This window comes from Oryctolagus cuniculus, chromosome 15 (genome assembly GCF_051225735.1).
Source record: "Oryctolagus cuniculus isolate XC-2025 breed Fujian yellow rabbit chromosome 15, ASM5122573v1, whole genome shotgun sequence".
Lineage (NCBI taxonomy): Eukaryota > Metazoa > Chordata > Mammalia > Lagomorpha > Leporidae > Oryctolagus > Oryctolagus cuniculus.
This window is the reverse complement of record NC_142881.1, coordinates 91,023,120-91,091,703: the sequence shown is the minus strand read 5'-3', so window position 1 is coordinate 91,091,703 and position 68,584 is coordinate 91,023,120. Positions and strand designations below refer to the sequence as shown.

The 68,584-nt window shown below is 41.8% G+C and overlaps 1 protein-coding gene across 3 annotated transcripts; it reads left to right on the top strand.

The window, feature by feature from the left end:
- The first annotated feature begins 10,280 nt into the window (after positions 1-10,280).
- Positions 10,281-59,378, top strand: LOC100337920 (uncharacterized). 3 transcript variants are annotated; one of them, XM_089313740.1, is made up of 5 exons: positions 10,281-10,829; positions 17,625-17,680; positions 51,701-51,824; positions 52,409-52,501; positions 55,383-59,378. In XM_089313740.1, exons 2-5 carry the CDS (start codon positions 17,666-17,668, stop codon positions 56,825-56,827), a joined length of 1,677 nt encoding a protein of 558 aa, XP_089169866.1. In that variant the 5' UTR covers positions 10,281-10,829; positions 17,625-17,665; the 3' UTR covers positions 56,828-59,378. The 3 variants fall into 3 exon arrangements, with proteins under 3 accessions (XP_089169866.1, XP_089169867.1, XP_089169868.1); XM_089313741.1 differs by lacking the exon at positions 52,409-52,501 and having other exon boundaries at positions 10,413-10,829; XM_089313742.1 differs by lacking the exons at positions 51,701-51,824; positions 52,409-52,501 and having other exon boundaries at positions 10,418-10,829.
- Positions 59,379-68,584: the final 9,206 nt, after the last annotated feature.

Sequence of the window (68,584 nt, the reverse complement as noted above, 5' to 3'; positions counted from 1 at the left end):
TAGAATCAATGGACTAGATAAAGGTTTCAAAACTCTGAAAAAGAAAAATGAAAAAAAAAAAAAACCACTCATGTAAATTAAAACATTGTCGGGGATGGTGCTGTGGCACAGTGGGTTAAAGCCATGGCCTGCAGCGGTGGCATCACATATGGGCACTGGTTCAAGTCCTGGCTTCTCTGCTTCCAATCCAGCTCCCTGCTGATGCACATGGGAAAACAGCAGAATATGGCTCGAGTCTAGTTTTTGTGGTCATTTGGGGAGTGAACTAGTAGATGGGAAGAGCTGTCTGTCTTTACTCTCTCTAGCTCTGTAACTCTGCCTTTCAAATAAATAAATAAATACATCTATAAAAAAAAAGCACATTGCTGATTCTATATTTAAATGTCTTCTTCTAGCTTTCAAAGGACTGTCTTTTTTGTGATTTCTATGGTATTCAGTACTTTGGGACAGAGCTATAAACAGATAAAGCTAAAGTTTAATAATGGAATGGGGCCAGTGCTGCAGCATAGTAGGTTAAGCTTCAACCTGTGGTGCAAGCATTCCATATGGTGCCAGTTTGAGTCCTGGCTGTTCCACTTCTGATCCAGCTCCATGCTAATGTGCCTGAGAAAGCAGTGGAAGATGGCCCAGGTGCTTGGGCCTCTGTATCCACGTGGGAGACCTGAAAGAAGCTCCTGGCTCCTGGCTTCAAATTGTCCCAGCTCTGTGCTTTGCAGCCATTTGGGAGTAAACCAGCAGTTGGAAGACCTCTCTGTCTTTCCCTCACTCTGTAACTCTGCCTCTCAAATAAAGGAATCTGGGGCTGGCGCTGTGGCATAGCTGGTATAGCCACCACCTACAGTGCCGGCATCCCACATTGGTGTTGGTTTGAGTTCTGGCTGCTCCATTTCCTATCCAGCTCTCTGCTATGGCCTGGGAAAGCAGTACAAGATGGCCCAAGTCCTTGGGCCCCTGCACTCACATGGGAGACCCGGAAGAAGCTTCTGGCTCCTGGCTTTGGATCTGTCCAGCTCTGGCCATTGTGGCCAATTGGGGAGTGACCAGTGGATGGAAGACTTCTCTCTCTCTCTCTGCCTCTCCTCTCTCTGTGTAACTCTGACTTTCAAATGAAATAAATAAATCTTAAAAAATTTCAAATAAAGAAAATTTTAATAACAAACAAATAAATAAAAAGAGGACTGCAGGATCCAACTGAGAAAAAGTATGGTTAATTCAAGTCACTAAAAGCAAGAAGTGATTCTAATCAATTGATGGTAATTTTTAAAAGCAGTTAAAGATTTTAAGAAGATATTACTGAAACTGCTTTATTGTTCTGTTTATAATGAATATTATGTATGTGTTATATGTGTGTACTGTTGTATGTTTACATGGAAAACTTTAAGAGCTCTGTTTTTATTGACTTATAGATAAAATACTGTCCATATAAAATAAAACTGTTAAAATTAACCCCAAATACCTTTTTGGTTCATGTGATTTTTATAAATCTCTGATAGATAAGTTATTTTAAATTTGTTGGTACTATAGTAAGAACTTAAAGATATTTTTAAGTCATTTTTATGTTTGTGCTCGGGTTGGTTGGTAATGCAAGTTACACTTGTGTTAGATATTTGCAATCATAAAGGTATAATATTGACCTAAAATTAAATAATATAGATAAAGGTATGATGCCATGACCATTACTCTTTGTAAAGTCCAATTCAATTTCTAGGTTGTTGTTTGGCAAAAATTATGACTTAAGATAATAACCATGCTTATATAATATTTTAGGTTCTTAGGTAATTTAAGTATATTTTTTGTTAAGATTTATTTTATTTATTTGAAAGACAGAGTTACAGAGAGAGGTAGAGACAACTAGAGAGGTCGTCCATTTGCTGGTTCACTCCTCAGATGGCTGCAATGGCTGGAACTGTGCCAATCCGAAGCCAGGAGCCAGGATCTTCTTCTGGGTCTCCCACGTTGGTGCAGGGGCCCAAGGTCTTGGGCCATCTTCTACTGCTTTCCCCTGCCATAGAAGAGAGCTGGATCCGAAGAGGAGCAGCCAGGACTTGAACCGGTGCCCATATGGGATGCCAGCACCACAGGCAGAGGCTTAACCTACTGTACCAGAGCACCAGCCCCAAGTATAATTACTAAAAATAAGTTGGTATACAAAAGAAGTATTTGCAAATACATGTACTCTTTTCTTAAAATTTGTAGAAGGCATTAGGCCTTTTGGTAAATGTTTTCATAAATTATTATTAGACATTTAAAATTGCTTAATAAATTTTAAATTGATATTAAGTTACTGAGAGTAAGCAATTTGGGAGGCCTGACTTGTTCCCTCATTTCTTCTCTATTCTCTTCAACATGGGAAACTGATTCTATTCTGAAGGACTCTCCATCAGGATGTAATTTGACCTTCAGACTGTATAAAAGGAGTAGCTAACACTTTTCTCTGATAATGTCCAGTCACATATAAAAGAGCAAATAGCCTCGCCACTTATAGAGGATCAAGTAGCATAGCCAAAAATGAGAGCTTAAATTATGATATGATTTCACAGCTAGATTCATTTTGCCATGGGCACAGTAAACAGGCAACACCCCCCCCCCCATTCTTTGAAGAGTTATTTATTTATTTATTTAAAAATATTTATTTATTTATTTGAAAGAATCACACAAAGAGAGGCAGAGAGAGAGAGAGAGGTCTTCCATCTGATGGTTCACTCTCCAATTGGCCCCGATGGCTGTAGCTGTGCTGATCTGAAGTCAGGAGCCAGGAGTTTCTTCTGGGTCTTCTACACAGGTGCAGGGGCCCAAGAACTTGGGCCATCTTGTACTGCTTTCCCAGGCCATAGCAGAGAACTGGATAGGAAGTGGAGCAGCCAGGTCTTGAACCGGTGCCCATATGGGATGCTGGCACTTCAGGCCACGGTGTTAACCTGCTGTGCCACAGCACCAGCCCCAAGTTATTTATTTATTCGACAGGAAGTGTTATAGAGAGGAAGAGGCAGAGAGAAAGAGGTATTCCATCCACCGGTTCACTCCCCAAATGGTCACAATGGCTGGAGCTGGGCTGATCTGAAGCTAGGAGCCAGAGGCTTCTTCCAGGTCTTCCACACGGATGCAGAGACCCAAGGACCTGGGCCATCCTCTACTGCTTTCCCAGGTCATAGCAGAGAGCTGGATTGGAATGGCACCCATTTGTGTTAGGAACTGTCACAGTTTTAGCCAGGTGGTGGCATGGCCCAGCTATCTGAGTCAGGCTCCACCCCCATCCTAATGGGATTCACTGCTCCTGCTTCCCTGCCTGCTCTCAGGCAAAGTTTTAAAAGGGCCTGTTCCTGAATACGTGCCTTCTTGGCTCTTCCCCCTTGGTTCTTCTCTCGGCTCTGCTCTCTTAGCTCTCCTCTCCTGCTCTCTGCTCTCTTCTCCTCCTCTCTTCTTTGCTATATCTTCTCTCCTCACTAGCTCCTCTCCTCTGGCTCTCTCTCTTATACTTTCTTATACTTTCTCTTTTTCCTTCGCTGCCCCTTCATTCCAGTCTGTTGGGTGTTCCCCCAATAAACCCTTTCCCTTACTTCAGTGTTCGGTGTGTTTTGCGACGGCTAACATTAATATATAACAATATGGGTTGCTGGCACTACAGGCGGTGACTTTACCCACTACGCCACAGTGCTGCCCAACACCTGCCCCCCCCCCCCATTTTAAACCAAACTAAGGGAAGCATAAAGTTATACTAATGACTTCAAAATGTATAGACAGGTTGAGTAAGGTGAGCATTTTTTTTTTTTTTGGCCAGGCAGAGTTAGACAGTGAGAGAGAGAGAGAGAGAGAGACAGAGAGAGAGTTATAGACAGTGAGAGAGAGACAGAGAGAAAGTTCTTCCTTCCATTGGTTCACTCCCCTAATGGCCGCCATGGCCGGTGCTGTGCTGATCTGAAGCCAGGAGCCAGATACTTCCTCCTGATCTCCCACGCAGGTGCAGGGACCCAAACACTTGGGCTATCATCCGCTTCCCTCCTGGGCCACAGCAGAGAGATGGACTGGAAGAGGAGCAACCAGGACTAGTACCTGGCACCCCAACCAGGACTAGAAGCGGGGGCACCACCACTGCAGGTAGAGGATTAGCCTAGTGAGCCATGGTGCCAGCCAGTCATCATGTTGTGATCTTATTTAGAAGGATGTAACTCTCTTCATGGGCATTGTCTTATCTCACAGGAAAAACACATCAGGGCATGCCTATGACCACAGATTTCTAGCACAGTCCACCAAAGATTAGGGATGGGATTGAGCACCCCTTGGCTGATGTCCTAAAGGCTATCTCTGTGGCCTGCTTTAAGAGACCAGGAGGAAGAGGAGTGAGCTAGGCTGTAGGAATAATATAAGGATAGGTGGCAGGTCAGTTACTAACAGCTTTACACAGTGACGTGCCAGGAAGGAGACCCAATAAGGCCAGCTCATTCCCAAATGGCATTGGTTCTCAATGTGGAAAAGCCAGTGCTTTGTCTAGCTGTCATAACAGAAGCCAGCTTCTGAAAGGCCCTGTCAGCTGTTCTAAGAGCTGGGCTACTTGAAATGGAACTGCCCTAGCATTCAAGGATTCCCAGGTCAGTGCTGCAGATCCTGTTGGTCCTCCCTAAGCTGAAAAAGCTCTTCACTCTGCTCAGCTTCCAAAGTAATCACCGCTGTTGAGGGAATGGCCTAAGGTCATTTAAGTTATAGGCAGAACTGTAAATTTCCTTTTAGAGATGCTGCCTATTCTATAGCAACCACCTATTCAGTCCAGCTCTCCTCCCAGGCCAGCTAGGCAATGGGAGTTAATGAGTTCACACTTCCCTTATGATGTCTTTTCCAGCACCCTATGTGAAGAGATAGATAGGTCTGGGCCTCATATATACCTGGCCAGGCCTTAACACCATCTGATTATTATCAAGCCCCTCCTGTCAATTTTTGTTTGCCTCTCAATGGGAAAACTTCCTCCTGGGTTGGATAGCACCGTTCCTATATCTTCTGATAATGATCTGTTCTTTGTTTTGGATTCTATGTATTGAACTTGCTTCTTAGATCAGTCTTCTTCAGTCTTGAAGTGATGAAGTTCCAAAGGTCATGCACATGACAGCATGAATGGAAACAGTTTCTCTGTGCTGGCACTGTAGCCCCCTCAAGAGGCCACATTCCACTGAAACCCTATTTTGGCCACAGGACCCTACATTGCCTCTACTCAGCTTGAAGAAGCCAGAGAATTATTGCCCTGACCCCAGGCAGCAGCCAAGATTTCCATAAGCAGAGGGAGGGAATGAGGGAGTGTTGATGGGAATGGAAATTACTGCATCTACTATTGTGTTATGAAGATGTTCTTTATAAAACTAGAAATGGAATTGCCATATGATCCAGCAATCTTACTGGGTTTATACCCATAACATTTAACAAACATTTAACAAAAATTAATTTTGTTAAAGAGATACTTATTCTACTATGTTTATTGTAGCACTGGTCATAATTGCCAAATTATGGAATCAAGTAAGGTATCTATCACCAGAGGAATGGATAAAGAAAATGTGGGAGGCCGGCGCCGTGGCTCAACAGGCTAATCCTCCACCTTGCGGCGCCGGCACACCGGGTTCTAGTCCCGGTCGGGGCGCCGGATTCTGTCCCGGTTGCCCCTCTTCCACAGCTCTCTGCTGTGGCCAGGGAGTGCAGTGGAGGATGGCCCAGGTGCTTGGGCCCTGCACCCCATGGGAGACCAGGAAAAGCACCTGGCTCCTGGCTCCTGCCATCGGATCAGCGCGGTGCGCCGGCCGCAGTGCACCGGCCGCGGTGGCCATTGGAGGGTGAACCAACGGCAAAGGAAGACCTTTCTCTCTGTCTCTCTCTCTCACTGTCCACTCAGCCTGTCAAAAATAAATAAATAAATAAATAAATAAAAAAAAAAAGAAAATGTGGGAAAAATATATATATACACACACACATATTTATATGAATAGTTTTCAGCTTTTAAAGAGTGACACTCTATCATTTGCAGAAAAATGATCGGGTAAATTATTTTGCATGAAATAAGCACCTACAGAATGACAGATACCACATGTTCTCCCTTGTATGTGGGAGCTAAAATTAAAAATATTGCAATCTGAACACCAAATGTTGATTACTAGAGGCTGGAAAGTGTAGAAGGGATAAAAGTAGCTTGGAATTTAAAAATGGGGGAAGTTGAGTGAAGTTCACAATTTGTGATGAATGTACTAATATGAGATGTTAATAGGGGAAATAGGGTGAGAGCGCTATTGGAACTTATTGTTTTGTGAATTTAACACTAATAATCATAATAATAAAAGAAGTAAAATCTCAATCATTGGAGATATGACCATTGTCAATGATCCAAAAGTACACTAGTATTAAGATGTGAGTTGGGGCTGGCATCGTGGTGTAGCGGGTAGGCTGCTGCCTGTGATGCTGGCTTCCAATGTTTGTGCCAGTTTGAGTCAAAACAGCTGCTCTATTTCCAATCAAGTTTCCTATTAATGTATTTGGGAAAGCAGTGGAAATATCTAGACTCCTGCACCCATCTGGGAGACTCAGAAAAGCTCCTGGCCTCTGGCTTTGTCTTGGCCCAGACTTGGCCAGTGAGGCCATGTGGGGAGTGAACCAGTGTATGGAAGATCTCTTGCTCTGACTCTCTCTCTCTCTCTCTCTCTCTCTCTATCTCTATCTCTGTAATTCAGCCTTTCAAATAAATAAATCTTTTAAAAAATGTCAATTTTCCCAAGTTTCATTTATAGGTTTATAAAATTCCAATTAAAAATCAGTAAGCTTTTCTGTAGACAATGGCAAACTCCTTTCAACCTTGAGAAGTGTAGACAATACTGAATAATCGACACTGCATCCCATATAGGCACTGGTTCATGACCCAGATACTATACTTCCAATCCAGTTCCCTGCTGATGACCTGAGAAAAGCATCAGAAGACAGCCCAAGTGCTTGGACACCTACCACCCACACAGTGAGATTCCTGGTTTCAACATGGCCCAGCCCTGGCTTTTGTGGTCAGTTGGGTTGTGAATCAGTGGATGGAAGATCTTTCTCTCCTTTGCCCTCTCTAGCTATGACTTTCAAAATGAATAAATCTTAAAAAAAATAGAAATCTGGATTGGTATAGACTCCATCAAATACTTATACTCAACTACTCTTTGTCAAAGGGACAAAGATAGTCTAATACAGAAAATTTAGTCTTTATAAAACAAATTTTGAATGCCCAAATGGATGATAATATAGAAAAAAGAATAAAGACTCATGCTGCCCATGTAACACATGAACTCACTCAAAATAGTGAATAGACATCTATGTAAAATGAAAAAAAATAGAAAATACAGGATAAAATTATGGGAATTTACTTTAATGATAATTTTTACACACAACCCTGAAAGCCTCAGCCATTCAAAACAATGAGGAGTTTAAGAAACATCTCTTTAATAAGAGAGATATAGGGGCCGTCAGTGTGGCACAGTGGATTAAAGTCCTGGCCTGAAGCACCAGCATCCCATATGGATGCTGGTTCTAGTTCCGGCTGTTCCTCTTCTGATCCAGCTCTCAGCTATGGCCTGGTAAAGCAGTAGAAGATGGCCCAAGTCCTTGGGACCCTGCACCCACGTGGGAGACCCAGAAGAAGCTCCTGGCTCCTACCTTCAGATTGGCGCAGCTCCGGCCGTTGCGGTCATCTGGGAAGTGAACCAGTGGATGGAAGACCTCTCCCTCTACCTCTCTCTACCTCTCTCTGTAACTCTGTCTTTCAAATAAATAAAATAAATCTTTAAAAAAAAATAAGAGAGATACAGATAGCCTAAGCACAGTACTGTTAGGTAGGAAGTCAGAAATTCAGCCTATTTGTGTGTGAGAAAGGCCTGAAAACCAGCATCTACTGTAGAAGCTCCAGAAGCCCAGCATTTTGCACTTCAAAGTCCTGCTCAGACCCTGATAATAGTCCTAGCCCTTCCCCCAAGGAAAGTTCCCAAGAGAGTTCTCTCTCAGGACTGAATGGGTTACCTGACCTGATAACATGGGCCAATAAAACCTTCACAGATCCTGTAAGTGAAGCCTCTTTACTCTGCCCTGCACCAGACGATCTAGGGAGGCATTTTCTAATTTTCACCCAACAAACCCTTTTGCCAGGTCCCCATCCTTTGTCTTGGAGGAGAGGGGGAGGTGTGTCAACAGGCTGTTTTAAAAACCCAGGGAGTACAAACAGACTGCACACTCAGCCCTCTGCTTTTTGCTGACTTGCCTTCCTGGCCTGCCCAGGTGTATTCTCTCCATTCAACCATGGAGCCCAGCTCTTCCCCAGTCCAAGTGACTGGGCACTCTATCTGTCCCTTCCGTTCTGACTGATGCCCTATCCCCAATAAAGCCTTATCATTTCACTCTCTGCTTTCGCCTGAATTCTTTCTTGCATGAAGATAACCCCACAGCTTCCACGGCATTTTCTTGGTGACAGTATTATTAACTTAAACTGTATATAAAATGATAATAGATCACTAACAAGCAGGATGTACTAAATGATGCAGTACAAAAAAAATCATGTGAGTCATCCAGGTGGGTTAAAATACAAGAATAAAGTTATGTGACTATTTAGATTTAATGTTTAAAAGCATTTAATAAAATTTAGCATTTATCCATACAGAAGCAACTGTTAGAAAAGTAAACAATACTTTCATATTGCTACTAAGATTGTCTACAAAGAACCTAGAACAAAAAGCATAATTAACACAAAACAGTGAAAGCATTTTCCCTAGGGGCAGACCTAGACAAAGTTGTCTCCTCTCACTATTTCTCTTCACCATTGTACTGGATGAGTAGTTAGGGAAATTAAACATGAAAAAAAAAATGTGTGACCAAATTCTAAGGAACAAAACTGTAAATATGTGTGGATGTGGTATTGGATAAAGTAGCTAGGTAACCTGGAGGTCACAAACCACAAGGCCTTGTCCCCATGTAATTCTATCCTAGCTGTTAGAACACCCCTTTCCCAGGATGCCTTTCTTCATCTGGGACTTGGGGACTGATTTCCATGTAAATATGTCTATTAAGCTCCACATCAAATTCTATGGAGGTGCATAAATCTCCCAGGTGACCATACTACCGCATAAAGGAGGTGCTGGGAGGTGTTCAAGCACCTGTCAGAGCCAAGGATGAGAGAAAGTCCCAAGCAGTGTGCGCTCTCCAATTCTCTTCCCAATGCCTTCTCTCTTGGGCCTACTCTCACTCTGTGTGTGTGTGTGTGTGTGTGTGTGTGTGTGTGTGGTGGGGAGTGGCTTTCTTACCTTTCGAATAAACTTTACCACTGTGTGGCAGCATGTATGTCCCTGTACTAAAAATGCTTTTTAAGTAAAAGCCAAGGATTTGGATTAAAATTGGACCCCATGTTTCCCAGATCAGATGACACTATTATATGCAGAGATAATCCAGTATAATCTAGTAGCTAATATAAAAAGCGATGAGAATTAAGGAAGATTATTGATTATAAGATCAACATATTCCATCAAGTAGGTTGCTATGTGCCAGCAAGAAACAAAACAATTTTAAAGGACAAAACATAGACTAGGAAAAATATTTATAAGGGACATTATATAAACGAATTATTTTGTTATGTCTTTTAATAAATATTTTTAAAAACTGCAAATGATCAGATAGAAAAATAAGTGAGGACTATGGAGATATAAAGGCATAAAGTTCAGTAAATTTTTAGTAAATTAGATGATCCCACAGGATCCTGGACGCCTGAGGAATGAGCGCATACGGTGACACTGTCAGAGGGTGGACAGCGCCCCCTGCTGTCAGAGCAGCTGTACTCTGAAGGAGAAGGCAGCTTCAGCCCTGAGCCCAAGCCTCTCCTCTCTTCACGAACAAAAAGAGGTACCACCTCCCTGCTACGGGGCTCCTGATTGGCTGCCGTTCTCTGACGGTCTGCGTGCTCCGCGGCTGAGCGAACTGTCCCTGCTACGGGGCTCCTGATTGGCTGCCGGTCTCTGATGGTCTGCGTGCTGCGCGGCTGAGCGAACTGTCCCTGCTACGGGGCTCCTGATTGGCTGCCGGTCTCTGACGGTCTGCGTGCTCCGCGGCGGAGCGAACTGTCCCTGCTACGGGGCTCCTGATTGGCTGCCGGTCTCTGGCGGTCTGCGTGCTCCGCGGCTGAGCGAACTGTCCCTGCTACGGGGCTCCTGATTGGCTGCCGGTCTCTGGCGGTCTGCGTGCTCCTTGGCTGAGCGAACTGTCCCTGCTACGGGGCTCCTGATTGGCTGCCGGTCTCTGGCGGTCTGCGTGCTCCGCGGCGGAGCGAACTGTCCCTGCTACGGGGCTCCTGATTGGCTGCCGGTCTCTGGCGGTCTGCGTGCTGCGCGGCTGAGCGAACTGTCCCTGCTACGGGGCTCCTGATTGGCTGCCGGTCTCTGGCGGTCTGCGTGCTGCGCGGCTGAGCGAACTGTCCCTGCTACGGGGCTCCTGATTGGCTGCCGGTCTCCGGCGGTCTGCGTGCTGCGCGGCTGAGCGAACTGTCCCTGCTACGGGGTTCCTGATTGGCTGCCGGTCCCTCCGCGGCGGAGCGAACTGTCCCTGCTACGGGGCTCCTGATTGGCTGCCGGTCTCTGGCGGTCTGCGTGCTGCGCGGCTGAGCGAACTGTCCCGTGCGGTGTGTCGCGGCAGCACTGCAGGACTAGGCGGGAACTTCCTCCCTGGCGTCCCCGTACTGGCTGCCCGGTCTGCTGCCGGGACAGGCGGAGGAGCCCCAGCGTCGGCTGCTGCGTGACCGCTTCTCCACGGCGTTCCTCACAGGGACCTCCCGGAACAGCGACTGCCGGGAAACTGTGAGTGTGCGGGACTAACTCCGTTTACCCGCAGGGTGGGAACTGGGGGGTTCCTCAGGCCGTTTTAGTTCCCTGCCTGGACACAGCCTTGGGACCTTTTGGGTTCCTTGTTTACGTGGCTGAGAGCCGAGTCCCGCCTCGCGGGACTTCCAGCCTCGTACGTTGTTTCTGAACCAGCTCAGCCATCGCCCGCCAAGTTCGAAAAGCCCCCGCCCGCAAAGGCCTGCGCAACCGCGCTCAGCCGGCCGAACCCCCGCGACCCTCGCGGCCCTGACCGTGCGGGTCCCGCCTGCGAGAGAACTCGCTCTCTGCCGCCTGCTCGCCCTGCGCGCACGCAGGAGTGAGCTCCTCTCGGCTTGCTTTCCTAAACCTGTCCTCGCTGTGAGTTTGTGCTCCGTCTCCCCTTTGTCCTGCATTTGTCCACGTCGTACATCCCAGGCTTCCAGCGTGTGCCTGCACGCAGTGACTTCAGCGCAGCCAGGGGACACTGTCTGGGAAGCCCCGCACCTGCAGCCCCGGGCCTCGCCCGTTTGTGTGGTGAGGGGAATCCGGACTGCGTGTCTGCCATTCATGTGGGGAGGAGCTGTGGCCTGCAGGGTCCTGTCTCCTATCCCTAGGTGTGACATATAAGAAGCGGAGTTCATGTACACCACCTGGTCCTCTCAGTACGTGGATCTGAGTACTTTTTCCCTAATAGCAGAATGCCACACACTGCACAGGCTATAAAATGATTTGTTGGCTCAAGGCTCTGGTTCAAGGTTGAGGAGCAGCGTTTGATGATGTCCTTCTTGTTGGCAGAATCTTGAGGTGACACATGAACCATGTGGACAAATAAAGGGAGTGCAAGAAAGACCAATCTGCTTTCATAGCAGACCTCTTGGAGAGCATCCATTACCATATGAATCAAGTGATCCAATTCTTATCCCTACTTATAAGGTCCCATGTGTTCCCACTTCCTTTTTTTTAAGTTTATTTATATATTTGAATGTTAGAGTTACAGAGAGACAGAGAGGGACAGAGAGACAGAGATCTTACATTTGCTTGCACACTCCAGAGATGGCTGCAAGGGCCAGTTTTGAGCCAGGCTGGAGCCAGGAGCCAGGAGCATCTTCTGGTTCTCTCATGGAGATGGCATGGGCCCAAATACTTGAGCTGATAGCAAGGAACTGGATTGGAAGTGAAGCAGCCAGGACTGGAATAGAGACCTATATGGGATGCCAGCATTGCAGGTAGTGGCTTTACTTGCTATGCCACAACACTGGTCCCTAGTGCCACTTCTTAGTATTTTGCAATTGGAATTAATTTTCCCCATGAGTTTCAGAGGGAAGAAATTTACTTCCAATCCATAGCACTAAACCTGGTAATAAATCCATAAATGTTTAGAAATCTCCCCAGATTGTCAAATGCCAACTTTTACCCTCAAATTTATAACACTATCATCTATTTCTCCTGTGATAAATTTCATGGAGCTTCAGTAATTTAATTTTGAGAGACAAAACTTTAAAGTTTAGTTTTCTGTTTGTAAATATTTTCCATGAGAGAAAAGCAGAGAATTTCTACTTGATCTAGTATAAAAATTTTTCATGCTCGGTGGCTGTTTAGTGCAGCAGTTAAAACACTTGAGTTGCCCGCATCCCAAATCAGAGTGCCTAGGTTTGAACTCAACTCAGCTGCTCATTCCAGATTCCTGCTAATGCATACTCTGGGAGGCAGTAAGTGATGATTTGAGTACTTGGGTCCCTCCAACCTTCATAGAATCCCAGGCTGAGTTCTAGATTTCTGGCTTCAGCTTGGCTCAGCCCTGAATGTTGCCGGCATTTAAGGAGTGAATTATTGGGTGGAAGATGTCTCTTACTTTCTCAGTGTTATTGTCTCAAATAAATAATTTTAAGACAACCTTTTTAAAAAGCTGAGAGCTGGGAACTCAATCCAGGTCTCCAAATGTCTCAAGGGTCCCAACTGCTTGGTCTCATTGCCTTCTGGATAACATGTTCCCAGGGTGTGAATTAGCAGGAGGCTGGAATTGAATCAGGAATGGAACTGGCACTCAAATCCAGACACTGTGAGATATGGGCATCCCAGCAGCATCTTAACAAGGCCAAATGCCCCCACCCCCTTCTTTCTTTCTTTTTTTTTAAGATTTATTTTATTTATTTGAAAGACAGAGTTACAGAGAGAGGCAGAGACAGAGAGAGAGGTCTTCCATCCACTGTTTCACTCCCCAGATAAGCGCAATGGCCAGAGCTGCCCCACTCCAAACACAGGAGCCAGGAGCTTCTTCTGGGTCCCCCATGTGGGTGCAGGGGCCCAAGGACTTGGGCCATCCTCTACTGCTATCCTAGGCCATAGCAGAGAGCTGGATCAGAAGTGGAGCAGCTGAGACTAGAACCAGCACCCATATGGGGTGCTGGTACTTCAGGCCAGGGCTTTAACCCGCTGTGCCATAGCACCATCCCCCCTTCTTTTAGAGGTGATAAAGTGTTCTAAATTGGCAAAGGAGATGGTTATCCTTAACTGCAAAACAGTCACTTGCATGGTGAGTTATATTTATAACTCATTTATGCTATTGAAGAATGTTATATGATTTCTGACAAATTTTAAAGCATGTATTAGAGTACTTCAGATTTTTGTGTAATATTTTATATTGTTGTACTGCACACTTAAATTCACATAAAGTGGGTCTTTCCTTCTATAGACTGTGTTGCATATTTATGCAGAAATATAGATATAATTGAAGATAAAATGACAAGAGCATATAAAGTGTACATTAAAATTATTCAGGATGGCATTTTTAAGGAAAAGTGACACTAATTTCATCTGTATATCTTTTTAAGAATATGTTTAGAAATAATACCAAAAGAAACATACTGAGACTTCACAGGTCCGTAACTAAATACTTTTAATAGTGATGAACCAGGCCGGCGCTGCGGCTCACTAGGCTAATCCTCCGCCTTGAGGTGCCGGCACACCGGGTTCTAGTCCCTGTCGGGGCGCCGAATTCTGTCCCGGTTGCCCCTCTTCCAGGCCAGCTCTCTGCTGTGGCCAGTGAATGCAGTGGAGGATGGCCCAAGTGCTTGGGCCCTGCACCCCATGGGAGACCAGGAGAAGTACCTGGCTCCTGCCATCGGATCAGCGCGGTGCACCGGCGGCCATTGGAGGGTGAACCAACGGCAAAGGAAGACCTTTCTCTCTCTCTGTCTGTCTCTCTCACTGTCTACTCTGCCTGTCAAAAAAAAAAAAAAAAAAAAAAAAAAGTGATGAACCAGAAAAGACTGAGCTGAGGTTACAAAGAGTAGGGACAGAGAGATCTTCCATCTGCTGGTTCATTCCCCCAGTGGCTGCAACATCTAGGGATGGGCCAGGCTGAAACAAGGAGCTTCTGAGTCTCTCACTTGGGTGGCAGGGTTCCAAGCACTTAAGCCATCTTCCACTGCTATCGCAGGTGCATCTGTAGAGAGCTGGATCAGAAATGGAACAGCCAAGACAAAAACTGGTGCCCACATGGGATGCTGGCATCACAGGCAGTGGCTTAACCTGCTACACCATAATGACATCCCATGACTATTCTTCCTAATCCTTGTGGGATTCTGAATTAGTCATTCCCACTCTGATTATTCCTCTTTCTGTCTTCACAACTGGAATTATTCATTCTACATTCAGTAAAAGGTAAATATTTGAACTCCTCTCACTGATGATTCTCCAAATTCTTGTCTACTGTATCTTAAAGTAAAATTGTGGGCCGGTGCCACGGCTCAACAGGCTAATCCTCCGCCTAGCGGTGCCAGCACACCGGGTTCTAGTCCCGGTCGGGGCACCGGATTCTGTCCCGGTTGCCCCTGTTCCAGGCCAGCTCTCTGCTGTGGCCAGGGAGTGCAGTGGAGGATGGCCCAAGTGCTTGGGCCCTGCACCCGCATGGGAGACCAGGAGAAGCACCGGCTCCTGGCTTCAGAACAGTGCAATGCGCTGGCCGCAGCACGCCGGCCACGGCAGTCATTGGAGGCTGAACCAACGGCAAAGGAAGATCTTTCTCTGTCTCTCTCTTTCACTGTCCACTCTGTCTGTCAAAAAAAAAAAAGTAAAATTGTCATAATTTTCCCATGCTTTAAAGAAGCATCTATCATAAATATCCTAAATAGATATGTGTTCAATAAATACAATAAAATTATAAACTGAAAATGAAAATAAAAGTGAGTTATTCAAAATCATTTATTAAGGCATTCTGGTCTGGCTGAAAAGCCCATGAGAGCATTTCAGGCATGGAAAGCCAAGACATTGTGGCAAAAAATGTCCTACATGAAGGACCTCAGTGGGTGAGACCCCAGTGGAAAGAAGTGATCATCAAAGGAGGTACTTTTCTCTGAAGGGAGGAGAGAACTCCCACTTCGCTTATGGCCTTGTCTAAACACTGATGGAGTTTGTGGATTCAAAAGGCTTCCATAGACTAGGCATCTCATGTCAAGAGCCTCAGGTGATCACTGACATCATATGTAAGAGTGTTAATTGTTAAATTAACAACAAGAGTCACTGTGCACTAACTTTCCATGCAGGACTTGTGTCCTCAAAGATCTGTATTATAATTATGTCTAATTGCTTGCAAAAGATGTATCATTCTTGGGTGCTTTTTAAAAGTTAATTAAGTTTCCAAAAAGAAAAAAGTGAAATTGACTTTAAAATGCAATGGCTTTGAACAACTTTTGTCTCGGCAGTTGGGGATTTTTTTTTTTCCCCATGTAAAATGTTGAACTCTCAGTATAGAGTTGGTCTTCTGTGTATACAGTTAATTGAAAATGGATCTTAGTGGAGAATGGGACTGGGAATGGGAGAGAAGGAGGAGGAGGGGTGGGAGGGCGGGTACAGTGGCAAGAATCACTATATTCCTAATGCTGTACTTATGAAATTAATGAAGTTTGTATTCCTTAAATAAAATGTTTCTTTGGGAAAAATAGTAAGTCATCAAACACTGCACACATTATAGTTTCTCTGTTCCTCACACATTTCTTTCAAATGTGTTTGTTAGGCCAATAATTAGTCATCAGAATTTCACGAAGTTATCACATAGAGGCTGATTCTAACGCATCACATCTGCTCTCCTGGAAGAAGTGCTGATTACTCAGGAACTATACAAGTCATACTTCTTATTTCTTCATGGAGGAGTATAGGGGCTTAGGGGAAGTGTAGTCTATCCCCTCCATGACATCACCAGCACAGAACTATCGGAAGAGCTTTTTCAGATTCCTTCTTAGTATCAGTCATTTTTCCTATTCCTATCCTCTTCTTCCCAAATAAAGAAATTCCAGGTCCTGCAACTATGCTGATTCAGATTCAGAGGCTTTGAATAGATTCTTCATTCTTGAAGGTTGGTGTCAGAGGAAAAGCCGGGGCCCACAGACCACAAGGAGCCCTAGGGAGTGGGACATTAGTATTTTTTTTAAGACTTATTTATTTATTTATATGAAATGCTGAAAGAGAGGAGAGAGAAAGAGAGGAGTGAGAGAGAGAGATTTTCTCTCCACTGATTCACCAACCAAATGGCTACACAGCTAGGGCAGGGCCAAGCCAAAGGCAGGAACCAGAAGCTTGATCCAGGTCTTCCATGTGGTTGCCAGGGGCCCAAATACTTGCACCATCATCTACTTTTCCAGGCACATTAGTATGAAGCTGGTTTAGAAATGGAGCCAGAATTCGAGCCACTGCCCATTTGGCATGCCAGCACTACAGCTGGTGGCTTAACCTGTATCATAGTGCTGGTCCCATGATATGCATTTTTCTCTTGTTGGGAGCAGAAACATTCCAGGGTTCTCCTGTGGGTGATACCTGATATACAGTTGTTAACTACTAACCTATGCCTGTGTGGAAGTGCACACTGTCATTAGAAACTAAGGTCTGGGATTACAAATGAGGGTGTAGTTATCTAGTCCCTGTCCTGAAGCCCTGTCCTGAAGCTTGTGCCCTACAGATGGCTTCACTCATGTATCTGGTGATTGACACTGGCTCTTGGCTAGGCCCTGTGTCTCCAACAAGCAAGACGCAGGCTTCTTCACAAAATACTTTGGTCTAATAAGTCAAACTACAGTAGGCAAATACTGTTTAACATTTTGTATCCCATTTCCTGTTTTGCTATGTGCAAAGGTAAAATGGCAAAATCAACAGTCATTGTGAGGGAAGGAATACTTCAAAAGGATGAATACAGGTAGCTAGGTAATTTAAAGCAATTGCCTGGAAAGTATACTAAAATAAATAAACAAACATAAATATGTAAGAATATATGTATATGTCCATTTTTCCAATGTTGGCAATAAAATCAGGTTGTATAAGTCATACTTTCTATGAGATTTTAGATATTTAAAACAAGAGATATTCTAGTGGAAACACTAATGTCTGTATTAATTGGAAAATAGCTAATTCCACACAGTGTTTTCTATGGTATAAATTTTAGTAAAACCATAGTGTTTCTTCCCTTGTTACTCAAATTTACTTGAACAATCTGCCTTAAAATTATAAATTTTTTGTAGCAATATTAATTTTTACAGAATAGCAAGTAAGAGTTTTGATTAACAGAGATAGATTTGTTTAATTTCTACCAATTAATAGAATTGAGGGTGCCCTCTCAAAGGGATCTTTCCTGCCCCTTCATGGATATATAGACCTATTCCTTCACAAGGTGGTTGATTTTTTGTGTGTGTGTTTCTCTAGCTATTGTCCTCTATTCATTTCTATTGTGATCTTAGCACAGTGGAATCTAGCAGCAAATATGAACAGTTTTCTGAGAAATTCCCCATTCATCTTGTCTTGCAGATATAATTCTAGAGAGTTTTACGTTTCCAAGAACAAAGAAAATGAATACATCACCGGTAAGTCATTTATTTATTTATTCATTCATTCATTCAGTCATTCATTCCTCAGCATTTTTACATTATATTTTAGAAGCTTCATGGGTGTTAATTAAAATAGAATAGTAAAAATAATCCTAGCTCAGCATTGGAGGCTATACATAAATAAGATAAAGTTTTAATATGTATCAAACATTAGAGCCATCTAAGCTGATTGCTGGTTGGGCTCTGATTTTTCTGATTCATAACAAAAAAAATTGTTACTTGATTCAAGTTCAAACTTAGAATTTGCTAAATACATAGAAGATACAAAGTCTGAAACAGGCTTTCTGAGTATTATATATGATGCAGTAAACAGTGGTTCACCAACCTCGAAATAAGCACTCAGCATTCTGCAGTGCAAAGAGTTATCCAGTATTAAAACACAAATCATTTAACAAGAGATTTTTTTGAATTACTAGAATAGTGTAGTCCTTAATAGCACTGCAAGTTTTTTTTTTGTCTTTTTTTTTTTTTTTTTTAAGATTCCAGATTCCTAACATCAGTGATAGGCGCTCAGTACTTGAGCCATCTTCTGCTACTTTTCAGGTGCATTAACAGCAAGCTGTATCAGAAGTGGAGCAGCCAGGACTTGAACTGGTGTCCATGTGGGATATCATGTCCCAGGTGGTGGTTTAACCCGCTATGCCACAGTGCTTATACAACTCCCCCTACATTTCTCTCAGCCAGTCTATAAATGCAGGTTGTACTATAGACTTCCCAAAATTGCATCCTCAGGCAAGTAACTCCAGTCTTCATTTGGATTTCTAGCTACTCAAAGTAATCTTAGTTGAATTCTTAATTTATCAGTGGCATAAAGTATTGTCAAAGCCAAAGACTATTCTCTATTCTTTCCTTACTTGGGTCCTTTGCCATTTTTAAAGTATATATATAGGCCAGTGCCGCAGCTCACTAGGCTAATCCTCCACCTTGTGGCTCCAGCACACTGGGTTCTAGTCCCGGTCAGGGCGCCGGATTCTGTCCCGGTTGCCCCTCTTCCAGGCCAGCTCTCTGCTGTGGCCCAGGAGTGCAGTGGAGGATGGCCCAAGTGCTTGGGCCCTGCACCCCATGGGAGACCAGGATAAGTACCTGGCTCCTGCCATCGGATCAGCACAGTGCGCCGGCTGCAGCGCGCTGGCCATGGCGGCCATTGGAGGGTGGTTTTATTCATACTTTGAAGCATTAAGAGCATGGAAACTTAGTCTATGATGTTTAGATGCAAAGCCTTTGGGAGGTGAGAAGGATTGGATGAATCATCAGGGTGGATCCCTCAGGACTGATTGAATACTGGTTGCTCTTCAAAAAGACAGGGAGAGACCAAGGAGATACTTGTGTGCTCCCTGTCTTTGCCATGTGCTGCCTTGTGCTCCCTCTGGACTTTGCCAGTGACAGTGCCATCACCAGGTTAATCCCCTCAGTACTTTCATCCATATTGGTTACATCATTTTACACACTCATCCCAACAGTGCATCAAGTTTTAGTTTCTCCAGCCTTGCCAACACTTTTTCCCATAATGGAAATTACAGTGGATGTAAAGTGGTATTTCATTATAGCTGTCATTTGCATTTACCTACTAATAAGCAATGTAGCGTATCTTAAGTTGTATGAATTGGCCATTTATGAAAGGGAGTACAATAAAAGGAGAGGCAGAGGGAGACAGCTATCTTCACCTTTTGTTTCACTCCCTAAGTGGCTGCAACAGCCTCGCCTGGACAGGGTCAAAGCCTGGAGCCAGGAACTCCTTTCTGATCTGTCACATGGATGGCAGAGGGACAAGTACTTGGACCACATTTTATTGCCTTCCCGTGTGCATGTAGGAAGCTGGATTGGAAGCTGTGTACCAGGCCTTGATTGGTTTCTTCAATTTGGGATGCTGGCATGGTCAGCACTAGGATAATTTGCTGTGCCACAATGCCAGCCCCTTTAGAAATGTCATTAATCCTTTGCCCATTTTAAAATCTGTTTTTATTGCTTTTGGGTTGTCAGATTTTTTTATATACTATATGTTCCCAAAATTAATCTCATATTAATGATTTATAAATATGTTCTATCAAATGGGTTGTTTTTTCACTCTGTTAAATTTTTTGATATACAAAAGATTTAACTTTTATAAGTCTCTCTTCTGTTTTCTTTTGTTGCATTTGCAATATAAAAGTCTATACGTAATGAGTTATTATCAACCCAATGTTTTTGCTCCTTGTTTATTAGCATTTTAAATTCACAAATATAGTTTTATATCATAACATAAAATATGAGTTGATTATATAGAAACTGATATTCAATATAAATTTAATGTGCTTCCTGTTGAGGTGTCTGCTTAATCTCTAATTCTGTTTTCAGTGTTCCAAATGTGCTATAAACTAAGCAAGTTGCTGAAATCAGACAACACTGAAGGTGCATTAGATTCTACCTTGAAGCTGGGAATAGGAAAGAAATTTTGGCTACCACTGATTTACCATAATTGTCATAGTTATAGTACAGTATGTTCAAAACATTTCCTGATTTCCCTTTTGATTTTTTCTTATCACTCATAGATTATTTAGAAGCATATTAAAGTATTGGAGACTCTTCTGGATTTCTTTTTTTATTGAATTCTAATTTAATTCTCTGTGGAACTTTATGATTTTAGTCTTTTTTGAAAAGATATATTTTATTTATTTGAAAGGCAAGCGTTTTTTGTTTGTTTGTTTTTTAGGGAGAGGCAGAGAAAGAGAGCTCTTCTATCTGCTGGTTCACTCCCCAAGCAGCTACAATAGCTAGGGCTGGGCCAGATCAAAGCTAAGAGCCAGGGGCCGGCGCCCTGGCTCACTTGGTTAATCCTTTGCCTGCAGCGCCGGCATCCCTTATGGGCGCCGAGTTCTAGTCCCAGTTGCTCCTCTTCCAGTCCAGCTCTCTGCTGTGGCCCGGAAGTGCAGTGGAGGATGGCCCAAGTGCTTGGGCCCTGCACCTGCATGGGAGACCAGAGGAAAGCACCTGGCTCCTGGCTTTGGATCAGCACAGCGCACCGGCCGTGGCGGCCATTTGCGGGGTGAACCAATGGAAGGAAGACCTTTCTCTCTGTCTCTCTCTCTCTCACTGTCTAACTCTGCCTGTCAAAATAAAAAAAAAAAAAATAAAGCTAAGCCAGGCACATTAGCAGGGAGCTGGATCAGAAGTGGAGCAGCTGGGACTCAAATTGACACCCATGTACCAGTATTGCAAGTGGTGGCTTAGCCCAGTCCACCTCAATGCCAGCCCAATGATTTTAATTTTGAGTCTTAATTTATGGCTCAGCGTATCTTCTGTCTTGCTGAGTGTTTTTCAGAGTGGTCTGTAAACATTAATGCACTTAAAATATCTTTAAATAATAAAAAATTTTTAGTTTTATGTATTTATTTCATGTTCTTTAAGGTTTTTGTTTTTAGTCACACCAACATTTATATTTGTTGTATCAACCTGATGTATGAACTATTTATTATGATGAAAAGTCTCTCCATATCTCTGGTAATATATTTTGTAAAATTTTTATTTATTTGAAACTCAGAGTTCCAGAGACTGAAGGATAGACAGAGAACTTCCATCCATGGGTTCAATTCTGAGATGGCTGCAATGGCTGGGCCTTGGTCAGGATGAGGCCAAGAGCCAGGAAGTTTATCTTTGTCTCTCACATGGATGCAGGACCCAAGCACTTGAGCTATATTCTGTCATTTTTCCCAAGCCATTAACAGGGAGTTGGATCGGAAGTGGAGAAGGCAGGACATGAAACAGAATGTTTGTATCACAGATGGTAGCTTTACCTGCTACACCACAAGGCTGGCTCCTCTGGCAATATGTTTTTCTTGGAGTTTATTTTGTTTGTCTCTAAATAAGTATACACTTGAGCATTTTGAAAAAAGAAAGATTTATTTATTTATTTGAAAGGCAGAGCCATAGATAGAGAGGGAGAGACACAGTGAGAAATCTTTTTATCTGCTTCTTCACTTCCCAAAGACAACAATGACTGGAGCTGGGCTTAGCCAAAGACTATAGCCAGGAGATTCATCTAGTTCTTCCACATTGGTGACAATCACCACAAGCTCTTGGGCCATCCTCTGCTGCCCTCCCATGTACACCCACAGGCAGCTGGATCTGAAATACAGCAGGCAGGAATTGAGCTGGTGCTCATATGGGATACTGGCATCACAGGTGGCAGCCTAATCCACTGCACTACAATGCCAGCCTCTCCACTTGAGCTTTTTGCAATTAGTGTTAATGTGGTGTATACTTTTAAAGTATTTATTTATTTGGGAGGGAGAGAGAAATAGTGCTGGACAGATATTGGTTTACTTCCCCAATAACTGAAGTAGTTGGGAATGTGCTTTGCTGAAGGCAGAAACCAGGAAATCAATTATTGAGCCATCACTGCTACCTCTCAGGGTCTATAGTAGTAGGAAGTAGAGTAGGGAGCCAGAGCCAGATATCAAACCTTGATACTTCATTATGGAAAGAAAATGTCATCCCAAGACTCTAAACCCAATTCTGCATAGTGTATTTCATCCTTTCTCTCAGTCTGCTTTCATTTCTGTATGTTTTAAAAATTTTACTTATTTGAAAGTCAGAGTTAGAGGAGAGGCAGAGAGATATTTCAACTGCTGGTTTACTTCCCAGATGGCTGTATTGGCCAGGGCTGAACCACACCAAAGTGAGGAGCCAGGTGCTTCATTTGGGTCTGCCACATGGGTGGTGGGTCATAAGCCCTGGGATCAACTTCCACTGCTTTTCCCCAGCTATTAGGAGGGACTTGGCTCAGAAACAGAACAGCCAGAACACAAGTTGGCACCCATATTGGATGCTAGCATTACAGGTGGTGGCACAATGCTAGCCCCTTTGTCTTTTATTTAAGGTGTGATACTTTTAGGTAGCATACTGAAATGTCTTGTACTTTTAACCAAATATGGTAACCTCTACCTTAATTATTAATCTGTTTACACTGAAATTAGTAATTACTATGGTTAGATTCATGTCTGCCACTTGGCCAATTATTTTCTGTTGGTCTTTTATGATTTGTTCCCCTGTTTCTCATTTACTACATTCTTTTTGGCTCATGAAATATTTTAATTACTTTTAAAACTATTTATGGGTATATGGCTATGGAGAAAGAGCTTCCAGTTACTGGTTTACTCTCCTAATGGTTGCAATGACTGGGAATGGGCTTCCCTGAATCCCTGTTCACTTAGAATGAATAAGTTTTGTGGCTCTGACCTGGAGCCCTTTGACTCTAGGGCAGGACCATTTCCAGTGACCTTGGCTGGCAGAGCTGCCAGGGCTCTTCCTAAGCTGACTTCTGCTGAAGCCCTGGTTTTCCACATTGAAAACCAATGCAGTGGACTGGCCTGTTGGGTCTATCTGATGGCAGATCACTGTGTAAAACAGCCATTAATTGGCTGCCACCTATCTTTGTGTTGCTTCTGCAGCCCAGCTTCCTCTCCTTTCTGGTTTTTGTTAATGCAGCCCAGAGTAAACCTTTAAGAGAATGCAAGTCAAGGCGGTGCTCCAACCCTAATCTTTGGTGGCTTAAACTAGAAATTTGTAGTCACAGTCATGTTCTGGTAGTGGTTCTTCTTTGAAGTAGACAATGCTTAGGAGGAAAGCTAGGTTAAAAAAAAATGATGACCTTCTCATTTATAAAATTTAAAGTCATTGTAAAACTTTCTCCCTTTGGTTAAAAATAAAAGGAGGTTTTGCCTGTTTACTGTGCCCATGGAAAAGTAAACCTAGCTATGGAATCATAGTTTAAGCTCTCATTTGGCTATGCTATTACAGAAAAATGTTAGCCACCCCTTTCATAAGGTCTAAAGATCAAATTATACATTCTAGAGAGTTCTCCAGAATAGAATTAGCTTCCTATCTTTAAAGAAATGAGGGAACAAGTTAGGCTTCCCAGTCACTTACTGACAATAACAATATCAAATGAAAACTAGCAAACAATTTTGTTAAGTAACAACTTATGAAAACACTTACCTGAAGGTACAATACCTTCTATAAATTTCAAGACAATAGTGTACGTATTTGGAAACATTGCTTAAATATCTAACACAAGTATAACTTGTTTGACTTACAAACCCAAGTGCAAACATGTCAACAAATTTAAAACATCTGATACAGAAATTTAGTTCATACAAACCAAAGAGATATCTTTGATTAACAGATCACTAATAAATTTTCCCATGTAGACATACAATATGTACACATGTGTAACATAACATACAGGATAGAACAATAGAGCAGCTTCAGTAACAGTTTTCTAAAATCTTTAGCTGGTTTTTTATTACCATCAAACAATTACAATTTCTTTCTTTAGTAATCTGAATTAACCATAGTTGTTGGAACCTGTAGAGAATTATTGGCTTTATCTGCTTACAGATCTGTCCCAGAGTATTGAACACAATAGAGGTCAGGAAAAAAAAGGTCCTTTGGAATCTGAAAGGACACATTTAAACACAGAACCAACAATGTTTTAACTTTATGAGCAGTAAATCTGATTTTTAAGGTTTAGAGAATACAAAATTGTGAATGACAAAGGCTTTGAATGGCCATGTTTAAAATTATAAACTCATTACCCAAAAAGAATGTGCACTTGCTTATTCCATGCAGTATTTTGAAAGCACCTGTAGGATTTTATCAAACATTTAACCGTTTTAGGCTTCTGGGCCTTCCTCATTAAGATAATCACCAGGTCTGATAACAACACAGATTATTAGAATTTTGGACATTTGCATCAGTGGCATTCTACATTATCATTACTGAAATGCTTTTAAATAAGCACATATTTAAACAACCCATAGCTCTTTTTTTTTTTTTTTTAAGATTTATTTATTTGAAAGTTGGAGTTACACAGAGAGAGAAGGAGAGGCAGAGAGAGAGAGAGAGTTCCATTCGATGGTTCACTCCCCAGTTGGCTGCAATGGCTGGAGCTGAGCTGATCCTAAGCCAGGAGCTTCTTCCAAGTCTTCCGTGCAGGTACAGGGGCCCAAGGACTTGGGCCATCTTCCACTGCCTTCCCAGGCTGTAGCAGAGAGCTGGATTGGAAGTGGAGCAGCTGGGACATGAACCGGCACCCATATGGGATGCCAGCACTGCAGGCAGCAGCTTTACCCTCTATGCCACAGCGCCTGGCCCCCAACCCATAGCTCTTAAAAAAAAAAAAAAGTCACGGCCGGCGCCATGGCTTAATAGGCTAATCCTCCACCGGCACACCGGGTTCTAGTCCTGGTCGGGGGCACCGGATTCTGTCCCGGTTGCCCCTCTTCCAGGCCAGCTCTCTGCTGTGGCCAGGGAGTGCAGTGGAGGATGGCCCAAGTGCTTGGGCCCTGTACCCACATGGGAGACCAGGAGAAGCACCTGGCTCCTGCCTTCAGATCAGCACGATGCGCCGGCAGCAGTGCCGCCAGCCGTGGCGGCCATTGGAGGGTGAACCAACGGCAAAGGAAGACCTTTCTCTCTCTGTCTCTCTCTCTCACTGTCCACTCTGCCTGTCAAAAAATAAAATAAAAAAATAAATAAATAAAAAATAAAAAAGACAGCATCTTCCGAACAAGACAACACATCAAATTTCAAGCCTAGCCACTTCCAAGTAGTGTTGAACTATTTTCATATGGACATTTATGAAAACATGTGCTAAGATTACCCAACTTTACATTTAGTGATTATACCTATATGACTAAAGATGCTGCTATTATAACATACATCTATCTGAATTAAGGTCAAAGTCACATTTACATCAAATTCTGTTTACCAATGACATCATTTTAGATTCTAACTGAATTTGAGACTAGTTTTCCTTTTACTCAAAGAAAAAATACCTTAGGTCGCTGATGCTTAGTCAGCAGTCAGCTACTTGGGACTGCCTCTGAAACAAAGGGTTTAGTAGCTGCGAGATGGGTCTCAAGGGTTACTGTAGGCTAGGGACCGATGTTCCAGGGACAAAAAATCCACTGGAGATTGCTCACCATTGTTAGGTTTAATGGGAAAAGAGAGCATCCACCAGGGCAGTGGATACCCCTCCAGAGATTCCTAAGGAGAATCTGATAGGTTGTAGAAGAGGGCAATTACTACAAGGAGGCTCCTGTAAGAGCCCGCAAAGGGGCAGGGTAGAGAGAAAGAAACTGGAGGCCCTGCAAAGAGACAATAACCTTATACTCTAATACTGTGCATGTCTAATAGTGAGGCTGTCACTCAAATCAGTCTCAGGGATTAGGAGTCAGGTCGGGAGGTGTCTCAAGAAGTCATCATGTGGGCCAGCACCTCGGCTCACTAGGCTAATCCTCTGCCTGCGGCGCCGGCACACCAGGTTCTAGTCCCGGTCGGGGCGCCGAATTCTGTCCCGGTTGCCCCTGTTCCAGGCCAGCTCTCTGCTGTGGCCCGGGAGTGCAGTGGAGGATGGCCCAGGTGCTTGGGTCCTGCACCCCGTGGGAGACCAGGAAAAGCACCTGGCTCCTGCCTTCGGATCAGCGCGGTTCGCCGGCCACAGCACGCCGGCCGTGGCGGCCATTGGAGGGTGAACCAATGGCAAAAGGAAGACCTTTCTCTCTGTCTCTCTCTCTCTCACTGTCTGCTCTGCCTGTCAAAAAAAAAAAAAAAAAAAGTCATCATGTGGATTAATCCATATGCAGTCAACAGCATCTGAAGTTATTGGGCCTAGATTCTTGCCTAGAAACACCCCCCCCCCAGGCAAAATTAAAACAAAGGGGGCAATTGTCACCTGATAAAAAAAAAATCCACTGGGATTAAAATCAGCAGTCACAAGCAACAACAGAAGAACCCTGGTGGCTCACTGCATAGACCCAAGGACTCTGACACTCTGGAAAAGAATTTAATGCATATAAGAGCACATGCAGGGTGATAGAGGTAAGAGGTCTTTTAGGAGACAGAATTCTGAGGGGAGTCAGAGTAGAGGGGCTGGCACTTTTTATGACTCATTTAAGCTAACTTCTCCATCCTCTAGCTTGTAAGCAGGCCATGTAGTGGTGTAGAAAATGAAGAGGCATTTTTCTGTAAGCTCAGGGGCCAAAGAAATAAAAGTTGATAGTTTGCCTCCTGGCTGGAATGAGAGCATTAAAACAGAAGCATACTTCAGGTCTTATGTCTCCTGAGTTTGAGACATTTCTCAAAACTTTCTCGCTGCCTGTGTTGTCCAGACGTGCACTGAAGCCCACAGGGAAGGGAGGAAGTGGGGGTACAGTTAGCACATATCACCCACTCTGGCTCAGCCTTCCACACCTGTAGCTTAGGGTATGTATTTGTCAGAATAGCACATGCAGGGAGTGATCAGTTCCCTTACTGGCGGTGTGCTAGACTGGGCTTTTGCCTGGTCAAATATATGCTGTAGCTTTGTTCTCATACATAAGGGAGAAATAGTTGTTCTATGCCTCTTCTTGAGTCTAGTCTAATAAGCCTGATTTTGACAATGAGCTTTCATGATGAGAGCCTTAGCAGAGGTGTCTGTAAGCTAGAGTGCCAGCCCTGGCTACCACCTACATTGGTAACTACACAGGTGAAGTCACAAAGAAGCAGAATGGGGGAATATAATTCTCTCCAGTAAAACTCCTCTGCAGTAGCTGGCAGTGAGGACTCAAAGGACCAGACTGGAAAAGGAGGGTGGGGCATACCAGAGACATGATGAGACTTGTCTATGCCACCAGGGGACTGCATCTAATAGGAGTCTAGATCGAGAGATTGCCTGTCTGCAAATGAGATAGTTAGACTTAACCCAGAACTGATAAACAAAGTATCTAGGAAATAACCACCAATGAGACCAGGAAATTGAGTTTGTAGAAATTGTGGGGACTTGATGAGGTATAGAAAGCATTTAGAAAAACAAAGAGAAACAGATCTGTTGAGATCTGGGGTAAAGAAAAAACTCACTGAGACATGGAGCTTGGAGCCTCACCCCAGACTGTGTCCAGTCTCATGGACAGATTAATCTCTGGGAAGGAAGAACAGAATGCAGTTTTCAGCCAACATCCTAATGAACCATTGGGATCTGGTGTACAGTCAGGGAGTCCTTGAAAAACTCGAGAGACTGGCCCTGGCCTGATTTCAAAGTTACTCCAGTCCTTTTCCCAGTCCTGTATGTCAGGCCGATTCCCACGGAAGGAAGCTGAGTTGGGCCAGACCAATATTCCCAGAACTGAGACGAGAAGCATGAAGGGTGGAGACTCTGGCTTTCTAGCTCCTGAAGACCTCAAAAGGGCAGAGGACTGGCTCCTTGCTGAAGAATGCATTTTTTGGCCCAAAACCATTCCAGCAGTTGGAGCCTGGTGCCCAGCCAGGAGACCTTCTGAAAACTCTGGAGTGTAGCTCCAGCCAGAATCTCAGTTGTCTCAGGGCCTTCTTCCAGTCCCATGTGAAGGGCTGATCCATGCAAGAGGGAGGGAGGATGTTAGGATACAGTCTCAGTTCCAGGAGATTGAACTGGCCTTAGTCAGCAAGCCTCACCCCGAGTCTTAAGACTGGCAGCCACGCTAACTGCTTTTAACTGGCTGACAGGGACCCAGTGTTTTGAGAAAAATGTGAGTTACTATGAAGGAGAGAAAAGCTCTCTGAAAAAAAGTGACAGCAGTCCGCGTGCTCACCAGTCCAGTGGGATGATCCGATGTTGAATCCGCATCATGTAGGAGTTGCAGTCCGAATCACGGCACCAAAAATGTTATGGGAAAAGGGCAGCAGAGAAATTATTGTTACCTTGGTTCTTTGTCTCACCTGGAAGAAGAATTTCCGAGTGAACAGCAAAGAGATTTAAAAGTATTTATTAGAATCAAGGACCTCCAGCCAGAGCAGTATGGAGGGGTGCTTCCAAGAGAGAAAACCCCTGTTCTTATTTAATTGATCATAACAGACTTAACATCCTTTCACCTGCTTGTGAACAGGAAATTCAAGGTATTTTCTTATATCTGGATTTCTTCCACTAGTGATTTGCTCAGAGTAGTTTTCCGTCTAAATGTACTGTGTAAGGGCTCACTGAGCATTTTGAATCTATACTTATATCTTCCACAAAATTTGAAACCTTTAGTCACTCCTAACATAACATTTTGTGTTTCATTTATTATTTTTCTCCAAAGCTCCAGTTATGTATATGAGGGTATTTAAAAGAATTGCTCAAAGTTTTTAAAAAAGGACTAGTTTTTTTTTTTTTTTTAAGATTTATTTATTTACTTAAAAATCAGAGTTATACACAGAGAGGAGAGGCAGAGAGAGAGAGTCTTCCACCCACTGGTTCACTCCCCAGTTGGCTCCAATGGCTAGAGCTATGTCAATCCAAAGCCAGGAGCCAGGAGATTCTTCCAGGTCTCCCATGTAGGTTCAGGGGCCCAAGGAGTTGGGCCATCTTGTACTGCTTTCCCAGGCCATAGCAGAGAGCTGGATTGGAAGAGGAGCAGTCAGCACTTGGACTGGCACCCATATGGGATGCCAGCACTAATTTTTTATATAAATTGTTTTGTGTGGGGGGGGCAGCATTGTGACATAGTAGGTGACCTGTGGTGCCAGCATCTCATATGAGCACTAGTTCAAGTCCTAGCTGCTCCACTTCCAATCTAACTCTGCTAATGGCCTAGGAAAGCAGTAGAAGATGGCCCAAGTGCTTGGGCTCCTGGACCCATATGGGAGACCTGGAGGAAGCTTCTGGCTTCTGGCTTCAGATTTGCTCAGCTCTAGCCATTGTGGCCACTTGAGGAGTGAACCAATGGATGGAAGACCTTTCTCTCTCTCTCTCTCTCTCCCTCCCTCTCCCTCTCCCTCTCCCTCTCCCTCTCCCTCTCTCTCTCTCTCTCTCTCTCTCTCTCTGTAACTCTGCCTCTCAAGTAAACAAATAAATGTTTAAAAAATGTTTTTTTTGTAATCCACATATACAAGTTCTTTAGAAGAAAGTTATTGAAAATTCTTACTGTGAAGGCAGTATGTATAAAGGTATGGAAAGTACAGACTATGAAAAGCCTATTCATGGAGAGACACACACATACACAGAGATCTTCCATCTTGTTCTTAACTCCCCAATGTCTGAGTGTTGGGCCAGGACAAAACCAGGAATATGGGTCTTTCACATGGGCGCAGGTGCCCAGGCACTGGTGCTGTATTCTGGTGCTTTCCCAGGTGCGTTAGGAAGGAGCTAGGTTGAAAGTGGAACAGCTGGGTCTCAAATTGGTACCTGTTTGGGGTGCTGGCATGTCAGGCATTGGATTTACCCACTACGGTGGCCCCTGAACTGCTTTTTTAATTTAACTTTCTTCAGTCTTTCTGAAATGTTCATGTAGGCTAAATTGGTTTCTAATTTGTTCCCATGTGTTTCTCAATTTATCTTTTATGACTTTACAAAATATCAGTTGATCTTTTTAAATTTGTTTTGTTTTACTGTAAAAAAATCACACAATTGGTCATTAAGAAATAAAACAATATTTAAAAGATTTATTTATTTGAGAGGCAGAGTAAAAGAGACAGAGGAAGAGACAGAGGTCTTCAATCCACTGGTTCACTCCTCAGATGGGCAGGCTAAAGGGAGGAGCCAGTAACCCTATCTCAGTCTCCTACATTGGTAGCAGGAACTTAAGTACTTGTGTTATTATCCATCACCTTCCAAAGTATACCAGCAAGAGCTCAAACTAGTACTCTGATATGAGATCTGGACTTAAGAGTAGTACTATAACCTGTTGTGCCAAAACACCAACCCTAAGAAAACAAACTTACTTCTTGAAATCTGGAGGTTGAGTAATCTGCTCTAGGGTCCCCATCTGGAAAGGGTCATCTCCCTGCATCAAAACATGCCAGATGACATCGCTCAGCGAGAGAAATCCAGGAGCAGAAGTCCCAAGCCCCTTAAACTGGATATAAATCCATTCCTAAGAACAGAAACTGTTGCCTTGGAGATTGTTTCTAACATGTACTTTTGGGGAATATATTTTTTTTAAACTTTTATTTAATGAATATAAATTTCCAAAGTACAGAATATGGATTACAATGGCTTCCTCCCCATAGCGTCCCTCCCACCCACAACCCTCCCCTTTCCTACTCCCTCTCCCCTTCCATTCACATCAAGATTCATTTTCGTTTCTCTTTATATACAGAAGATCAGTTTAGCATAAATTAAGTAAAGATTTCAACAGTTTGCTCCCACACAGAAACATAAAGTGAAAAATACTGTTTGAGTACTAGTTATAGCATTAAATCTGAATGTACAGCACACTAAGGACAAAGATCCTACATGAGGAGTAAGTGCACAGTGACTCCTGTTGTTGACTTAACAAATTGACATTCTTGTTTATGGCATCAGTAATCACCCTAGGCTCTTGTCATGAGCTGCCAAGGCTATGGAAGCCCCCTGAGTTCACTGACTCTGATACTTTTTAGACAAGGCCATGGTCAAAGTGGAAGTTTTTTCCTCCCTTCAGAGAAAGGTACCTTCTTCTTTGATGACCCGTTCTTTCCACTGGGATCTCACTCACGGAGATCTTTCATTTAGGGTTTTTTTTTTTTTTTTTTTTTTTTCCCCCCGAGTGTCTTGGCTTTCCATGCCTGAAATACTCTCATGGGCTTTTCAGCCGGATCTGCATGCCTTAAGGGCTGATTCTGAGGCCAGAGTGCTGTTTAGGACATCTGCCATTCTATGGGTCTGCTGTGTATCTCACTTCCCATGTTGGATCATTCTCTCCCTTTTTTATTCTATCAGCTAGTATTTGCAGCCACTATGCTTGTTTATGTGATCCCTTTGGTTCTTATTCCTATCATTATGATCAATTGTGAACAGAAATTGATCACTAGGACTAGTGAGATGGCATTGGTACATGCCACCTCGATGGGATTGAATTGGAATCCCCTGGTATGTTTCTAACTCTGCCATTTGAGGTAAGTCAGCTTGAGCATGTCCCGAATTGCACATCTCTTCCCTCTCTTATTCCCACTCTTATATTTAACAGCAATTACTTTTCAGTTAAGTTTCAGCACTTAAGAATAATTGTGTATTGATTACAGTATTCAACCAAAAGTATTAAGTAGAACAAACAAAAAAAATACTAAGAGGGATAGCATATCAAGTTGCTCATCAACAGTCAGGTTGAGGGCTGATCAAGTCACCATTTCTCATAGTGTTCATTTCACTTTAACAGGTTTCCTTTTTGGTGCTCAATTAGTTGTCACCTATCAAGGAGAATAAGTGGTATTTGTCCCTTTGGGATTGGCTTATTTCACTCAGCATGATGTTTTCCAAATTTTTCCATCTTGTTGCAAATGACCGGGTTTCGTTGTTTTTGACTGCTGTATAGTATTCTATAGAGTACATGGCCCATAATTTCTTTATCCAGTCTACTGTTGATGGGCATTTGGGTTGATTCCAGGTCTTAGCTATTGTGAATTGAGCTGCAATAAACATTAATGTGCAGACAGCTTGTTTGTTTGCCAATTTCATTTCCTTTGGGTAAATTCCAAGTAGTAGGATGGCTGGGTTGAATGGTAGGGTTATATTCAGGTTCCTGAGCAATCTCCAAACTGACTTCCATAGTGGCTTAACCAATTTGCATTCCCACCAACAGTGGGTTAGTGTCCCTTTTTCCCCACATCCTCTCCAGCATCTATTGTTGGTAGATTTGTGTATGTGAGCCATTCTAACCGGGGTGAGGTGAAACCTCATTGTGGTTTTGATTTGCATTTCCCTGATTGCTAGTGATCTTGAACATTTTTTCATGTGTCTGTTGGCCATTTGGATTTCCTCTTTTGAAAAATGTCTATTGAGGTCCTTTGCCCATCTCTTAAGTGGGTTGTTTGTTTTGATGTTGTGGAGTTTCTTGATTTCTTTGTAGATTCTGGTTATCAACCCTTTATCAGTTGCATAGTTTGCAAATATATTTTCCCATTCTGTCGGTTGTCTCTTCACTTTCCTGACTGTTTCTTTTGCAGTACAGAAACTTCTCAATTTGATGCAATCCCAAATGTTAATTTTGGCTTTGACTGCCTGTGCTTCTGGGATGTTTTCCAAGAAGTCATTGCCAGTACCTATATCTTGCAGGGTTTTTCCAATGCTCTCTAATAATTTGATGCTGTCAGGTCAAAGATTTAAGTCTTTAATCCATGTTGAGTGAATTTTTGTGTAAGGTGAAAGGTAGGGGTCTTGCTTCATAATTCTGCACGTGGAAATCCAATTTTCCCAGCACCATTTATTGAATAGACTGTCCTTACTCCAGGGATTCATTTTGTATCCTTGATCAAATATGAGTTGGCTATAGATGTTTGGATTGATTTCTGGTGTTTCAATTCTGTTCCATTGGTCTATCCATCTGTTTCTGTACCAGTACCATGCTGTTTTGATGACAACTGCCCTGTAGTATGTCCTGAAATCTGGTATTGTGATGCCTCCAGCTTTGTTTTTGTTGTACAAGATTGCTTTAGCTATTCGAGGTCTCCTGTGTCTCCATATAAGTTTCAGCACCATTTTTTCCAGATCTGTGAAGAAGGTCTTTGGTATCTTGATTGGTATTGCATTGAATCTATAAATTGCTTTTGGGAGAATGGACATTTTGATGATATTGATTCTTCCAATCCATGAGCATGGAAGATTTTTCCATTTCTTGGTATCTTCTTCTATTTCTTTCTTTAAGGTTTTGTAATTTTCATCGTAGAGATCTTTAACGTCCTTGGTTAAGTTTATTCCAAGGTATTTGATTGTTTTTGTGGCTATTGTGAATGGGATTGATCTTAGAAGTACTTCCTCAGCCATGGCATTGCCTGTGTATACGAAGGCTGTTGATTTTTGTGCATTGATTTTATACCCTGCTACTTTACCAAAATCTTCTATGAGTTCCAATAGTCTCTTAGTAGAGTTCTTTGGGTCCCCTAAATAAAGAATCATATCATCTGCAAAGAGGGATAGTTTGAGTTCTTCTTTCCCAATTTGTATCCCTTTAATTTCTTTTTCTTGCCTAATAGCTCTGGCTAGAACTTCCAGAAATATGTTAAATAGCAGTGGTGAGATTGGGCATCCCTGTCTGGTACCAGATCTCAGTGAAAATGCTTCCAACTTTTCCCCATTCAATAGGATGTTGGCTGTGGGTTTTTCATAGATTGCTTTGATTGTATTGAGGAATGTTCCTTCCAAACCCAGTTTGCTTAGAGTTTTCATCATGAAAGGGTGTTGTATTTTATCAAATGCATCTCTGCATTATTGAGATAATCATATGGTTTTTCTTCTGCAGTCTGTTAATGTGGTGTATCACATTGATTGTTTTGCGCACATTAAACATTCCCTGCATACCAGGGATAAATCCCACATGGTCTGGGTGGATGATCTTTCTGATGTGTTGTTGCATTCTATTGGCGAGAATTTTATTGAGGATTTTTGCATCTATGTTCATCAGGGATATTGGTCTGTAATTCTCTTTCAATGCTGCATCTTTTTCCGGCTTAGGAATTAAGGTGATGCTGGTTCATAGAAAGAATTTGGGAGGACTCCCTCTTTTTCGATTGTTCTGAATAGTTTGAGAAGAATTGGAGTTAGTTCTTCTTTAAATGTCTGGTAGAATTCAGCCGTGAATCCATCTGGTCCTGGGCTTTTCTTTGTTGGGAGGGCCTGTATTACTGTTTCAATTATCTGTCTCAGTTATGGGTCTGTTCAGGTTTTCTATGTCTTACTGATTCAATTTAGGTAGGTTGCATGTGTCCAGGAATCTATCCATTTCTGATAGGTTTCCCTGTTTACTGGCATACAAGTCCTTGTAGTAATTTCTGATCATTCTTTTTATTTCTGTGGTGTCTGTTGTTACGTTTCCTTTTTCATCTCTGATTTTATTGATTTGGGTCTTTTCTTTTTTTAGTTAGTTGGGCCAATGGGATGTCAATTTTGTTTATTTTTTCAAAAAACCAGCTCCTCGTTTGGCTGATTTTTTAAAATGGTTTTTTTTGGATTCAATCCTGTTGATTTCTTCTCTGATTTTAATTATTTCTCTTCTACTAGATTTGGGTCTGGTTTGCTGTAGGTTTTCTAGATCCTTGAGGTGAATTGAAAGCTCATCTATTTGGTGCCTTTCCAATTTCTTGATGTAGGCACCTATTGAAATAAACTTTCCTCTTAACACTGCTTTTGCTGTATCCCATAAGTTTTGGTATGTTGTGCTGTTATCCTCATTTACTTCCAGAAAATTTTTGATTTCTGTTTTGATTTCTTCTATGACCCATTGTTCATTCAGGAGCATGTTGTTCAATCTCCATGTGTTTGCGTATGCTCTAGGGATTCCTGAGTTGCTAATTTCCAACTTCATTCCTTTATGGTCTGAGAAGCTGCATGGTATGATTCTAATTCTTTTGAATTTGCTGAGACTTGCTTTATGGCCTAGTATGTGGTCAATCCTAGAGAAGGTTCCCTGTACTGCTGAGAAGAATGTAAATGCTTTAGCTGTAGGATTGAAAGTTCTGTATATATCTGTTAGATCCATTTGGGCTATAGTGTCGTTTAAATCTACTGTATCCTTGTTGATCTTCTGTCCTGTTGATCTGTCTGTTTCTGAGAGTGGAGTATTGAAGTCCCCCAGTACTATTGTACTGGGGTCTAAGTCTCCCTTTTAAGTCCCTTAACAAATCTTTTAGATAAACTGGTGCCCTGTAGTTAGGTGCATATACATTGATAATTGTTATATCTTCCTGTTGAATTGATCCCTTAATCATATAGTGTCCCTCTTTGTCTCTCTTAACAGTTTTTATGGTAAAGTTTATGTTGTCTGATATTAAGATGGCTACACCCGCTCTTTTTTTCATTTCTGTTGGCATGGTATATCTTTTTCCAGCCTGTCACTTTCAGTCTATATGGATCTTTGTTGGAAAGATGTGGTTCTTGTAAGCAGCAAATAGATGGGTTTTGTTCCTTAACCCAATCAGCCAATCGATGTCTTTTAACTGGACAGTTCAGGCCATTAACGTTCAATGTGACTAATGATAAGTGGTAACTTTGCCCTGCCATTTGCCAAAGATAAGTTCTAATATATGCTTTGAATTCCCTGTGATCTTTTGCTGTGAGGTTTCCTTCCTTTACCTTCTTTCATATTGATGACCGTGTTTCTGTGTGCAACACATCTTTAAGCATCAGCAGGGCTGGACGAGTGGCGACAAATTCTTTCAATTTCTGTTTGCTATGAAAAGTCTTTATTTCACCTTCATTCACAAATGATAGCTTTTCAGGATATAATATTCTGGGCTGGCAGTTGTTCTCTCTTAGTACCTGGGCTATATCTCGCCATTCCCTCCTAGCTTGTAGGGTTTCTGATGAGAAGTCAGCTGTGAGTCTGATTGGAGATCCTCTGAGAGTAATCTGATGTTTCTCTCTTGCACATTTTAGGATCTTTTCTTTATGTTTCACTGTGGAGAGTTTAATTACAACGTGTCGTGGTGAGGATCTCTTTTGGTCATGTTTATTAGGGGTCTGTGAGCTTCCTGTACTAGGATTTCTCTGTCCTTCTCCAAACCTGGGAAATTTTCTGCTAAAATCTCACTAAAAAGGCCTTCTAATCCTTTCTCCCTCTCCATGCCTTCAGGAACTCCTAGAACCCGAATGTTGGGTTTTTTAATAGTATCCTGAAGATTCCCGACAATATGTTTTAGATTTCTAATTTCCTCTCCTTTTCTTTGGTCTGACTGTATCCTTTCCTGTTCTCTGTCTTCTAAGTCCAATATTCTCTCTTCTGCTTCACCCATTCTGTTTAAGGCTCTCTAATGTGTTTGTCATTTTATCTATTGAATTCTTCACTTCATTATGATTTCTCGTCACTATCACAGTTTCCTGTTGTACTAGTTGTTTCATTTCATTTTGATTCCTCCTTAATATTTCATTTTCACGAGAGAGATTTTCTATCTTGTCCATTAAGGATTTCTGTAGTTCAATAATTTGTTTTTGAGAACTTCTTAATGTTCTTATCCATTTTTTGAGATCTGCTTCTTGCATTTCTTCTATGTCATCATCTTCATAATCTTGAATTGGGGTGTCTTTTTCATTTGAGGGCGTCATGGTTACTTCCTTGTTTTTATTACCTCGGTTTTTGCGTTTGTTATTTGGCATATTGGAGATATTTGGTTTCTTCACTGTGGTGCTTTTTCTTGTTATACTATGACTCTAGATTAAGTGGACTATCTGTTTTTGATGGAGCCTTAGGGCTTGAGATGGGTGTGGCCTGAGAGCTCTGTTTGGTGTGCCAAAGGTGACACTCCCAGGTTAGGCGTGGCAAACCTCTCTTTCTTTTTTTTTTTTTTGATTCAAAAGGGAAGTTATTCTGCACAGCTGAACGAAGTTGGAGGTAGTTAGCAGGCAAATGATACACCCACAGGAGCCAGAGATCAGAAGCTCTTTCCCAAGGACCACACAGGGAATCTGTTCTGCCCTCAGAGTGGGCTCAAATTCTCCTTCAGTCTCCCACTGGGTTGCCAAAGTTACGGAATTGTAGTGTCTCTGGAGAGTACTCACGTGAATTCTGTGAGTTCTCTCCCCCACCGTCTCTTTTTTCACAGTCTCAGTTCAGTAGCACCACAAATTTACTAGGTCCTAATCTCCTGTTAATTCACCCCGCCCAGAGTCAGGTTTTTCTGCTAGGCTCAGGGCCAGTGCAGACCTGAGGTCGCTCTGCTTATGACATATGTCCAAGATGGCGCCTGCTCTTTGTCTTGCTCACCTTTGAGAGGTGAGTGGAGAGAGAGAAACCCGTGTCCGTATCAGTCACTTTTTTTTTCTCTCTCTCTCTCTTCTAGTTAGCCTGGTGAACTTTCCCCCCGGGGTTGTTCCCTCTAGTCTCCTCTTTCTGCTTGCCTGCTGGTGTCTCGGGCTATTGAGGTTTGGCTCACCTCGCGTTCCAGCGCTGGTGTGTTGAGTCTGCCGCTGGTGTCCTGAACTGTGGGCTCCCACGCTCTCCACGCAGGTGCACTGTGAATCACTCGTTCCGGAAGAGTTTCTTCTGCTCTTTCCTCCCCTACTCTTCCTTCAACCTGCAGTATCTCCACTTTTATTAAACTGTCTCTCCCCGGACTATCAGTGTGCTCCCTTCCTATTCCGCCATCTTGCCTCCTCCCTGGGGAATATATTAAGTTCTGAAACATTTCAAGTTCTTGGGGAGAAGGGATAGATATAGGGCCTACCTGTTAATATTCTAGTTCAGATGCCAATAGCCCATATCACAGTGCCTGACTTTGAGTCCTAGGTCTGATTCTAATTTCAGCTCCCTGTTAATGTGCATTCTGTGAGGCAGCAGGATACAGCTCTAGTTGGGTCCCTGTCACCATATAGGAGGATCAGATCGCGTTGACATGGAACCCTGGTTGTTTACAGTATTTGAGGAGTGAACCAGCATGTGGGAGCTCTCTCTCTGCCTCCGAAATAATTAATTAAAAAATTTCATTGAGGGAGGAGAGAACTTCCACTTTGACTATGACCTTGTCTAAATAAGATCGGAGTCAGCGAACTCAAAAGGCTTCCATAGCCTTGGCAACTCATGACAAGAGCCCAGGGTGATTACTGACACCATAAAAAAAGAGTGTCAATTTGTCAACAACAGGAGTCACTGTGCGCTTACTCCTCATGTAGGATCTCTTGTCCTTAATGTGTTGTACTATGTGAAGTAACGCTATTACTAGTACTCAAACAGTATTTTACACTTTGTGTTTCTGTGTGGGTGCAAACTGTTGAAATCTTTACTTAATATATACTAAATTGATCTTCTGTATATAAAGATAATTGAAAATGAATCTTGTTGTGAATGGAATGAGAGTGGGAGCAGGAGATGGGAGGGTTTTGGGTGGGAGGGAAGTTATGGGGGGAGAAAAGCCAGTGTAATCCATAAACTGTACTTTGGAAATTCATGTTTGTTAAATAAAAGTTAAAAAAAATTTCACTGGACATGTGTTTAAATTTGCAACAGACATGAGGATCTCAGTTTTATTAAATGACTTTACTGTATATTAATTCTGTGATTTTCAGGGTTTGTATTTGTGTGTTAGTTCCATTTATTTTCCTTCCTTTGTGTTAATCCCATTTAAAAAGAATGAGGACAAAGCAGTTTCACTGAGTTCATATAAATTGATTATGCTCTGTGAAAACATAAAAACTGTGCCAAATCCTGCTACCAATTATTTTTGCTTGATGACTATTTTTTTTTTTTTTGACAGGCAGAGTGGATAGTGAGAGAGAGAGACAGAGAGAAAGTTCTTCCTTTTGCCATTGGTTCACCCTCCAATGGCCGCCATGGCTGGCGTGCTGCGGCCAGCGCACCGTGCTGATCTGAAGGCAGGAGCCAGGTGCTTATCCTGGTCTCCCATGGGGTGCAGGGCCCAAGCACTTGGGCCATCCTCCACTGCACTCCCAGGCCACAGCAGAGAGCTGGCCTGGAAGAGGGGCAACCGGGAAAGAATCTGGCGCCCCAACCAGGACTAGAACCCGGTGTGCCGGCGCCGCTAGGTGGAGGATTAGCCTAGTGAGCTGCAGTGCCGGCCGATGACTATTTTTTTTTTTATCTTGTTGATATATGTGTAACAGGCTGTATCTTGGCCACAGAAAAACGAAATTTCCTTCTGTTTTCATGATCTCTTAACATTTTGCTTATGATACAAATCATGCTTCAGGGGCCGTTGCTGTGGTGCAGTGAGTTATCGCCCTGGCCTGAGGTGCTGGCATCCCATATGGGCACTGGTTCAAGACCTGGCTGCTCCACTTCCAATCCAACTCTCTGCTGTGGCCTTGGAGAACAGTGGAAGATGGCCCAGGTCTTTGGGCCCCTACACCCATGTGGGAGACCTGGAGAAAGTTCCTGGCTCCTGGCTTCAGATTGGCACAGCTCCAACGGTTGCTGCCAATTAGGGAGTGAACCATTGGATGGAAGACCTCTTTCTCTCTCTGCCTCTCCTCTCTCTGACTTTCAAATAAATGAATAAATCTTTAAAAAAAATCATGCTCCAATTTAATGATTATTTGAAAAAAAGAAGCTGCTACCTTTAGTGTCTGTTTCCTTGTAATTTTACCTCCAAGAGGTTCATCCGGCATTTCTATGCAAGCAATCCAGAACCTAGTTTAATTTAGCCTGTCTTAGCCAATCAGAAACCACCAACTAACCTCTAACCTCAGACTTCCCACTGGAATAATCTAAATGACTTTAGTCAATCAGATATTTTCTTTGGTTTGTATCCCAATTTACCTTTTACAGGCATTCCCCTCATGCCTCTTCAGAGGTGCTCTGAACTGCATGAAGAAGAACTCAGATAAATTCTTTACAGTTCTAATGTTCTCAGATTAACTTTCGCAGATTACAAGACACTTTCCCTCCCTACCCCTTAACATCATTTTACTGAAACTGTATCACTGCAGTTTCTATTAACAAGTACTTCAAATCCAGCTATCTAGAAAAAATTACAGCACATGAAAATAATCAAAACGCCCCTACAGTTTGAAAACTACTTGACTCATTAATGAAGATATTGGATAATTGTTAAATACAGTTCATGGGAGAATCCTCCAAAAATTCACATATAGATCAAGACTATATACATGTTCAAATAAAGGTAAAATACAGGAAAATTGAACAAAGTCTGCTATAGACATAAATTACTTGTGTGTAAACAAAAGGGAATTTGCAGACTAGTTACTGTGGGGAGCAATCCGGACTGGACTAAGTTACTGGAATTAACACTTATTCTATGCATCTGCTCTCCCACAATATGGCGCTGGGAGAGAAGTAAACAGCTTCTACACAGCTGCCTCCAGTTCAGCTAATAAACTGTAGGACCTGCTCCTGATTGGAGGAGAGCAGTGTACTCGGCGTGTGGGCAGCCGAGTTAGGATTGGCGGAGGAGGACTATAAAGGAGGAGAGAGACGGCATGCACCAGGAACATCTAAGGGGAACATCTAGCTGAAGGAACACCTGTGCAGCCCCCCGAGAAGAGCCGGCCGGCGGTGTGCCGCTCCCCTGCGGAAGTGGGGAAAGCGGCCAGGGGGAACCGCCCTTCCACGGAGGTGGAAGGGATAGTAGCCAACCCGGGAAGAACCAGCAGCAAACCTGGGGAGGGCCGAGCAGATGAAAGAACAGCGCAGGGTCTTGTGTCGTTCCTCCATGAAGACGGGGAGCGACATAATGGTGCCGTGACTCGGATTAGGAAACCTAGGCCGGATAGGAAACTTAGGAGGGAAGAAACGGGAAGAAGCAGGAAAATACCGGAGAGAGAGACTAGCAAACAGCCTAGGGAAAAGCCGGACGGAAAGGGTGCCGGAAGAAGCTATTGAAAGCCTAGGCATAGACTCAGATACGGATACGGACTACGGGGGGAAGCTGGGAGAAATCTCTAAGGTTGAAAGCGAAAGTGAAAGCTAGAACAAACAGACTCGGATGCGGACTGTGGGGAGAGGCCAGGAGAAATGAGGGAGGAATATTGTTGGAAGAAAGCTTGGGGAAACATACCGGGTAGAGAAAAATGTTAGGGAAATTGAAGCCGCGGGGGGCAGGCCAAGGCGGAAACGGAAGTCACTTTGGGATTCTCAAGTTAGCCCGGGAATAGGGGGCGAAAAGTTGAAACCAGAAGCTGAAACGTAAGCCAGATTGGGATCCGTCTGATTAGCCCGGGGAGCAAAGGACGGGAAGCCAGATCGTGGGGCGGAGACGTAAGCTGGGTTGAATTCGCCAGGCTAGCCCGGGGAACTTAGATTGAATGCTAGTGGCGGACACGTAAGCTACGCTGTGTGACTCGCGGAGGCTGCCGTGCGCAGAGAGAGTGTGCGGGGCACAAGTAGATAGGGAACGGGGCTGGCGCGAGGCCGTGGTTCAGACGCGAAAGGGTTAAGTGCGAGACCGCGGAGTGTGCGCGCAAAGCCGAGCAGCGCAGATGAGAGAGACGCGGGCTGAAGCAGCTCAGCCGGAAAGCCGCCGAGAAATAGCCTCGGGGCGGAGCCTGCCGGCAGGGCGAGGCACCGGGAAGCTGCAGGGATAAGAGAAACAGAAGTTTAGAAGTAAGATGAGAGAAATAGGAATGCTGGAAGATAGAAGTAAAATGGGAGAAATAGGAATGCCCGGAGATAGAGAAATAGAGAAATAGAAAGGCCTCCCTACAACACTGCAATGTGAGAGCTTGGATTTGGTCTGCCTGATTAAGTGAGGCGATGAGCACCTGCGGGCAGCTAGCAGCTTATGCGCCGCAGGTCACCGAAGACAGGCACGAATTAACATCAGTAAAGCCTCCCCACAATATGGCAATGAGAAGGCTTGGATTCGGTTTGCCTGATTGTTAGGGCTTGTAAGCCCCTGCGGGCAGAGCAGAGCATGCGCTGCAGGGCACCGAACACAGGCACGCATCAGCGCCTAAAAACCTCCTCACAACGTGGCGAAGAGAGGACCCGGATTCGGTTTGCCTGATTGATAGGACTTGTAAGAGCCTGTGGCAACTCTAGCAAGTAGAGCAGAGTGTGTGCCGCGGGACACCGAAGACAGGCGCGTATCAACGCCAAAAATAAAAAGAAAGGGGGATCTGTGGGGAGCAATCCGGACTGGACTAAGTTACTGGAATTAAGACTTATTCTATGCATCTGCTCTCCCACAATATGGCGCTGGGAGAGAAGTAAACAGCTTCTACACAGCTGCCTCCAGTTCAGCTAATAAACTGTAGGACCTGCTCCTGATTGGAGGAGAGCAGTGTACTCGGCGTGTGGGCAGCCGAGTTAGGATTGGCGGAGGAGGACTATAAAGGAGGAGAGAGACGGCATGCACCAGGAACATCTAAGGGGAACATCTAGCTGAAGGAACACCTGTGCAGCCCCCCGAGAAGAGCCGGCCGGCGGTGTGCCGCTCCCCTGCGGAAGTGGGGAAAGCGGCCAGGGGGAACCGCCCTTCCACGGAGGTGGAAGGGATAGTAGCCAACCCGGGAAGAACCAGCAGCAAACCTGGGGAGGGCCGAGCAGATGAAAGAACAGCGCAGGGTCTTGTGTCGTTCCTCCATGAAGACGGGGAGCGACAGTTACCTGTAACTTTGATGTTGAGAACACCTCAAAAACGATGAAAGAGTAGAATCAAGTAACCCAGGAATGTGATAAAACAATTAATTGAAACACAGTTTTTCCTCTCTATTACTTTACCTAATGCCTGATAACTGTAAGCCTTTAATTCTTACTGCTGTACTGCTCTATTTACAAAGAAGAAAAAGCTTAGAAAGATGTAACACTCATTGAAAAGTCAAACAGCATACACATTCTATGCAGCTAAAGAGTCATCAAAAACCTCATAGCTGTATAAAGATGCACACACCCAATCCTATCACCACAAAGAAAAGCATACAACGCACTGAGCAAGCGACAAGATATTAAGAACACATGCTTGATGGTTCCCCACACATCTAATGACAAATACTCCCCAAATTTAGTGCCACATTTTCACATTTGTACAATATCAGAAGGCAGTTTCTCTGAACCCCTCCCTCTGCTTTTGTGTGTTTTATGAGCCCTGAACGTACCACTCTAACGTCCTTCTTCATTAACACTGAAAATTTGCCTCCTCAATCTATGTGTAAACAGCGGAGTGTCCTCTGGTGAAATGCCCATAATAAGTGAGCTTCTCCTCTGAAGATTCCCCTCAATCCAGTCTACGTCTTTTATTTTGAGTGCTCTCCAATGAACAAATACTTGTGCTACAAATTTTCTTTGAATTTCATGATTTCTTCTCTGTCAAGGGATTTTTTAAGGGCTTGTCTTGACAATACTGTCATCACCATGATGCTTTTGAGTTATATATATTATAAAATATGTTTTCTGCACTACCCTGTACTATTGTTTCAGATAGTTTTATTATTATTGTAATTTACTGTGAGTCAGATATTTCTTGCATATGAATAATTTATATAAATACAAATAAGCCTACCTGTGAAATTTGTTTATTTTTTTAAATTTATTCATTTGAAAGACAGAATTACAGAGGAGAGGCAAAGTGAGAGTATCTTCCATCTTCTGCTTCACTGCCCAAATAACCACAACAGCCGGGGCTGTGCCAGGCTGAAGCCAGGAGCTAGGAGCTTTATCCAGGGCTCCCATGTGGGTGCAGGGGCCCAGGCACTTGGGACATCTTCCACTGCTTTTCCCAGGCACATAAGCAAGGAACTGGATCAGAATTAGAGCAGGACTTGAACCAGTGTCCGCATGGGATGCTGGTGCTACAAGTGGCAGCTTTACCTGCTAGGCCACAGTGCTAACCCTTCAGTTTCTATTTTTGTATGGACTGTGAGTTCCTTCTTTGCCTTATTTTTGTAACTTTTTAAATGGTTTATAGATCTCAGTAGACATTTTTGACTTGTGGCCTACCTTCAAGCATTATTCCTTGTCATATATAATATAACTTAGTAGTACTATATTTCCAGTTATCTTTCCAGCTTCTGTATTGTGCCTATAATACATTTTATTCCTACTTACTATAAACCCTTCAATTCATTTTTACTGTCTTACTAGAAATAGTCAGTGAATTTTTAAATAGTTTGAAACTAAGAATGAAAATGGTGAATGCCCATATTTACATTTCCACTATCTTTTATTACTAAGTTGTTTTTTGTCATTTTTGGAAATTTGATCACAGTAAGTCTTAGAAATTAGGCTATCCCAGATAATTACTCTGATACCAAGTAGATCCTCACATCCCTAATGTGACTCTCATGTTCAGTAACATCATAAATTACTCAGAAAGATCTTAAAACTTACATTCCAATTACTTCTATAAAAGAATCCAGTAAAATGAGACGTGAGATGAGCTGCATAGCACAAGGTCCAACGTAAACTTCAGTTGTTGTATTTCAGTACAGTCCTATAGCCATTACTTAATTCTGCCAATAACAGTGGGTGACAATACCACTTGACTCTGATAACCAATGTCATCTGAGCTTATGTTTAGAGTATTTTGGGGGGTTTTGTCACATAGACATGGTTGAGCATCCATATACTGCCTTTAGTCTCCATCATATCTAGAGATTGAGGAGAGAACCCATGACCTATGATGGGCCACCATAATTCACATTGAAAGCTAGATTTATAGAGTAGGTCCAAAACCTTAGGGCAAATGAGACACTCATACCAGAAAAGACAGTCTAAGTGTTAAGCAAAAATACTCAGGGTTTAGGTCAAGGCCACCTTTTTTTTAGAAAACATTTTTTCCTGTATAGCTTCTTTGATTAAAGGGATTACAATTTTTAAAAAAGATTTATTTACTTATTTGAAAGACATCATTAAATAAAGTGATCTGATCAGTCTTTCTTCTGCTGGTTCACTCCCCAAATGGTTGCAAGAGCCAGGATGGAGCCAGGACAAAACCAAGAGCCAGAAGCTTCTTTTAGGTCTCCCACATGAGTGGCAGGGCCCAAACACATGGCCCATCTGCTTTTTTCCAAGGCCATTAGAAGAGAACTGCATTGGAAATGGAACAGCTTTGGGCATGTACCTATGTCCATATAGGATGGTGGCATCACAGGTTGTAGCTTAACCCTGTACACCACAATTCTGGCCTTGGGATTATACTCTACCTTTACAAAATTTATAGCTTTTGTTTTGAATATTTTTCATGCCACCCCCAATGATGTCTGCAGTTACATGTATGTCATACCTCCTTGAAACCACCACACACATCACAGAATATTTAGTTCTTTCATTTGATATCTTATATTGATGGGCCATGTCTCTGGGCAGATCTTTATTCTCAGCAAGATGAGAATGAATGCTTTTTATTCTTGTTGCTTCTGATCTAAACTCCTAAACTATGCATCTTTGGAATTCTTAATAAACCATGACATAAGAAAATGCCCATGTGTTGAGGTCTGCCAAGTTGCCAAGTTTGTCATTCCATCTTCCTGTGGCCTCCAAAAGCTATTCTGGAATTTCTATCCTTGTGGCCTCTCCCAGGAAATTTGGAAACAGGGGATCCATTTAAGAAACTTGCAGTTACTAAGGTGTCAGTTTATGGTGGTTTCTTAAACAATTACTGTGATACTGATAAGGACTAGTCCAGTATGGGGTATGTTATGAAAATAGAGTAGAAACACTAATATGGTCATGTTTACCTGTTTGATCACAAAAGAAGATATTTAAAACTTTTTGGATTTGTCAGATAGGTTAGGTAAAGCAGTGTATTGCAGTATAATTTTAAATTGTATTTCACATTTTTGTTACAACTTATCAGTCTTTTTATACCATTAAAAACTGATTTTTTTGGAGAATAGATAGGAATTATAATCCTTTGCCCATTTTCTTTTTCATTTTGATCTCCCAGCTCTTTTACATACACACACACACAGACACGCATGCACGCGCACGTGTCTGGTAGTTTTCTTATTAGAAAGATAAGTTTTCTGTCTAGTGTGTCTTTTTATTTTAAATTTGTTTTATGTTTCTTTATTTTTTTGCCATAAGTTTTGGTATTTATATATACCAAATGCAGAATCTGTGAATCGTTCCAGGAACAGACATTATGTCCAGATATAGCTTCTCTTGATGAATAGACCTACGTCCTAAGCAGACAAGTAATTACCTTGTGTACACTAATGTGCACGGGTCAAGCATGAGCAAAATTATCACAGTAGGAATTCTCTGTTATATAATACCTTTCTGAAATGGAAAAAAATAGCTAGAAGGGAGAATGGGGTAATATTTCATGGTATTCTGACCATCCTGGGGGCAGATGTTGAGAGTGGCTGCTACCCTTTAGATGTGATCCACTGTTTGCTGAAACCTTGATTTAGGATCCTGGAAGACTCTCAGTCTGCTACTTTACAAAGAACCACTGTTTGCATTCTAGAATGATCTTTTTATCATCCATATTGCACTCAATGGCTAAAACTCTTCAGAACATGCCCTTCTTGAACTGGACTGCCCCATTGGCATGCTTCTTGCCTTATTGAGGTGGCCTCTTTGCAGCTGGAAATCCTGAGCACTTTTGAAGACAATCTGGCTGTTTCCAAGAGTAGAATGCTAAAAAGTGAGTTATACTTACATATTTATAGTTCCATCCATGTGTCAGATTTTTGAGACATGACTTTTTGTCTAGTTGTGTTTATCATTTAAAACATGTTCTTTCAGATGTACCTCATTCTTCAAATTTGGGCAATTGAAGGAATTTATTTGAGGCCAGCTTAAGCTACTTACAGGTTTTAACAGTAGTTGTCATTGTCATAACCTTCATTTTTATGTTACTATGGAGTTGATTTTTTTCTTGATTCCCAAGTGATTTGTTGCTGTATTTTTTTCTGACCTGACTTGAAGAATTTTTCATTACTACATGTATATAAATTTCTAGTTTATTCCTCTTCCCTTTCTCTCTCGCTTATGTCAGTTGCATTTTTTTCACAAGCTCAGCATTTTCCTCTGCACTTACCAAGCACAGTGAATAGTAACTGCCATAACATTACAATTATTCTATTTTTCAGCCTCAGTTCCTAAAGCTTCATATAGGTGCAGTAAAAATTATTTGATGTATATTATATACTTATAATTCTTATTAAATACTTCTAAAGGATCATCAAAAACTTCATGAAAAATGTACATTATAAAAAATTACACATATATTTCAATTTTTGAACAAAATAAGCTTATCTTAATTCCATTTTCATGAATTTTTTGAAGTATGCTCATAAGTGACACTTACTTTGTATATAACCCATTGATGACACAGTTGGCCAGCCCTATACTTCCCATTATTGTTGGTGGTAGTTGCTTTCTTGTTTCATTTATCAGTTAAATCGGGAGATATTTCTTTCTGATTCATCCTACCTGGTCACCAGGTAGTGTGCTTTTGTTCCTTTTTTATTTCTTTAGAATTCCAGATGATGTAGCATTTTCTTTCTTTTTATTTAATTCATTTATTTGAAAAGTAGAGGGTCTGGTGCTGTCGCACAGTGGGTTAACGCCCTGGCCTGAAGCACCAGCATCCCATATGGGTGCTGGTTCAAGACTCAGCTACTCCACTTCTTCTTCTTCTTCTTCTTCTTTTTTTTTTTTTGACAGGCAGAGTTAGACAGTGAGAGAGAGACAGAAAGGTCTTCCTTTTCCATCAGTTCACCCCCTCAAATGGCCGCTACAGCTGGCGTGCTGTGGCTAGCGTGCTGTGCTGATCTGAAGCCAGAAGCCAGGTGCTGCCTCCTAGTCTCCCATGCGGGTACAGGGCCCAAACACTAGGGCCATCCTCCACTGCCTTCCTGGGCCACAGCTGAGAGCTGGACTGGAAGAGGAGTAACTGGGACAGAATCCAGTGCCCCAACCGGGCTTCTGATCCAACCCTCTGCTATGGCCTGGGAAAGTGGTACAAGATGGCCCAAGTCTGTGGGCCCCTGCACTGCATGGGAGACCTGGAAGAAGCTCCTGGCTACTGGCTTTGGTTTGGTGCAGCTCTGGCCATTGCAACCAATTGGGGAGTGAACCAGCAGATGGAAGGCATCTCTCTCTCTCTTCTCCTCTCTCTGTGTAACTCTTTCAAATAAATAAATAAATCTTAAAAAAAAAAAAAGAAATAAAAGTAGAAAGACAAAAACTCCCATCTACTGGTTTACTCTCTCTGAATAACTTATAGTGACTAGGCTGAACTACGATGATGGCTGGGGCTAGAAATTTGGTCCATATCTACAGTGTGGGTGGCAGGAAACCAGCCAATTTTCATATCATCATAACTTCTCAGGGTGTACACCAGGAGTGAGTAAGGAGTGCAGTAAGGGTATAGTTTTCATTGTGAAGATTCTTATGTGGGGCATGAGAGTCCTAACTGCTATACTAAATGCCCACTCCTACGTGGTTACTTTTATGTTATTTTTATATTTTTAAAATTTCTTGTGTCACCCTAATAGGAGTAGTTTTCAGGAGATTCTTTGCATTTTGTAGGTATAAACTCTACTGAAGTCATAATCATTTGTTTCTCTTAATTGTCAAAAGCTCTCAGATGGTACTATATAATGGTGCTGATAGAGTGTCTACATCTTCCAATGTTTTCCCTCGAATTGTGGATTGAATTCCCTCTGTTGCTAAGAAATATATGATTGATCAGGTTAAGGTATTCTTTTTTTTAATGAGGGACCATTTTATAAAAGAAATGTTTTGAAAAATCTTGCTCCATGTCTTTAAGTATGAACATGGAATTTTTTCCCTATGAATATAATGAAATATACCAAGGCACATCCCAAAATTTGTGAGAAACGGAATAAAACATGTTTATATTGGCATAACAATTTTTAAAATCATATTAGTAGATTTTGTACTGTTGAGCTTTATCATGTCCCTGGCAACAAATTTAAAAATTCATTATTTTTTGTCCCATTTCCACTGATATTTCCTCCATTAATTCCATCAGTGAATGCCAGTCTATTTATCTGTGCTCCTCCCTTTTCTGCTTTATATTTTTAAAAATATTTTTATTTTATTTATTTGAAAGGTAGGATGACAGAAAGGAATAGACATGAGATATCTTCTGTTGATTCATTCCCCAAATAGCCACAATAATAGGGCTGGGCCAGGCCAAAGTCAGGAGCCTGCAACTCCATCTGAGTATCCTACTTGGGTTGCAGGTGCCCCAGTAACTTGGGCCATCTTCTACTGCTTTCCCAGGCACATTAGCAGGGAGCTGGATTGGAATTGGAGAAGTGGGAACTTGAGCCAGTGCTTCAATATGGATGTTGGTATAATATGTGGTAGTTTAACCTACAGTGCCACAATGCTGCCTCCTCCCCCTACCTTTTTCTGCTTTGTGTCACCTAACTTCTCTTTGAACCACTTCATTCACTTTAATAGCTTTAGGCATCACTGAAATAATGTTTGTCAGATCTTTATCTGCAGCTTGGATCTTTCTTTTCAGCCCCTGTTCCTATATATAGTTACCATTTGAACACCCCAAATACATGACCACAGAAACTTCACACATGATATTACCAAATGCAGTTTCTCATCTTTCCATCATGTTCTTTGTCTTCTTTCTCAATTTCATTTTACAATGCCACTTATCGTGCATTCAGCATCAAATTAAAATCTATGTTTCACCTTCTGCACAACAAATTAGCAGGGAATCCTGGTCTGTCTTTTGCTTTTTTATTTATAATGAACTTCCCATTTTGTCTTATTTGGCTGTATCTTGAAGATCAGAGGTTATGTCTCTGTTCTCTTCCTCTCTATTCATTTTATACTTCTCCATTTGCCTCTCTGGGGACGACATTTAAAATCTTTTCAAGTAACTACTACAAATTATTTTCTCCCTATTATTTACACTCTGTTTTAGAAGAGATCAACTATTTTTATGTGGAAAACTACAATTTTTTAATTTTTATTTTTGGAGGAAACATAAAGATGATGATATGCTTTATAAATAATTTTATAAAAATAGTACATAAAATGTTTTTGTTGGAGTTATCTCAACTATGTAGGAACCTTTAAATTATAATTTTATTGAGCACTGTACCAACTTTTTTTTAAAAAAAAAAAGACATTTTTTTATTTTTTTGACAGGCAGAGTGGACAGTGAGAGAGAGAGAGAAAGGCCTTCTTTTTGCCGTTGGTTCACCCTCCAATGGCTGGCGTGGCCAGCGCATCGCACTGATCTGAAGCCAGGAGCCAGGTGTTTCCTCCTGGTCTCCCATGTGGGTGCAGGGCCCAAGCACTTGGGCCATCCTCCACTGCACTCCCAGTCCATAGCAGAGAGCTGGCCTGGAAGAGGGGCAACCAGGACAGAATCCGGCGCCCCAACCAGGACTAGAACCTGGTTTGCTGGCACCGCATGTGGAGGATTAGCCTATTGAGCTGCGGCACCGGCCAAAAAAAGACATATTGAAAGAGTTACAGAGAGGGAGAGACAGTGTGAGAGAGAAAAAGGGAGAGAGAGTCTACCCACTGGTTCAGTTCTCAAATGGCTGCATCATCCAGTGAGTACTGGGCAAGGCTGAAGCCAGGAACCAGGAGCTTCTTCCCGGTCTCCCATGTGGGTGGTAGGGATACAAGAACTTGGGCCATCTTCTGGTGCTTTTCCCAGGCTCTTAGGGAGCAGAATCAGAAGTGGAGAAGCTAGGAAATGAACCACTTCCCATATGGGATGTTGATGTTGAAGGCAGCAGCTTTATCCACTATGCCATATCACCCCCACACATACACACACACCTTACTGCCTTTATGTCCCCTTTCAACCCAGGACCTGTCACCTAAAGGTGATGCAGTTTATAGACTGATTCATATCTGTCCTTTTTTTAAAAAAGATTTATTTATTTATTTGAAAGAGTTACACAGAGAGAAGAGGCAGAGAGAGAGAGAGAGAGAGAGAGAGAGAGGTCTTCCATCCATTGGTTCATTCCCCAATTGGCCACAACAGCCAGAACTGCACCCATCCAGAGCCAGAAGCCAGGAGCTTCTTCCGCGTCTCCCACGCAGGTGCAGGGACCCAAGGAGTTGCTTGTACTGCTTTCCCAGGCCATAGCAGAGAGCTGGATCAGAAGTGTAGCAGCCAGGTCTCGAACTGGTGCCTATATGGGATGCCGGCACTGCAGGTGGCGGCTTTCCCCGCTACTCCATAGCACCGGCTTTTATCTGTCCTTTCTTTGTGTTTTTACCACCTAATTTGTGTTGAATCATGTTCATGAGAATGCATTCAAACAGATCTGACCATCTTTGGTGTTTAAGTGTACCTCAACCTGATAATACAGTAGTGCCCATTTTTTCAAAAAGTCGGTTATTCTGATTGATATTGAATATACATCTCTTATAGTTCATCTAATGTGTTATTTCAATCATGTATTTATATAGATTAGATTGGGTCTACAGATTAGATTCTGAGCTCCTTTCAAAATATTAGGAGACAGATGAGTTTCAGATAGATAAGAGAAAGTATATTGTAGTGACTTTAGAATGATAAAATAGAAGCATGATATTTTCATTGTGATTTTGCTTTCTGTTGCTGATACAGATTAATATGTAAGCTACATCTTTTATAAGACCCACACAAAAGAATGTACTTCCAGTCTCTCTATAGTGATTCAGAACTGATATGTTAAGGTTAACGGTGGTATTACAGGTGTTGTCATTTGAAGACCTGGCTGTAGACTTCACCCAGGAGGAGTGGCAGGAACTGAACAGTGCTCAGAGGACCCTGTACAGGGATGTGATGTTAGAGGTCTACAGCAGCCTTCTGTCCTTGGGTGAGTAAAATTCCCCTGTCACTCCCAAATGGAGCACTTTCTTCCCATTTATAAGGTTTTGTTTTGTTTTGTTTTTTGACAGGCAGAGTGGATAGAGAGACACAGAGAGAAAGGTCTTCCTTTTGCCATTGGTTCACCCTCCAATGGCCACCACGGCTAGCGCGCTGCAGCCGGTGCACCACGCTGATCCGAAGGCAGGAGCCAGGTGCTTCTCCTGGTCTCCCATGGGGTGCAGGGCCCAAGGACTTGGGCCATCCTCCACTGCCTTCCCAGGTCACAGCAGAGAGCTGGCCTGGAAGAGGGGCAACCGGGAAAGAATCTGGTGCCCCCGACCGGGACTAGAACCCGGTGTGCCGGCGCCGCTAGGTGGAGGATTAGCCTATTGAGCCGCGGTGCCGGTCTCATTTGTAAGTTTTAATGCAGCATATATATAGGATTTTGAGACTACGAAGAAAGTGAGAATCTATCATCTAGGAAAGAATTCAAAATCACACTTTTGTTATATAGTTCCTGTGATCAAGATGTTGTCCTTCACAAAACCTGAATTAGTGATTTCATTTTCCTGTATTATTTCCCATGTACAGGGTACTGCATAACCAAACCTGACTTGATTTTCTGGTTGGAACAAGGAGAAGAGCTGTGGTTGGTTGAAAAACAACAAAACTGGGGCCTCCCAGGTCAGTAAGCACATGCTAGGCATGGACGCTGGGACAAAAAGGCTGACTGGATGTTCACTGTGTAGAGCTCTTACCACTAATGTTTGCTAAGTCCCACCCTTAAGGACAGCAAGTTTCATGTATCACACATGGGCATTCTTTAGTCTCCAGAGAAAACTCTCATGTGTACATCCATGTACCTCTTCTGATCCTGGTGAATATTTTCTTCTATTCACCAAATATCCAATCAGTTTCTGGTTCTAAGGCTTTTTTCTATATAAGATGCATTCTGTAAATTTCAGCTTGTTCTCTCCACTTTCATATTCCCATTTTCTTTTTTGATTTTTAAAGTGCATTTATTAATTTCATGAATGGTTATTAATTGAGCAACTGATAAGTACAGGTTTCTTACTAGTTGATCAGATTGAGTTCCTGCTCCTGGTTTGGGCCAGGCACAGAACTTCCTGGTGTAAGCATTTAAGAACTGAACCAGTGAGTAAGAGCTCTCTTTCTTTGTCTCTCTGCTTCTCAAATAAATAAATAAATAAGAAAATTATGGCCACTGCAAACATCAGAGGAGTGAACCAGTGGATGGCAGTCCTTTTTTTGTCTCAGCCTTTGTCTCTCTAGACTCTCAAGCAAGCAGGCAGTCAAGCAAAGAGATAAGAAAATGATTAAAGATGAATAGTAACATGCCTCTGTACTATGACATTAGAAATCAAGAAATGAAGCAGGACTCAGCCTAGGAACATGGAAATAGGTCATCTTAGACTCATTTAGAGAATCAGGAGATTCTGGGTCCCAAAGTCAAGTAAACTCTTGAGTTCATGTTGAGTGACTCACATTTGTCTGGGAGTACAGTTTGATATATGAATTCTCCCTTCTTTTCCAGTATCATTGTAGGACAGGACAGAAAGAAGTAGGTGACTCTATTTTCTATGAAAATAGGAGACAACTGATCTTCCAACAGAAATCACAGTCTTCAGAATTGCAATTTATCAAACAGCAGTGTGTATGCCAAGAATTGAAAGGACAGTGCCAGAACTGTTAATCTAGAATAAGCTAGAAGATACTTTTCAAAGAAGAGGAACACAGTATAGGATATAGAACTGAATTTCTTGAACTAGTAGAGAGATTATAGCTAGCATGGTAAAATGGGTATTTCTGTACCTGCTATGGTTCGGAAAAACCGAAGATAACAGATTTCCTCAGGAATGTGGGAGAGTCGTCGTCATAGGGTGCAGAAGAGAAAATATTTGTCATCTGAAAAACTCATAAATGTCTAAAGATATTCCCCTGGGAAAACTGAACATGAAGCAACCATAGGTACATATGCTGTTTACAAGCAATGGTCCTGTTTACAAGATAAACACATGTCTCTCTCCTGTGCTTGTATGGTAATGATCCAATGAAACTCCCATCTTCAAGACTGAAAGATCTACGGAGAAAGATACAGTACAGTTTTTATAGGAAAAATCTAGAAAAGGAGGACAAAAAAAAGGCAGCTTGAAAGCACTCAACTTTTTAAAAAGATTTTATTTATTTGAAAAAGGTTACAGAGAGAGAAAGAGAAACAGAGAGAAAGAGATCTTACATCTGCTGGTTCACTCCACAAGTCTTTTTTTTTTTTTTAAAGATTTATTTATTTATTTGAAAGTCAGAGTTACACAGAGAGTGAGAGGCAGAGAGAGTGAGAGGTCTTCCATTCGCAGGTTCATTCTCCAAATGGCTGCAACGGCCAGAGCTGCACTGATCTGAAGCCAGGAGCCAGGTGCCTCCTCCAGATCTCCCACGTGGGTGCAGAGGTCCAAGGCCTTGGGCCATCCTCTACTGCTTTCCCAAGCCATAGCAGAGAGCTGGATCAGAAGAGGAGCAGCCAGGACTAAAACCGGTGCCCATATGGGATGCCAGCACTTCAGGCCAGGGCGTTAAGCTGCTACATCACAGCACCAGCCCCACTCCACAAGTCTTAATGAACAGGACTGGGCCAGGGTGTCAGGATGGCCGAGTGGTCTAAGGTGCCAGACTCAAAGACTGGGCCAGACCAAAGCCAGGAGCCTGCAGCTCCTTCCAAGTATCTATGTGGGTGTGGGGCCCAAACACTTGGGGTCATCCCTCTGCTGCTTTCTTAGGCACATTAACAGGGAACTGGATATGAAATGGAGTAGCTGGGTTTCTAACAGGTGTTCAGATGGGATGCTGACATTGCAGGAGGAGGCTTAATCTGTTATGTCACAATCCCAGCCCCTAGCACTCAACCTCTTACTCTACCTAGCCAATGGGTGAATATTTTTACTCAGTATTTCTGCACTTAAAAAAAAAACCTTATTTATTTAGTTATTTAGTTATTTATTTATTTTTTCTTCTTGAAAGACACAGTGATATTGAGAGAGGGAGACAGAGGAGGAGAGATCTTCCATCCAGTAGTTTATTCCCCAAGTGGCTGCAATAGTTAGAACTGGGCTAGGCTAATGCCAAAACTTAGAACTCCATCTGGTCTTTTCAGTGTGTCTAAGCACTTTAGGCATCATCTGCTGCCTCCCAGCATACATTAACAGGAAGCTATTTTGGAGTAGACTAAGCAGGAGTCACACTGGCACTTTTATGCAAACATTTGAAGAAATGGCCTAACACATCTTCCCATATAACCCACACTTAAAATATTTCAGATAGTAAAAAAATGAATTGAACATTGGTTAGTCTATTTTTATAATTTGTATATTTTACACATATAAATTTGTATAATTAATATACTAAGGAGAAAATATAATATTCATAAATAAATTTCATTTATTGATAGGTGAAAATTGTATGCCTGTAGGATAGCAAGAAACTTTATTATATGAATATCCCAGAATAAACACTTAGATGTGACTGATAAATATTTTTTTTCTCATTTCAGTGTCAAAAAAAGATGACCTGATTGGGGCCAACCAGGAGAGTCAAGATATCAATCCCAGGCACTATGTAATCACAAGCAACAAAACATCAACTCACAAGAGAGTTGAACTAAGAAAAACATTTAATTTAAACTCAACTGATATTTTAAAACTGACTATAAAGAAGGACAAATGTTCTGAAGTATGTAATGTATTTCAGAATGTGAAGCTCCCTTGTAAGCCAGATAAAAAGCAAGGTGGAGAGAAAGCTAGTGGCACAAATGTGCATGGGCCATCCTTCTCATGCTGGGAACTTCCTAGTCAGCCTCACAATATTCAGACTATGCAGCACTCTCTTAAATATGATGGACAAGGGAAAGTCTTCAAAAGGGAGAAGTCACCCTTTACATATGAGAGCATACATATGGAAAAGTCATATAATAGTACTCTCACTGAAGGAAAGAGAACTCAGATAGGAAAAATCACTTTCCGTGAAAAATCTAACATCACCAAACAGCAGTCAAACACAGAAGAGAAACTCTGTGAATCTGTTGAGTATGAAGAAACTCTCATGTACAAATCAGATCTTAAAACAAATCAGAGAACAAATGCAAGACAAAAATTCTATGCATGCAAACCCTGTCAGATGCCTTTTACCTGTAAATTATGCTTTACTCTGGATCACAGAAATCACATAAGGAAAAAGTTCTGTGGGTGCAATGAGTGTGGAAAAAACACTTGCCAGAAGTCAGAACTCATTAGAAATCAGAGGATTTGCACAGCAAAGAAACCTCATGAATGTAATGAATGTGGAAAATCATTTCGCTGGCGGTCAGAGCTCAACACACATCAGAGAATTCACACAGGGGAGAAACCATATGAATGTAATGAGTGTAGAAAAGCCTTTTATTTGAAGTCACACCTTATTACACATCAGAAAATTCACACAAGGGAGGAACTATATGAATGTAATATATGTGGAAAGTTCTTTGGCTGGAAGTCAAGCCTCGTTACACATCACAGAATTCACACAGGGGAAAAACCTTATGAATGTAATGAGTGTGGAAAAGCCTTCCATTTGAAATCACACCTCGTTATACATCAGAAAATTCACACAGGGGAGAAACCATATGGATGTGATACGTGTGGAAAGGCCTTTGGCTGGAAGTCAAGCCTCATTACACATCGTAGAATTCACACAGGGGAAAAACCTTATGAATGTAATACATGTGGAAAGAACTTTCGCCAGTTGTCAAACCTCATTATACACCAGAGGATTCACACAGGGGAGAAACCTTATGAATGTGAGACATGTGGAAAATCTTTTAGTGGGAAGTCAAACCTCATTATGCACCAGAGAATTCACACAGGGGAGAAACCTTATGAATGTAATGAGTGTGGAAAACCATTTCGCTGCCCGTCAGAACTCACCGCACATCAGAGGTTTCACACAGGAAAAACCTTATGAATGTAATGAATGTGGGAGAACATTTCACTGTACTTCAGACCTCAAGAAGCATCAGAGAATTCACACAGGGTAAAGACCTTTTGAATGTGATGTATGTGGAAGAACCCTTTACCAGAAAGCAGAGCTGTTACACATCAGAGAAGCCCTGTGAATGTAATACATGTGGAAAGGCCTTTCACCAGAAGGCAGTCCTCATTAAACTTGAGAGAATTCACACAGGGGAGAAACCTTATAAATGTAATACATGTGGAAAGGCCTTTTGATGGAAGTCATACCTCATTACACATGAGAAAATTCACACAGGGGAGAAACCTTATGAATGTACTGAATGCGAAAAAAACTTTTACTGGAATTCATACCTCAGGAGGCATCAGAGAATTCACAAGTATGGGAATGTAACAAGTATGGGAAACACTTCTACCAGAATGCACATCTTGTGAAGCATCAGAGAATTCACAAACAGGAGAAACCTTATCAATGCGATGAGTGTGGACAAGCATTTTGCCAAAATTCAGCCCTCAAAATACATAAGATAAGGACACAAGGGAAAACTAAGTGTAAATGAGTCTGGAAAGCCTTTTGATGGAAGTCAAACTTCATACATCAGAGAATTCACCTGGATTGAAACCATGTTAATAAAAATGTGGAAAAGATCTTTGCTAAAAGTTGTACCTCATTGAATATCAGAGGATTCACACAGGTTAGAAACATTAATTAATGTAATGAATGTGAAAGGTTTTCCAAAAAGTCGTGCCTCAGTTGCATCATAGAATTCACAGAGGGAAAATATCTTGTAAATGTGATGAATGTGTAAAACCCGTTTTGCCGGAAGTTAAATTTCAACAGATACAGAGGACTCACACACACACACACAAAAGCCTATCAATATAATGAATGTAAAAAACCTTTTGCCAGAAGTCATTCTTCAGCTCAAGCCAAAGAACTCAGAGATAAGAGAGCATGCATATACACAGGAAAACTCTACTGTGAATTATTTCTCACTGTCAAAAAACTCACACAGAAGAGTGTAATGGAAGTTGAAAAGCCTTTTATTGTAAAGGTGAACTTCAACAAATTTCAGGAAAATTACACAGAGGAAGCACTGAAAGTGTACTATATATGGAAAACCCCTTGGCTGAAAGGCACCTTTATTGGGTATCAGGGAATTCTCATATGGCAGTAATCCCATAGGACAGAGACCAGCTATGTGTTATTCAAAAATTATTCTATTTGACATGCAATCTGATTTTTCCCACCCCTTATTATGAGTGGGATGATGTAAATGACCACTACTTTCACATATGAATTTGTTAGTAAGTATTCAGTCTATGACATTCATTTGAAATGGCATCTTTGTTAGTTACAAAGTTAAATGTGTTTGATTTTTTTAAAGATTTACTTATTTGAAAAGCAGATTTGGGAGAGAGAGGGAGGTGGGGGGGGTGTTGGACAGAGAGAGATATCTTCCATCTACTTTTTCACTCCCCAAATGGCTGTAATCATTGGGACTGAGCTAGGCCAAAGCCAGGAGCCTGAAATTCCATCTTTGTCCCACATGTGTGTCAGGGGCCCAAGTATGTGACTCATGGTCTATTAATTCCCCAGACACATTAGTAGAGAGCTGGATCAGAAGTGGAGCAGCCAGAACCCAAAATGGGATTCCCCATGGGATTCTAGCATCACAATCAGTACTTCAATCTGCTATGCCACAATGCTAGCCCCTAGCCTATGAGTCTTTACCCATATTGTTATAACCAGTACTGTTACCATAGGCATGTTATCTGACTTACGTGCTACCCATAATTTACCCCCAGCCCTAGATGAGGGTGTTTTCTAGGGTGGAGAGTGAGTCTCTTGCAATCTACTCAATGAGAATCATGGCCTTGTCTGTGTGTAGATTTAGATTTACTCACACTACTGGAGCTTGGTTATAAGCTGATGAGAGGATGTGGGCAAAGTGTTTTTGGTGATCTGGTCCAAGTAGTCTTCCTGAGATCGATTTTGTGCCAGTGTTTATTTTTGCTTTGTTTTCTTACACTTTTTGTTGGGTTGCTCTTGTAACTGAATTTTGACTTGTTTGGGTCCATCTGGCAAGGTTCTGACCACTGCCATTGAACTATTTTCAGATGATATAGGCAGGTAGTGAGCAGCAGAAATGAACTGCCAATAGCATCTGCACTGCCCAAACCCAACCTTTGAAGCTGCTGAGATTGTGTTAGCTAGAAATAAATATGACTGCATGCTTAGCAAACCCACTAACCATCAGGCATCGGAGCTTCACTTCTCATCATGTACCAAATTCCAAGATTTCAACTTATGTGCTACAGCCACATGTATACCTGATGCTGTGAGATTTATGTATTTCCAAAAGACATGGAAGTGATATTCAAACTCTTCCCTAAACACCACCATATTTGAGTATTCAATTATATACCACCCTAGACATCTCCAATATCCTGCAAAAGTGCACTCTTACATTTTCTCTTGAGGCTTTCCATAGTCAAATGTAAATGTATATTAGCCCTTTAAATAAATCTTGCTTTTCTGCTCACCTTAATCTCCTCAATTCCTTGAATTTATAATATATATTATATATATATATATATATATATATATCAGAAGACTTTTTATTTAAAAGAATTACAGATAGGTGGAGAAGGAAAGCGAGAGATCTTCCATCCACTGGTTCTCTTCCCAAATGACCACAGTGGCCTGGGCTGGGCAAGGTTGAACCAAGGATCCAGGAGAGTCATCTGAGTCTCTGATACAGATTGTAAGATATCAAGCACTTGGACCATTTCTGTTGCTTTTCCGGGTACATTATCAGGGAGCTGGATCAGAAGTGCAGTATCTGGGACTTAAACTAATGCCATATAGGATGCTGGCATCACAGATGTTTGCTTAACCTGCTGTGCCACAACACCATCAATTCTTATGGGGATAAGAATTTGTACTCAAGTCTGGCTGGGAGGCCCCTGTGTAACAGAGAAACTACTACATAAATATAATGCTGTCTGATAATTTTTTTTAAGATTTGGTTTAAGGCACACAAATATGTTATCCATAGACAAAGATTTAGGAACATAGTGAAACTTCCCACCTTTCCCCCACACTCCAATCCTTCCTCCCTCTTCTATTCCCACTTGTAATTTTACCAAAGATCTACTTTCAGTTTACTTTATTCTCATAAGATTAATAATACACTAAGTATAGAGTTCAACAGGGGCTGGCACCATGGCTCACTTGGTTTATCCTCCACCTGCAGTGCTGGCATCTCATGTGGGCACTGGGTTCTGGTCCCAGTTGCTCCTCTTTCAGTCCGGCTCTCTGTTATGGCCCAGGAGGGCATTGGAGGATGGCCCGAGTGCTTGGGCTCCTGCATCTGCATGGGAGACCAGGAGGGGGCGCCTGGCTCCTGGCTTTGGATTGGTACAGCGCCAGCTATGGCGGCCATTTGGGGAGTGGGCCAGCGGAGGGAAGACCTTTCTCTCTGTCTCTCCCTCTCACTGTGTATTACTCTACCTGTCAAATAAATTTTTAAAAATTAGAATAAAAAGAATTCAACAAATAGTATGAAAAAAACACCACTGTTACTCAACAGTAAAGTTCTGTAAACAGTCATTGAATCCCAAGGTGTCAATTTCACTCCTATTATAACTTTAGATAGAGTTTAGTACTATTTTATCCCCCTCCCCAAAACTGACCCAATTTTGTTTGTTTTGTTTTTATTTATTTTTATTTTTGACAGGCAGAGTGGACAGTGAGAGAGAGACAGAAAGGTCTTCCTTTGCCGTTGGTTCACCCTCCAATGGCCGCTGCCGCTGGAGCGCTGTGGCCGGCGCACCACGCTGATCTGAAGCCAGGAGCCAGGTGCTTCTTCTGGTCTCCCATGGGGTGCAGGGCCCAAGGACTTGGGCCATCCTCCACTGCACTCCCGGGCCACAGCAGAGAGCTGGCCTGGAAGAGGGGCAACTGGGACAGAATCTGGCACCCCAACCGGGACTAGAACCCGGTGTGCCGGCGCTGCTAGGTAGAGGATTAGCCTGTTGAGCCATGGCGCCTGCCCCGATTTTTTTTAAATTTATTTATTTGAAAGGCAGAGTTACAGAGAGAGAGAGGTGTTTTTTTTTTTTTTTTTTTTTTTTTTTTTTTTTTTTTTGACAGAGTGAATAGTGAGAGAGATAGAAAGGTCTTCCTTTTTGCTGTTGGTTCACCCTCCAATGGCCGCCATGGCTGGCACGCTGTGGCCGGCGCACCGTGCTGATACAAAGGCAGGAGCCAGGTGCTTCCTCCTGGTCTCCCATAGGTTGCAGGGCCCAAGGACTTCGGCCATCCTCCACTGCCTTCCTGGGCCACAGCAGAGAGCTGGCCTGGAAGAGGGGCAACCAGGAAAGAATCCGACGCCCCGACCGGGACTAGAACCCGGTGTGCCGGTGCCGCTAGGTAGAGGATTAGCCTATTGAGCCACGGTGCCGGCTCCCAATTTTGTTTTAAAAAGAGTGTTCACCTCCCCATCCACAATGTCCTTTATATATTCTGATTAGATTTATAATCAGCTCAGCTCCAAGTATATATCTGCTTAAATGGAACACATCACCCAGGTGGCATGGCTAGTCCTAGATGATTGGACTACAAATGCTCTAGCTGCATGTGCTTATTTTGTACTTCATTTGAGGACAGTTCTGGAAATAAAACAATTCCAACACTACTGGAAGCATCTCATTGGTCCTAGAACTGACTCCTGGAAATGATCCAACTGCTGATCATGAGATACAAACCTCAAATACCAAGATAAGCAGATTTAAAATCAAATAGATGCTTATTTGTATTTTGTTGAAAAGTGAAGCCAAATAAAGTCAACATAGCCATAATTATTCCAGAAAGTGTTGATTTTCTGTCTCTTCTCAACAAGGTGCCTTCAATTGAATATTTTCATCACCACTGAATAAAAAACAAGATACTATTTTTTTTTTTTGTCAGTGCCTTCTGTGTTTTTCTTGGAAGCCACAGCAATTCAAATCTCAAAATGCAGGTCATAAGAGTATCACCAATGTATCTAACAAAGAGAGAGGCAGCAGCAACTCAACATTTTTGTGGAACAGCCACCTTCATTTTTCCAAAGAAATCCGCATGCTGGAAGGAAAAAGGGGGTGGGGAATGGGTGGTAGAAAAATAAAAAGGCTTGAAATAGACACAAGAGAGCTTCAGAAAAACCAAGGATGTGCTAAAATATGCCAGTCAACAGCTGACATGGATTCACAAGCTCCCTACATCCAAGGCCAGGAGTGGGATGTGAAGTGCAGGAAGGGAGCTACAGGGCTTCTGGTCCAGGGACCACCATGATTGTCCTCTCTCACTGTTGCAGCCTCCAAATCTTGTTCCTTGTGGATCACTTCTGCTCTGAGCCTGCCTCACCTGAAGTTACCAGAGTTGGGATTGGTGACTTGTTTGAGGCATCTTGTATTTGTTTTTGTCTATTTTAAATTTTCTAAGAAGATATTACATATGAAGTGATAGGTATATTAATGAGCCTGAATATATAAGTCCACAATGTGTACATTCATTAAACATGACATTTTGCCTACAAATACATGCAACTATTTGTCAGTTTACAGCATAACTTTAAAAGGCAAAGACTGAAGTAAGCATTTTGATGCAGTAGGTTAAATTACAATTTTACATACTCACATCCCTTGTTACAGTGCCTTGTTGAATCCCCACTACTCTGCACTTCCAATCTGCTTATTGCTAATGTCCCTGGGAGGAAGTGAATGGTGGCAAAAGTACTTGGATGTCTACTATGCATGTGGGAGATGAGTTGAATTCCTAGATCTTTGCCTCAACCTGGCCTGTCTCTAGCTGTTCTGGACATTTGAGCAGTGAAATAATGTATGAAAGACTCCCCCTCCCATTTCTGTCACTCTGGCTTTCAAGTAAGAAAACATCTTAAGAATTTAAAGATTTTAATATCAAACTAAAATGACAAGCCAAAAGAGTACTTTTTACAGGAGAAAAAGCTTCAAATTCAAAGATACATAAGGTGAAAATTTAAGGGATGAAAAATATACTGAAATGTAAGGGACAGCTATTATGAATGATCTTCCCAACAATGGTTAGATTTTTTTAGAAAACTTTAATGAGTACAAATTTCGTAAGTGCAACTTTAGGAATATAGTGATTCTTCCCACCATACCCACACTGTAGAATTTTATTTTATTTTTTTTATTTTTTATTTTTTTATTTTATTTTTTTTTTGCCACAGTGTCTTGACTTCCCATTCCTGAAATGCTCTCATGGACTTTTCAGCCAGACCAGAATGCCTTGAGGGCTGATTCTGAGGCCAGAGTGTTACTTAAAGTGATTGTCATTCTATGAGTCTGCTGTGTGGACTAATTCCCATGCTGGAACATTCTCTTCTTTTTAATTCTATCCAATGTTATTACCAAACATTTGATCTTATTTATATGATCCCTTTAACAATCCTATCTATATGATCAATTTAACACTTAGCATGATCACTTTAATCCTTAAGATGGCATTATTACTGTCCAGGTTAATGGGATTTGGATTCTCATAGCAAGTTTTTAAACTGTACCCTTGGAAGTAATTCCTTAAGAATGTATGCAGAACTATACAGCTTTACAGTTACAAACTTCTGCCTCTCTCTCTAATTCCAACTCTTATTTTATATGGGATTTATTTTCAATTGACTTTATATGCAAATGATTAGTTCTATGTTAGATACAGAGTTCAACCAATCATATTATGAAGGCAAAAAAAAAAATCAAAAAACAAAAAACTAAACTGTTCCTCAACAGTCAAGGCAAGGACTGTTCAAGTCATTGCTGCACAAACTGTCAATTTCACTGCTACAGAATGCCTTTTATGTCCTCTATTATTTATCACAGATCAGGGAGAACATATGGTATTTGTCCTTTCAGGACTGGTTTTTTTCTATTTTTCAATGTTCTATTCCAGATTCATCCATTTTGTTGGAAATGACTGGATTTCATTTTTTTGTACCACTGTGTAGAATTCCATAGTGTACATATCCCATTTCTTTAACCAGTCTTCAGATGACAGACATTTAGGCTGATTCCATGTATTAGCTATTGTGAATTGAGCTGCAATAGACATGGGGGAACTCTTATTTGCTGATTTCATTTCCCTTGTGTAAATTCCCAGGAATGGGATGGCTGGGTCATATGGTAGGACTATATTCAGATGTATGAGGTATCTCTAAACTGTCTTCCATAGTCGTTTTACCAGTTTACATTCCCACAAGATTGGATTGGGGTACCTTTTTCTCCACATCCTTGCCAGAATTTGTTGTTTGTTGATTTCTGTAGGAAAGCCATCCTAACTGGAGTGAGGTTAAACCTCATTGTGGTTTTGATTTGCATTTCCCTGTCAGCTAGTGATCCAGAGCATTTTTTCATGTATCTGTTAGCCATTTGGATTTCCTCTTTGAAAAAATGTCTGTTTAAGTCCTTTGCCCATCTCTTAACTGGGTTGTTTTGTTGTTTTGGAGTTTGTTGATCTCTTTGTATATTCTGGCTATTAATCTTTTATCCATTGCATAGTTTGCAAATAATTTCTCCCATTCTGTTGGTTGCCTCTTCACTTTCCTGACTGTTTCTTTTGCAGTACAGAAGCTCCTCAACTTGATGTAATCCTATTTGTTAACTCTGGCTTTTATTCCTGTGCCTCTCTGTTCTTTTCCAGGACCTCTTTGCCTGTGCCAATGTCTTGCAGGGTTTTCCCAATGTCTTCTAATAATTTGATTGTGTTAGGTCATAAATACAGGCCTTTCATCCATTATGAGTGGATTTTTGTGTAAGGTGTAAGGTCGGAGTGCTGCTTCATACTTTTGCATGTGGAAATCCAGTTTTCCCAACACCATTTGTTGAAGAGACTGTCCTTGCTACAAGGATTGGTTTTAGCTCCTTTGTCAGATATAAGTTGGTTGTAAATGTTTGATTTCTTGTGTTTCTATTCTGTTCCATTGGTCTACTCATCTATTTTTATACCATTACCAGGCTGTTTTGATTATAACTGCCCTGTAGTATGTATTGAAATCTGGTATTGTGATTCCTCCAGCTTTGTTTTGTTATATGAGATTACTTTAGCTATTTGAGATCTCCTATGTTTCCATATGATTTTCAGCATCATTTTTTTCTGTAACTGAGAAGAATGTCTGGTATTTTGGTTGGTGTTGCATTGAATCTATAAATTGATTTTGGAAGCATGGTTATTTTGATAATATTGATTCTTCTAATTCATGAAAATAGTTTTTCTAATTCATGAATAGTTTTCAATTTTTTGTATCTTCTATTTCTTTAATATTTTGTAATTATCATATAATAGAGAACTTATATCCTTGGTACATTTAGTCCAAGATATTTGAATTTTTGGTATCTATTGTGAATGGGATTGATCTTAGAAGTTTTTTCTCTGCCGTGGCACTTTCTGTGTATACAAAGGCTTTTAATTTTTGTGTACTGATTTTATATCCTGCTACTTTATCACACTCTTCTATGAGTTCCGTTAGTGTCTTGGTGGAGTCTTTTGGATCCCTGTATAAAGAATCATGTTGGGCTGGTGCCATGGCTCACTTGGTTAATCCTCCACCTGCAACACAGGTTCTGGGTTCTAGTCCTGGTTGCTCCTCTTCCAGTCCAGTTCTCTACTGTGGCCCGGGGAAGGCAGTGGAGGATGGCCTAAGTGCTTGGGCCCTGCACCTGCATGGGAGACCAGAATGAAGCACCTGTATCCTGGCTTCAAATTGGCTCAGTTCCAGCTGTGGCTGCCATTTAGGGGGTGAACCAATGAAGGCAAGACCTTTCTCTCTGTGTCTCTCTCTCACTGTCTAACTCATCTGTCAAATAAAAAAAAGAATCATGTCATCTGTCAATAGTGAGTTTTATTTCCTCTTTCCCAATTTGAATCCATTTGATTGCTTTTTTTTTTTTTTTTTTGTCTGATGGCTCTGGCTAAAACTTACAGGACTATATTAAATAACAACAATTATAGTAGGCATCCTTGTCTGGTTTTGGATCTCAATAGGAATGCTTCCAACCTTTCCATATTCAATAGTACACTGACTTGGGTTTTTCATAAATTGCCTTGATTTTGTTAAACAATGTTCTTTCTAAACCCAATTTGCTTAGAGTTTTCATCATGAAAGGGTGTTGTATTTTATCAAATGCTGTCCTTGTATCTATTGAGATAATCATGTGGGTTTTGTTCTAAAGTTTAATATGGTGTATCACATTGATTGATTTGTGAATGTTGAAGCATCCTTGCATACCAGGGATAAATCCCACATGATCCAGGTCAATGATCTTCCTGATGTGTTGTTGGATATGATTGGTCAGAATCTCATTGAGGAATTTTGTGTCTATATTCAGGGAAATTGGTCTGTATTTCTCTTTCTCTGCTGTGTCTTCTTGGGTTTAGGAATTATGGTGATGCTGGCTTCACAGATAGAATTTGGGAGGATTCTCTTCCTTTCAATTGTTTTCAATAACTTGAGAAGAATTGGAATTAGTTTTTCTTTAAATGTCTGGTCTAATTCAGTGGTGAAGGCATCTGGTCATGGTTCTTTCTTGGGAGAGTCTTTATTACTGATTCAATTTCTGTCTTCATTATGGATCTCTTTAGGTTTTCTATGTCTTCATGGCTCAAATTAGGTAGGTTGTGTGTGTCCAGAAATCTATCCATTTCTTCTGTGTTTCCCAGTTTGTTGCACACAGCTCTTTGTAGTAGTTTCTGATGATTCTTTGCATTTCTGTAGTGTCTGTTGCTACATTTCCTTTTTTGTCTCTGATTTTATTGATTTGGGTCTTCTCTTTCCTTTTTTGCTTAGTTGGGGCCAATGGTATATCAATCTTGTTTATTTTTTCAAACAGCCATCTCTTTGCTTTGCTGATCTTTTATATTGTTTGTTTGATTTCAATTTTGTTGATTTCTTTTCTAATTTTAATTAATTTTTTCTCCTACTAGTTTTGGGTTTGGTTTGCTGTTGTTTTTCTAGATCATTGAGATGCATTGCTAGCTCATTTATTTAGTGCCTTTCTAATTTCTTGATGTAGACACCTATTGCTGTAAACATTCATTTTAACACTGCTTTTGCTGTATTCCATAAATTTTGGTACATTATATTGTCATCTTCATTTGTTTCCATAAATTTTTTGATTTCTCTTTTAATTTCTTCTATGACCCACTGTTTATTCAGGCATGTGCTGTTCAGTCTACATGTGTTTGTGTATGCTCTAGAGATTCTTGAGATGTTTATTTCCAGCTTCATTGCATTGTGATCCAAGAAGATGCATTGTATGATTTTGATTTATTTGAATTTGCCGAGACTTGCTTTATGGCCTAGCATGTGGTCAATCCTAGAAAATGTTCCATGCACTGAGAAAAATGTGTATTCTGTGGTTGTAGGTTAGAAAGCTCTGTAAATATCTGCTAGGCCTATTTGGTCTATGATGTCAATTAAGTCTGTGGTTTCCTTGTTGATTTTCTGCTTGGTTGATCGGCCCATTGCTGAAAGTGGGGGTATTGAAGTCCCCCATTAGTATTGTATTTGAATCTACATCTCCCTTTAAATCTCTTTAGTATTTCTTTTCAATAGGCAGGTGCTCTATATTTAGGTGCATATACATGTTTAAAGCTTATATTTAATGAATGCAAATTTCATAGGTACAACTTTAGGAATATAGTGATTCCTCCCTCCACCCACCTTCCCATCTGCACTCCCATCGCTCCTCCTACTCCCTCTTCCATTGTATTCTTCATTAAGATTCATTTTTAATTAACTTTCTAAACAGAAGACCAACTCTATACTATATAAAGATCTCAACAGTTTGTACACACACACACACACACTGTCTAAAGTACTGTTTGAGAAAAAGTTTTCCAGCTAATTCTCATAGTACAACTTGGGGCCAGCGCTGTGGTGCAGCGGGTTAATGCCCTGGCCTGAAGTGCTGGCATCCCATATGGGCACAGGTTCTAGTCTTGGCTGCTCCTCTTCCGATCAAGCTCTCTACTGTGGCCTGGGAAAGCAGTGGAAGATGGCCCAAGTCCTTGCGCCCCTGCACGCACATGGGAGACCCGGAAGAATTTCATGGCTCCTGGCTTTGGATCAACGCAGCTCCGGCCATCGCAGCCATCTGGGGAGTGAACCAGCAGATGGAAGACCTCTCTCTCTGTTTCTAACTCTTACTGTAACTCTGTCTTCCAAATAAATAAAATGAATCTTTAAAAAAAATTCTCATAGTACAACTCATTAAGGACAGTGGTCCTACATGGGGAGTAAGCACACTGTTGACGCCTGTTGTTAATTTAACAATTAACACTCTTATTTATGATGTCAGTGATCACCTGAGGCTCTTGCCATGAGCTAGCTGCCAAGGCTATGGAAGTCTTTTGTGACCCCAAACTCTGTCAATTACTTAGACAAGGCCATAGCAAAGTGGAAGTTCTACCCTCCCTTCAGAGAAAAGTATATTCTTCTTTGATGGCTTCTTCTTTCCACTGGGTTCTCATCCACCGAGGTCCTTCATGTAGGACAATTTTTTGCCACAGTGTCTTGGCTTTCCATTCCTGAACTGCTCTCATGGTCTTCTCAGCCACATCCAAAGTTGCATATATATTAACAATAATCACGTCTTCCTGTTGAATTGATCCTTTAATAATTATATAGTGTCTTTCTTTGTGTCTTTTAATAATTTTTGTGTTAAAGTCTATTTT

What these genes read in the sequence shown, in the direction of transcription:
- LOC100337920 (XM_089313740.1), top strand. An exon ending in CAGCAGCCTTCTGTCCTTGG is followed by an intron (nt 51,825 to 52,408) that starts GTGAGTAAAATT and finishes TCCCATGTACAG; the next exon opens with GGTACTGCATAACCAAACCT. An exon ending in ACAAAACTGGGGCCTCCCAG is followed by an intron (nt 52,502 to 55,382) that starts GTCAGTAAGCAC and finishes TTCTCATTTCAG; the next exon opens with TGTCAAAAAAAGATGACCTG.